The 72,089-nt window shown below is 42.3% G+C and overlaps 2 protein-coding genes across 4 annotated transcripts; one reads left to right on the top strand and one right to left on the bottom strand.

Moving 5' to 3' along the window:
- Nucleotides 1–36,584: 36,584 nt before the first annotated feature.
- Nucleotides 36,585–39,670, top strand: LOC136455959 (transcription factor MYB61-like). 2 transcript variants are annotated; one of them, XM_066455697.1, is made up of 4 exons: nt 36,585–37,952; nt 38,069–38,198; nt 38,291–38,568; nt 38,683–39,670. In XM_066455697.1, the coding sequence occupies exons 1-4, from the start codon at nt 37,820–37,822 to the stop codon at nt 39,309–39,311; spliced, it is 1,170 nt and encodes a 389-aa protein (XP_066311794.1). In that variant the 5' UTR covers nt 36,585–37,819; the 3' UTR covers nt 39,312–39,670. The 2 variants fall into 2 exon arrangements, with proteins under 2 accessions (XP_066311794.1, XP_066311793.1); XM_066455696.1 differs by having other exon boundaries at nt 36,604–37,952; nt 38,291–39,670.
- A 140-nt stretch (nt 39,671–39,810) lies between these two features.
- On the bottom strand, nt 39,811–46,447 carry LOC136455961 (uncharacterized). 2 transcript variants are annotated; one of them, XM_066455698.1, is made up of 4 exons: nt 46,308–46,447; nt 44,309–44,434; nt 41,711–41,767; nt 39,811–41,595 (listed from the first exon to the last, which is right to left on the bottom strand). In XM_066455698.1, exons 1-4 carry the CDS (start codon nt 46,326–46,328, stop codon nt 41,497–41,499), a joined length of 303 nt encoding a protein of 100 aa, XP_066311795.1. In that variant the 5' UTR covers nt 46,329–46,447; the 3' UTR covers nt 39,811–41,496. The 2 variants fall into 2 exon arrangements, 1 of the variants encoding a protein (XP_066311795.1); XR_010759297.1 differs by lacking the exon at nt 46,308–46,447 and adding an exon at nt 45,984–46,057 and having other exon boundaries at nt 39,811–41,767.
- Between the last annotated feature and the right edge of the window lie 25,642 nt (nt 46,448–72,089).

Genomic DNA, 72,089 nt, shown 5'->3' with positions numbered 1-72,089 from the left:
CATCCCTAATTTAACACTACAGTCAAATCCGTTAGCTAACGGCGTTAACTGGCTGTTAAAAAGACATTTTTGTCCCAAGGAAAAAAACGGCGAAGCAAATTTGAGAGGAAAAAAAACTACGCCCGCCTTTGATGCATGCGCCTAGCTGCAAAAAAAAGGCATAGGTTTTTTTTTCTCTCAAATTTGCTTCGCCGCTTTTTTTCTAGGGGCAAAAACATCTTTTTAATAGCCAGTTAACACCGTTAGCTAACGGATTTGACGGTAGTGTCAAATTAGGGATGAAACTTGAAGTGAGTGTCAAATAGGGAACTGAAGAAAATTTCAGGGTCAAGAAAGGAACGACTCATTTTCCCAGTGTCAAATAAGGAATTCTCTCTTGTTGATATGAGAGGGCAAAAGCAAGGCACAAAGGACAGCAAGGAGTCTTCTCTAGGGCATCTAAAGTATTATCTAACAACAAAACATTGACCCTATTGCTAATCTTGGTATCAATTACAAACACAATGTTTCTAATGTGAGGGATGATAGCAGCCCATAGAGAAAATGTAGATTCTATACACTTTGGTTTTTAGTTCATATCTCACAAACTACTACTCCATTGTGCATGAATTTTGGTAGGTGTATAGATCCAAGAGTCGTCTAACTGTTGACCAAAATTAAGCTCAAACTAACATCGTTTGACTATCCAAACAAATCATCTACCAATACTGCTTTGTTCTTGAAATTTTGGGACTGAATTGTCAAAACATCTCTCAAATTTGATGCTTTACTCAACCAATCCTCAAACCAACTTAAGACATCAAAGTACCTTAAGTGAGGAATGAGATCAAGTTTGGTGTGAATTCAACCATGTTTGAGCCACTAATCATTGGCTTAAAGATAACCGGTTTAGTACCATAAAATCTCAACAGATTTTCCGCTCTTCTTTTCCTTTGATTTACACACTGGGAAGTGTGTTTGCAATCTTTAACTCTTTTTATGATAGCGGTAGCTTTCTCACTAAGGATGGAGGCTAGGGTTTTCCTTATATGCTTCCTAGGGAACAACTTCAATCATTGATTTAGACACCAGCTCAACAATGGACAAGCATTGGACTGGTGGGCTATTTTTGCAGGGCACAATGCATACTTCATGTAGAGGGCTAGTCCTACAAGATAAGGGATAGTTGCTAACTACCCTTCTGTACTTTATCCAATAGAGTCCTGAACAAATCCTTTGATAGCACTATATACCTAATGATGCTGACCTAGACTAGGGATGTGCTTTCTCTAGCTCTTTACTTAGCTGATACAGTATCTTGCATTACCCATGTGATTGTCCAAGATGGAATTGACTTGACAACATAGGGCTTGGAGAAGAAAGTAGTACTGGCATCGCTACCTGGCTTTGCTATTTCTTTGCTTAACATTGTTCTGTGTGACATAGCCTTTAGGGCTACCAAAGAGTCATTACCTAGCTAGAGATTAACCTTCCTACTGGTAACTAATTAGTTGTCTCCAAACATTTAAAGAGCTCCAAACTTCCTTTTTTGATGGCAACAATCATAGTGGATGCACAAACAGACAGTCAATATCAATGTCAGTAGAAAAGGGTCACACCAAAGAAGGTCGGTTGATCATCTTGCATATAAAGGTCAAGACTTGGACCAAAAGGTCATAAGCAGTAGGTGACCTATTACAGGGCATAGTATCCTGGTCCATTTATCCTCCGACTGATAATTTGTCCAACTTTAGGTGTTGTATACCTTTATGATCCAACGGGGATGACATAAGTTGCTCACTAGATGACTGACGTCATTACAGGGATAGTCAAGTAGAGTCACTTATCTACCACCTCTTACAGTCTGTTAATGTTTACGTCAGTGATTTGTTCTTTAAAGGTTATCCTTTGGACAACTTCAGAAGGAAGTCCTATTGCATCTAGTTCGACATATAGATCTTCTGACACGATAAGGAAAGATAACCAAGGAAAAGCTCATGAGAAGATAACTCAACGGTGTAGTTCCATAATGGATCATGACTAGAAACCTCGATACCAGCGTGCACCCAATAGCACAACCATGTGCCGGCCAGACACAAGGAGGCCCTAGGTTCCACTACGGCACCGTTAGTCATTAACCAAGACACCATTACCGAACATACAACCTACAAGAAATCTCACATGGCACAAATTGGGTTGCATAGGAGCAAGCACTATGTGAATGAGGGATAGTAAGGAAAGGTAGTCACAAGGTTAGAAGTCAGCAAGGGGTGGTCCAAGGTAAGGACATGGCACAAGAGAAACAAACATTAGCTAAAGAAGACAACTGAGCATGAGACTCTTGCTTTATTTTCACGCACACCTTGAAAGTAAATATGGGATTTTTGGTCTTACCAAACAGCAACATGAGAGCAAGACTAATAAATATCTAGAGACTTGAAAGAGTTGGAGACAAAACAAACGAGATTCGAGGGACAGAGCCAATGCACTGACTAGGGATTCAGTTGATAAAGCAATGACATGATCTGTGAGGAAAAGGTTCCAAAGCCAGGGTAGATAGCGATTAGCATTGCACCAGATCATCTATAGGAGAAGGAGCAATGAGGTCCGACAAGGATTTTTGAGTAGGGTCTTTACACATAGGAGCAAGACAACCATGACACATGCAAGCATTCAAGGGAACTAAGCTTGGGCTTAAGGTCAAGCAAAAGCATGGATATAGGTCTTCGTAGTGCAATGTTCAAGGGCTACCAACCATGTGTATAGGCTCAGGCTCCTAAGAGAGAACTTAATTGGAGACGACAACCATGAGATTATCAAAACTTGGACGCTATTCTAGAATAGCGCTCTTCAACACTTGTATGCTTACTGAGGACAAAAGGGGTGATAGCTATAGCACTACCTAGATAACGAGCATCCACACATACATCATGGTCTTAAGCAAGCATTTCAAAACATTCAATCTAGTTAGCTTAAGCGACTATTACTAAGCGCAAAGCTCGCACATAACAAGCAGTCACCTACAGCAACACCACTACACATATCATGCAAAACATGGTGGTAAGGTACTGTTATCTTTTATTTCCTTTTTACTGAGTACGTGGATAACTCTTCAAAATAAGTTTTACTTACATTTAGCAAATTAGTTTTCGGCCATGCACAACATGACCATATGGTTACAAGTCAAGCAACAATAATGATGCATGCTCGTCCTATTTATCCTCACGAAATTGCCAACCTAAGGCGGCAATCACACTCTATGTCGGTGGCATAACACGTACTCTCTCGATATATAGCTAGTCGTCAGCTACATTCAATCAACGCATTCATGGTTAGCGTACCTGTAGAAGATTCCATTTCAGCCCAACCCCACAATTATATATGCAGAAATGAAAGTCTGGGCTCTAGGTTGCAAGCTAAATACTTCCATATATATATACCCACATATATATACTTTCGTATCAAAGCTACCCAAAAGTAAATACATCTATACATACATATAGAATATGCATATATAGTCGTACCAAAGCTAACCCACAATTAAATACTTCCGTGTATATATATGAGATATATACTTAAGTATCAAAACTACCTCTCCCCATTGACTGCACGCTCATATCTTGCAGTCATGCCACTCAACAACTTACCTAGGCATAGAGGTATATTGATCCATACATCACCATTCAAGCGAATGGCATCCATACAATAGCACGCCACATGGATGATGAAATAAAAATTACAATTAAGTAAATCCCCCATAGTTAGTATCAGTTTACTTAGCCACCGAGTAGTCCTTAATTGGGCTTAACTAGAGGTTGTCGCTAGCATAATTTTGCAAATTAGTTTTGACAAATTTTCCTATAGCTAAGGTTTTAGTCCAAATAGGCTTTCAAAATCAAAACTTTATTTTTAAAACTACGTACATGATAGTATTATGCTTAATCTTGCTCTGATGCCAGTTATGACAGAACCGCCCAATTTATACAAGATCAAGTACGGTTGTCCCCATTTAGCACATTGATGTGCACATACTTTCACTTATATAAACACGGTAGTCCATTGAGTGTCACGAAGGACCTTGGTAAATCAACATCATAACCAAGATTGCATGATTAAGCAAATACACATCACATACATAGAGTTGCAACAGAAATAATATTACAAATGGGTTCACAAATAATAGTACAAGTTTGGGTTTCAAAACTGTTTAAGAAAACAACATAGCTTTCAAATGATTACATTAATATAAGTTCCAAATACATTGCTAGCATAAGTGACCTCCTCTGATAAAAGCATATAGATGAGAAATAAATATAGAGTCACCGAGCCCACCAGCGGTTAGCCACCATCTTCAGTAGGCCGAGAACTTCACCTGCAACATGGTGGGATAAATCTTGAGTACTCGAATGTACTCAGCTAGACTTACCCATCATAAACCAAAAATAAAGTGACACCAAGGAGTATATAAGGATTTATCGGTAGAGTGAGCTTAACAAAATTTTGCATAAAAGCTACTAGTTGAGCTATATATTTTATAATTCGGTAACCAAGTTAATTATATCTATTCATCTCTAGATTAGCACCTATACTAGAGCAATCATGTGATTAAGCTAACAAGCATTAGTAACCATATCCGGTGTAACATTTCCATATTCATCATAACCATCAAATTACATCAATTAATGCTACGTTGCCGCTACTCAGTCAAGTTCTCACTATCTAGGAGAGATGATGACTTGAATCAATTCCAACCAGCTGGGGAGTTATTCCTAACACAAACCCAGACATACCTGTGCCAAGGTAGTCTTAGGACACCTTTGGTATAATTTAGGTATAGTTGCAGGTCCGATCAGTGACGCACCCTTAGGGATACTACTAGTCTACCATGAAGTTTAGGACCAACCTACCATTGGACTCATGCCATTAGCTCCCTACACATCCTTAATGCCTCTGGTGTGTGCACTTTCACTTACCGGGTCCCGGTCTGAGTTGAGCTACTCGACTTTGTGATCGGAATGACTTATCCGACCAAGTAAGTGTTAGGCATGTGTTTAACATGACATGAGGACATATAGTGAATCGGTCCTTAACCAACACAGATGGGGATAAATAGGCACCAAGACCTTCATGCCTTGTTGCTTCTCTATCACAATCCCACCTGATCTCCTTTTATTCATCAACACATGGTTATTTCCATAATAGCAAATATAGTCAATCATGCTTTGGTATCCACCTATATCTTGTAGGTGATAGGAAATCACTTGACTTCTACCAGTCTAAATATTGTTAAGCATACATTCGATTCTGGACCTACATAGGGTTCCAGGTATATTTCTAGACAATGTAGTTCTATGCATCAAGTGGTTCCAATCAACTCTTATAACCTAATGCATTAAATATAAAGGACTCAAGTGATATTTGTAAAAATATAGAAGGCTTAAAATGCTCTAGGGCTTGCCTAGGATCCAACACTAGGTTAGTGTTTGTTAGACGACACTCGCTTGGCAAGCATCTCCTATTCAGGCATGTACTCTAGGGGTCCTTCCATCTTTAGGATAGGTCCACCAACACCATCTTTTGGCTCGACTCCATCATCATGTCCTTGACGTGGTGCATCTAGCATACCTAGATGAGATGCAACAATGCAAGTGCATGAATGTGAAGAATGGCAATATGAGATACCTCACATAAAAGTATTCAAGATGAGCACAAGGTTACACCGAACATATATAAGCACTCCATGTTACTTAGTTAAACATCCCACAACCAATCATGCTAGGATAGCAAGGAAGGTAGCACTAAACATGACACAAGTTTCACAAGGTTTTAGGTATATTAACTTAACACCATCAAAGGCATGAGCCCCACTTAGCAACACACAAAGCAAAGCAAGGTGAAGCAAACAATTTTAGGTACAACACAGATTCTGAACAACAGCACCACAATCACATCTTTCAATCACATCCAGAGTTCTGCATGCAAAAAGTGTGATTCAAGACTTTATGGAAATATAATGAAATTATATAAAACTTTGTTATTAACACCAAAAGCTAATTCAACAAATAACAAGGTCAAAATACATCATGAACAGAGCTTATACAACTAAGGACACAAAACTGATATTAACTTCAGAAATACATAATTAGAGTTCTTGACATTCAGAAAACATGATTCTTAACTTTATGGAAAGCTTATTAAGTTATATATAACTTTATCATTATCATTTTAAGATGATTCTATAGCTAAAAGGGTCAAACAACACCAAGAAGGTATCTCTGTCTAGATTTGGAAAGAAATCTGTCATTCCACTTTGAACAGCTATAACTGGAGTTCTAGACCACCAAAAAGGGTGTTCTCTAACATTTTGTAAAGATTAGGAAAAGTACTAAAACTATCCTATTATCACCAATAAATGATTCCATGTTTAAATAAGCCAAACAATACAATCATTTAGATCTGTCCAGAGGACATACAAAAATTGATAGCAACATTGTAAAATCAATAACTCCTAAACCAGTAGGACTAAAATCCTAAAATTTTAGGACAAGCAAGATAAGGAAATTATATATAACTTTTGTATTCAACATATCTACAGAAAACATCATTTACATCACAAAAATATCACCACCACAAAAACTATACATGCAGCCACAACAGAAGAGATACAACTATATGCATTTATCATTTATGTTGTTAATAACTAACATTTTGTTGCTATATATGTAGCTCCATGCAACTCCTAACTATTATAAGTATTACATGGTATAAACACAAGCATCTACTAACAAACTTTCATTAGTTTTTCTATATATAAAAACCTATATATTAATTATAGGTGATATTGCAAACATATCATTTGGATCTCAAATTTTTATGTGAGATAGATGATGAAAATACATGATTACTATACAAATCTTACATACTCAGGGTTTATAATTTAATTTCTATGAACAAGACAAATCTTAATTATTAATAAACAAGTGAGAACAAGATAAATCTAAATATCACTATTTTCTATAAACATATAGCCATATTAGGGTTTCTTAGGCCACATTATCACCATGTAAGGGTAAAGGAACCACATTTCACATTTTTGCACATATAAATTATTTATAAGCCATTTAAAACCATTTATCAAGCATTAAACTAGTTAAATCAATAACTCAATCATACAACATCCAATTACCATGAACTTTTTACCACAGAACACACATAGTATTATTAGCCTACCATAAAATTTTCACAGCAATTGGACCATGACAACTTTAGATATGAGAATAACAAGCAAAATAAGCTAAAATTGCCTATTTAACAAGATCAAATCTAAACATTATAAAAAAAGTACACAACTAGCATGTTTAATATTTTTATTAGCTAGATAATGTCATCACAAGATTAACACAACTAGAATTACTAGTTTTGGACTTCTATAACTCAAGATATGCATCCGACAACTTAAAATGATTTTTAAAAGCACTTTGCAAGAATAAATAAAAAAAGCATAAACTTTCTACTAACACATCATATTATGACTCTAATACATCGATCTACTCTCAAGGATTCTAAAAACTCATTTTCTATTTTACGATTTTTCTATAATTTATTATGATTTTCCAAAGTTTCAGCCATAAAAGAAAAAATAGATTTGCACCGAAGACCCTGAACTTCCACGAAAATAGATTCCAGTGAAACAGTCCTTCTAGTCACTATTCACATGAGTCACACACTTTGCTAATAAGCCCTTGCACTTGTTTCAATTGTTGTGTGAGGTCCCTCACGCAGGTCAGAATAGAGGAGGCGGAGGAGGATCGTCGTCTAGGCGATTTTCGACCGATGAGGTCGTCGTCATCGTCGGGGAAATGGCGGGGGAGCATCAAGGGGTCCATGCACATCAATGGGATAGCTCGACTTGACCTGAGGCGGCCCTAGGTGGCGTGGCTATGGCAGCAGCGGGCCAACGGCCGGCCAGGATGGGCTAAGGGTCGGCCGGCCTTGGCCAGCTGGGGCCGACAGCGGCGGGGAGCATCAGGGTGTGCTCATGCACCTAGGGTGGGGAGCAGCCCTGCCAGAGGTGACCCAAGGCAGTCGGGCCACGTGTGCACGCGGCGCGCGGAGGCACTGCTTCGGTGGCAGCAGGTAGCAGCACTGCTAGGAAGGCAGTGCGAGGTGTAGATGGAGGATTAGTATGCTAAGTGGCTAAAGGGGGCTTCTATAGAGAAGGAGTAGTGGCTGTAGTGAGCTTGTCCTAGCCATCAATGGTGGTGGTGGCCGCGCGAGCTCAGAGCGAGGATGATGGAGAGTGAGCGAGCCAGAGAGAGCGGAGGGCGTCCGTGACCACATGGAGCATGAGGCACTCTAGTGACAGCAAGATGGGAAGGCAGGGGCGCATGGCAAGGAGGTGGGGTGCTCAGCTTGGGCATGGAGGCCACATCCCAAACACGCATCGCCCATTGGGATATTTTATCGAGCATGTGGCGGGCAGCGACGTGGGTAAGGTGGGCGTTGTTTTTGGGCCAGTTACGGGCCTATTTGGACATTAGGCCCAAAAGCAAAGTTGCATCCCACCTAATGATCTACAAAACTCACTAAGGGTGCCTAGACATTAGAGCCCTCCATTAGCGGCTACTTAAGCTCCAAGTGGACAGTGTCAACAACTTAACGAAGCTTAAGCCTTGCTCTGCTTGAGCTCAAATTACATGGTCAAAACATGGACAAATTTGATCCAACCTTTTGTATGTCCTTCTCCAAGATGTAAACTCCAACTTTTATTTTGGGATCAAGTCAAGTTGCTTAACAAAAACACGAGAACGTGACATGCCAACTATCCTTGCCACTAGTCTCAAACTTGGAATATTTTCCAGGGCTAAAAATAGCAGCTGATTCAAACTTGAGACCACTGTTTGAGCCAATTAGGAGTTGAAATAGGTCTTGGTCCAAAAATAAAGTTTGTTGTACTCCACTCAAACTTCAACTTTTATTAAAGGTCAAACTTCATATCTAGTACAAAAACCATTGCTTCATCTTGGTCAAAGCAGCACCTCGTTAAACCTTGGAATTAGGGTTTTCGACCAATTGAGGCATTTTCTTGACATTTGCTCAACACAAACCCTTCATGACTTTTGTTGTTGAGTTCAATTAGAGTCATTTGGGCAAGGTAGAAAGGTTTGGTTAACTGTCATATTCCCATTTACTTCATAAAGAAATTCAATCAAGGTTATAACTTATCATTTCATGTGACTTCCTGGCTGCAAAGTTCACGAAACTTTTCCACTGGTCAAGATGGATGCATGGTGATGTAATGTTCATGAAATAAGCATGTTTAACATTACGCATGCCTAATCTTAACCAAGGTCCCCATGTAAGTAAAGTGTATTGTCCAAGTCGAAGTTGGGGCTCATTTTCATAAGTTTGACCTCAATACCTTCATCATCACTTCAAAATTATGAACTAGAGATCAAGATCATTGCTTGACATAGTTTACTTAAGTCCAAATCCACTGCTTAACTTGTGACTAACACCCAGGGTCTTACAAGGCTTCCTTAATGAGTTTTATAGATCATCAGGTGGGCTTCAACTTTGCTTTTGGGCCCAAGGTCCAAATTGGCCCGTAGCTAGCCCAAAATCGGCTCCCACCTTGCCCCGACCATTGCTCGCCACCTATCTGAGGAAATGCTAACACGTCCTCCATGCGCCGGCCATGCCCCCACCATTGTTGTGTGTCGCTTTTGCGTGTGCCTGCCTTCTTACCGCGCCTCTACGCCCTCCAAAGTGGACACCCGAGCTTCCTTATCTCCCCCACTCGCTCTCGCCCTCCCTTGCACTCTCCCTCTGCACCGCACGTGCATGCCAGAGCATGCCCACCATGGCTGACTTTGGAGCTGAGCTCGCTACCACTACTGCGCACCGCCAGAGCCATGTCCACCACCGCCATCGCCGCTTGCTACCATGGCCAAGTAGTTGCTGGCTATAGCCGGCCAAGGCCAAGGCCAGGCATGGCCATGGCTAGCCACGGCCAAAGCCTATCCAACCCTCCTCCGGTCGCCTTCCCCACTGACGCTCGCCACTGTCGGAATCGCTACTGCTGTAGACCGTAGCCTCCATGGCCGGGATGCCATGGACCATCTGCGGCCGAGCCATGGCCACCCACTGGTGCGCACCGATCCCCTAATGCTTCTTTGCCACTCCACCACCACCAACGAGCCTCCCCAGCCAGCACCGGTGATCCTCCTCCGCCTCCTCTCTTCTAATCCGCATGAGGGACCTCGCGCATGAATTCGACGAAAGGGAAGGGCCTAACTATGAATCCTATGACTCAGATAAATTGTGCTTGGTAAGATCTGTTTGCAAAAATCTATTTAGTGGAAAGTGTAGGGTCCTCTTGGTAAATGTATTTTTCTTTTATGGCTAAAATTTTAGAAAATCATAATAAATCGTAGAAAAATCATAAAATAGCAAATGATGACTTTTTGGAATCCTTGAGAGTAGATCTATGTAGTAGAGTTATAATATGATATGTGTTTGTAGAAAGTTTCTGTTGTTTTTATTTATTCTTGTAAAGTGCTTTTAAAAATCCTTTTAAGTTGTTAGATGCATATCTTGAGTTATAGAAGTCCAAAAATGGTAGTTCCAATTGTGTTAATCTTGTGATGTCATGCTCTCGCTAATAAAAATATTAAACATGCTAGTTGTGTACTGTTTTTATAATGTTTTGATTTAATCTTGTTAAATAGGCAATTTTAGCTTGTTTTAATTGTTATTCTCATATATAAAGTTGTGGTGCTCCAATTGCTATGAATTTTTTTTGGTAGGCTACTGATGCTATATGTGTGATGTGGTAAAACTTTCATGTTCATTAGATGTAGTATGGTTGAGTTATTGATTTAACTTGATTAATGCTTCATAAATGGTTTTAAATGGTTTATAAATAATTTATATATGTAAAAATGTGAAATGTGGTTCCTTTGCCCTTGCATGGTGATAATATGGCATAAGAAATCCAAATATGGCTATATGTTTATAGAAAAAAAATTATCTTTAGATTTATCTTGTTCGAAACATGTTTATTAATAATTAAGATTTGTCTTTTTCATAGCAATTAAATTATAAAACCTGAGCATATAAGATTTGTACAAAAATCATGTTTTGTCATCATCTATCTCTCATAAAAATTTTAGATCCAAATAAGATGTTTGCAACATCAACTATAATTAATATATAGGTTTTTATATATAGAAAAGCCAATGAAAGTTTGTTAGTAGATATTTGTGTTTAAGGCATGTAATACTTGTAATAATTGGTTGATTATAGTTACAAGTTGCATGGAGCTGCATATATAGCAACAAAATATTAGTTGTTAACAACATAAATGATAAATGTATATAGTTGTATCTCTGCTATTATGGCTGCATGTATAGTTTCTGTGGTGGTGATATTTTCATGATGTAAATGATGTTTTCTGTAGATATGTTAAATATAAAAGTTGTATATAATTTCCTTATATTGCTTGTACTAAAATTTCATGATTTTAGGCCTGCTTGTTTAGGAGTTATAGATTTTACAATTTTGCTATCAATTTTTGCATGTCCTCTGGACATATCTGAATGATTGTATTCTTTGGATCATTTAAACATGGAATCATGTATTGGTGATAATAGGAGAGTTGTAGTGCTTTTCCTAAGATTTCTAAAATATCTAAGATCACTGCTTTTGGTGGTCTAGAACTCTAGTTATAGCTATTCAAAGTGGAATGGTAGATTTTTGTCCAAATCTAGATAGAGATACCTTCTTGGTATTATTTGACCTTGTTAGCTGTAGAATCATCTTAAAATGATAATTAGAAAGTTATATATAACTTAATAATCTTTCCATAATGTTAAGAATCATATTTGGTGAATGTCTAGAACTCTAGTTATGTATTTCTAAAGTTAATATCAGTTTTTTGTCCTTAGTTGTATAAGCTCTACTTCATGATGTATTTTTACCTTGTTATTTGTTAAATCAACTTTTGGTGTTAATAACAAAGTTTTAGATAATTTCATTAGATTTACAAAAAGTCTTGAATCACACTTTTTGCATGCCTAGAACACTGGGTATCATTAAAACAAGTGACTGTGGTGCTGCTATTTAGAATCTATGTTGTACCTAAATAGCCTGTTCGGTTGGCTGGTTCGTATCATTGCTGGTTCATGAAGAAGTACTACTGGCTAGTTTGTGTGAGAGAAAAATACTATTTCAACTAGAAATTTATGATCATTTATGATAAGCCACAACCAAATGAACAGGCTAAAAATTGTTTGCTTCACCTTGCTTTGCTTTGTGTGTTGCTAAGTGTGGCTCATGCCTTTGATGGTGTTAAGTTAATATACCTAAAACCTTATGAAACTTGTGTCATGCTTGGTGCTACCTTCCTTGCTATCCTAGCATGATAGGTTGTGGGATGTTTAACTAAGTAACGTGGAGTGCTTATATATGTTTGGTGTAACCTTATGCTGATCTTGAATACTTTTATGTGAGGCATCTCATATTGCCATTCTTCGCATTCTTGCACTTGCATTGTTGCATCTCATCTAGGTACGCTAGATGCACCACGTGAAGGATGTGATGATGGAGCCAAACCCGAAGATGGAGTTTGGTGAATCCATCTAGAAGACCGAAGGACTAAGCAAGTGCTAGGACTGGAGATGTCACCAAGACGGTGCGAGCTAACTGAACTGACTTGTGTCGGATCCCAGGCAACCCCCGAGCATTCTAAGCCTCCTATATTTTAACAAATATCACTTGAGTCATTTATGTATGATGCATTAGGTTATAAGAGTTGATTGGAACCACTTGATGCATAGAACTACCTTATCCAGAAATATACCTTGATCCCTATGTAGGTCCAGGATCAAATGTATGCTTAGCAATGCTTAGACCGATAGAAGTCAGGTGATTTCCTATCACATGTGAGATATAGGTGGATACCAAAGTACGGTTGGCTATTTGCTATTGTGGAAATAACCATGTGTTGATAAATAAAAGGAGATCAGGCAGGATTGTGATAAAGAAGCAACAAGGCATGGAGGTCTTAGTGCCTATTTATCCCCATCTGTGTCAATTAAGGACCAGTTTGTTGTACGTCCTCATGTCATGTTGAACGCATGTCTAGCACGTAGTTGGCCAGATAACTCGTTCCGATTGCGAAGCCGAGTAGCTCAACTCAGGCCGAGATTCGGTAAGTGAAAGTGCACACACCAGAGGCAGTAAGGATGTGTGGGGAGCTAGTGGCATGAGTCCAAGGATAGGCCTGGCCTAAACTTCCTAGTAGACTAGTAGTATCCCTAAGGGTGCGACGCTGCTCATACCTACAACTATACCTGAGTTGTAGCAAAGGTGACCTAAGACTACCTTAGCGCAGGTATGTCTGGGTTTGTGTTAGGAATAACTCCTCGGCTGGTTAGAATCGATTCGAGTCATCGTCTCTCTTGGATAGTGAGAACTTGACTGAGCAGCGGCAATGTAGCATTAATTGATGGAATTTGATAGTTATGATGAATATGGAAATGTTACACCGGATATGGTTACTAATGCTTGTTAGCTTAATCACATGATTGCTCTAGTACAGGTGCTAATCTAGAGATGAATAGCTATAATTAACTTGGTTACCGAATTATAAAATGTATAGCTCAACTAGTGGCTTTTATAAAAATTTTTGTCAAGCTAGCTCCACCTATAAAGCCTTGCATACTCTTTGGAGTCACTTTATTTCTGGTTTATGATGGGTAAGTCTAGCTGAGTATATTTGAGTACTCAGGGTTTATCCCACCATGTTGTAGGTGAAGTTCTTGGCCTGCTAAAGATGGTGGCTAACCACCGGTGGGCTCGATGACTCTATATTTATTTCTCATCTATATGCTATTATCAAAGGATGTCACTTATGCTAGCAATGTATTTGGAACTTATATTAATGTAATCATTTAGAAGCTATGTTGTTTTCCATTAACCAATTTTGAAAACTAAACTATACTATTATTTATGAACCCATTTGTAATATTATTTCCACTGCAACTCTATGTATGTGATGTGTATTTGCTTAATCATGCGATCTTGGTTGAGACGTTGATTTATCGAGGTCCTTCGTGAAAGTATGTGCGCGTCAATGTGCCAAACGGGGACAGCCATACTTGATCTTGTATAAATTGGGTGGTTCTATCACACCAACAATCCAGTTCAACATGCAAGAACAAAGCACATTGATGTCCGCCACCATTTCATAAGAGATCATCAACAAAAAGGGGACATTCCATTGAGAGTGTGGGCTCCAAAGATCAACTTGCCAACATATTCACCAAGCCATTGGACGAGAAGAGGTTTTGCAAGCTAAGGAATGAGTTGAACATATTGGATTTCTCAAATATGTGTTGATGCAACCCCACTTATGTGGCATGCGTCTCCTTTGAGCAACCAAGGTAAAAAATGATTGGCATGCATACATCCTTTGCTAAGAACTTGTTTAGTTGCATCTAGACATTCCTCATGTTTTATAGGCTCATTCATGAAAATCAAATGAATTTGTTGCTTGTATGGTACCACTATTGCTTCTATGCTTGACTTGGTCTAGTGGTAGCATATGACATGTTTGTGGGCTTGTGAACCTAGTGTTTGATCTAGAAAATGAGCTATAAGTGTTTAACTCAACATGGTACAAGATAACCCTTGAAATGAGGTGTGAAGAAGCTTGTCCTTAGATCAAACTGAGTTAAATATCTTTGTCAAGTATTCTAGATAGAACCAAATTTGGGAAAATGATCCTCACCCCATTGATTGACATTGATAATCTTAACCGATCTAAAATTGAACCTTTGTGGTCATTGAAGACAAAGGGGGAGAAGTAATGCACAAAGATAGTAAAAAGATGACAAAGGGGGAGAACTTTGACATAGGGGGAGAAATATGAAAGTAAGGAGATCAATTAAAATTTTGAGCACACAAGTAGGGGGAGTAAGCTCATAAACTTGATTGATGCATTTGAATGTGCATTTCATATGTTTGCTTGCATGGCACAAGTTTTAAGTTAAAATTCCATGCTTGTGTGGTGTATACTAGTTATAGGATTGAATGATGAAATGAAAAACTAGCATGCATAGATTGTGTAACTAGACTTGTGTTTATAGTGAAAATTAGACCCTTGCTTCTAATGTTGATCTCACCGAGTATTCTAGTTTTTTTGTATGTCTAGTTACTAATGGTGGTAAGGATGGTATATTTGTGCACTTTGATTGGTATCACGCTTCAAAGGTCCATCTCTTATACCTTAGCATCATTTGGTAGACATTACTCTCCCACAACTCAAATCCATGCATATGTGCAAGCTTTGATCCAAACTCTTAGCACATATGTAGGGGGAGCTAATGCTACCAATGGGGTTCATGAAACTTGCCCATATCCTTTAACACATGATAAATATGCTTGGGCAAGCGACATGGATTTAATTGAATCTCAATTCATATCTTTGTGAAAGGGTTGTCATCAATTACCAAAAAGGGGGAGATTGAAAGCTCTAGTTTGGTTTTGGTGAATTGGTGAAACCCTAAGTGCTAACCTAGTTTATCAAAGTGATCATAAGATAGGTAGCACTATTCCAAGTGATGGAGTAGTGGTGAAGATCATGATGATGGTGGAGAGGCCATGGTGATCAAGTGCTCAGCTTGAAAAAGAAGAAAGAGAAAAACAAAAAGCTCAAGGCAAAGGTGAAACTTGATAGGAGCCTTTTGGTTTGGTGATCGAGACACTTCGCGAGTGTGATTACATTTAGGATTGATAGCCGTACTATTAAGAGGGGTGAAACTCATATCGAAATATGGTTATCAAAGTGCCACTAGATGCTCTAACTCATTGTGTATGCATTTAGATTCTAGTGAGTGCTAACACCCTTGAAAATGTTTATGAAAATATGCTAACACGCGTGCATAAGGTGATACACTTGGTGGTTGGCACATTTGATCAAGGGGTGGCAAAGCTGCAGTTGAGAAGGCACTGTTTACAGCGACCAAAAGTTGGAACGGACGTTGGACCGGTGCGTCCGGTCAGTTGACGTGTGGTTGGGTGGTTTCGGATGGTTGACCGGACGCTGGTGCAAGGTGGTGAACGGATGCGCAGTCTCTGGGTTCGGTCAATGTTGACGTATGGTGATGTAGGGCTAGTGCATGGCTCGGGTGAATACCTAACTCTAGGCGAGTTTGGTTGGTGGAGATCGGACACGTCAGGTCATAAAAAAGGCGCTCGGGGAGCTCTTTGGAAGTGACCGGACGTCATATTTGTGGTGCGTCCAGCCAGACCTCGGAGCATCAGGTCGTTGGCTTCACTGCTTGCTCGAATGCACGATCGAACGCGATGTTGGCGCGTCAGGTTGCCACAACCGTGGGTCTAGTTGTCACTTAAGTGAGGTGCAGGCGAGACGACCGTTGAGATCAGGTGACTAAGGCTGAACGAGGGTGACACATGGCATGCATCCGTTGATCGGATGCTAGCTTGGGTGCGTCCACAGTTGCCCCAACCAGCACATCTGGTTAGCGCGCAGTCAGCTGTAGTGAGAGCCTAACGGCTCTCTTTCATGGGGGCTCCTATTTAAGCCACATGGCTGGCTCAAACTCACTCTCTTGGCCATTTGCATTGACATAGCAACCTTGTGAGCTTAGCCAAAGCCCTCCCACTCATCTCTATCATTGATTCATCATCTTTGTGAGATTGGGAGTGAATCCAAGTGCATTGTTTTAGTGATTTCATCTAGAGGTACTTGGTGTTTGTGTTTTGCTATGGGATTCGCTTGTTACTCTTGGTGGTTGCCGCCACCTAGATGGCTTGGTGCAGTGAGGATCGTTGAGCTGAGGAAGGTGCTTGTCTTTGGCTCCGATCGTGGTGATTGTCAGGGGTTCTTGACCTTTCCCTAGCAGAGAGCCAAAAGGTACTCTAGTGGATTACTCGTGGCTTGTGTGATCATCATCTTGTGTTGGTTGTGCGGCACCAGGTTGTAGGTTTGGCGTGTGAAGCCAATTAGCGCATGAACCTCCAAGTGAGTGAATCGCCACAACGAGGACTAGCTTGCCGGCAAGCAAGTGAACCTCGGTAAAAAAATCATGTGTCATCATCGTCCAAGGATTTCTTGGTAATCATTGTGATTGATTGTGATCATCTTGTGATTTGCTCAATCCCTCAACACGGCAGTATAATCATCACCATCCTCACTTGTGCATTTACATTTCTAGTGTTGCTTCGCTCTTTAGTGTAATTAGTTTTGAGAGCAAGCTTGTGTCGGGTCTAGTGGTTAGTGAGGCTCTTTAGTTAGCCTTTGAGAGCTCACTAACTTAGTGTAGTGACATAGCCATTTGTGTGCTTAGAAATCATAGTCACTAGAATTGTGGTAGTTGGCTTGCATTTTTAGTAGGCTAGCGCAACACTCGCTTCACCGTTTAATTGTCTAACATCTTTGCTAAGTGTTGTTGTAGAAATTTTTAATAGGCTATTCACCCCCCTCTAGCCATTAGGACCTTTCAACTAGGCCTAAATGCAATGTATGAAGTCCAACGCCTAGTGGCACTAGATGACCGAATTGTCTAGTTGAGAACCCCTCTTGATAGTATGGCCATCTATCCTAAATATGATCGCACTCTATAGTATCTTAATTACCAAAACAAAATCCCTATTTATACCTTTGCCTTGATCTCCATAGGGTTTTGTTTTTCTCTTTCTTCTTTTCCAAGTTGAGCACTTGATCATCATCACATGTGGCCATCTCATCATTTCATGTGATCAACACCATCACTTGAGTGCCACCATGCTCCATACTTGTATGTACCAACCTAGCTCATGATCACACTAGATAACATAGGTTAGTACTTAGGTTTCATCAATTATCCAAAACCAAACTAGGGCTTTCAATCTCCCCCTTTTTGTAATTGATGACAATCTTTTCACAAAGATATTCAATTAAATTTTCTTGGATTCATGTTGCTTGCCCAAGCATTTTACCATGTGTAAAGGATATGGACAAGACTCATAAACCCAATTTGGTAGCATTAGCTCCCCCTACATATGTGTTAAGAGTTTGGATTTGAAAGCTTGCACATATGCATGGAGTAGGAAATGTGGGAGAGTAATGTCTACCAAATGATGCTAAGATGTAAAGAATGGACCTTTGAAGTGTGATACCAATCGGAGTTGCCATTTGAACACCATCCTTAGCACCATGATTAGTTAGATAGTGTTTGCAAAACACAAACACTAGATACCTCATGAGATCAACATTATAAGCAAGGCTCTAGTATCACTTGTAAAATATGCAAGGCACATCTAACTATCATCCTATTCATGCTAGTTTTCCATTTCATCATTCATTTTCTATAATCTAGCATACACCACACAAGCATGGATGTGGAATTTAAAAACTTGTGCCATGCAAGCAAACATATGCAATGCACATACAAATGCAACATACAAGTCTATGAGCTTGCTCTCCCTACTTATGTGCTTCAAATTTTAATTGATCTCCTTCTTTATCTCCTATATTACTATCTTTGTTTCTCTCCCCTATCTTTGTGAATTACTTCTCCCCCTTTGTCATCGATGATCACAAAAGGTGAGCTTAAGTTTTAGATAGGGTTTGTGTGAAACCATATTAAGTGAGGATCATTTTCCCAAAGTTGGTTCAATCTAGATTACTTGGAAAAGATATTTAACTCAGTTTGATCCAAGGACAAGCTTCTTCACACCCCCAAAAAAAGAGGGTTATCTTGTACCATGTTAAGTTAAATACTTATAGCTCATTTTCTAGATCAAACACTAGGTTCACAAGCTCACAAACATGTCATATGCTACCACTAGATCATATCAAGCATAGAAGCGATAGTGGTATCATACAAGCATCAAATTCTTTTGATTTTCATGAATGAGCCTAAAACATGATAGGAATGACTAGATGCACTAAACAAGTCCTTAGCAAAGTATGAATGACATGTCAATCAATTTTACCTTGCTTTGCTCGAAGGAGAGACATGTCATTTAATGGGGGGTGCATCAACACATATTTGAGAATTCAAGTATGTTCAATTCATTCCATACCTTGCAAAACCTCTTCTCATCAAGTGGCTTGGTGAATATATCGGTAAGTTGATCTTTGGTGCCCACACTCTCAATACAAATGTCCCCTTTTTGTTGATGATCTCTTATGAAATAATGGTGGATATCTATGTGCTTCATTCTTACATGTTGAACCAGATTGTTGGTGAGCTTCACGACACTCTCATTGTCATGTAGCAATGGCACTTGTTTGAACTTGATTCCAAAATCATTCAAAGTAGCTTCATCCAAAGTAATTAAGCACAATAACTACCGGCCAAAATGTACTCCACTTTGGCGGTTGAAAGTGCTACACTATTTTGCATCTTTGATGACCAAGACACAAGTGACCTTCCTAATAGTTGACATATGCCCGATGTGCTCTCTCTCAACTTTGCATCCCGCATAATCGAAGTCCAAATATCCAATCAACTCAAATCTTGATCCTTTGGGATACCACAATCCAACATTTTGTGTATGCTTCAAGTACCTTAAAATTCTCTTTGTTGCCTTCAAATGACTTTCTCTTGGTGAGGCTTGAAATCTAGCACACATGCATACACTAAACATCACATCCGGTCTTGATGCGGTCACATAGACTAGGCTTCCAATCATAGACCGATACAACTTTTGATCCACCATGATGCCACTAGCATCAGTATCTAAGTTTCCATTTGTCCCCATTGGGGTACTAATTGCCTTTGCATCCTCCATGCCAAACTTCTTGAGCATGTCTTTGATGTACTTGCATTGACTTACAAATGTATCATTCTTCATTTGCTTGATTTGAAGACCAAGGAAGTAATTCAACTCTCTAATCATGGACATCTCAAACTCACTTGCCATCATCTTTCTAAACTCCTCACAAAAATCTTGATTGGTTGATCCAAATATGATATCATCCACTTATATTTGCAACACAAACAAGTCATTGCCTATCTTCTTGGTGAAGAGAGTGGTGTCAACCTTGCCCATAATGAATCCCTTAGAGAGTAGGAAATCCCTCAATCTCTCATATCATGCTCTAGGTGCTTGCTTCAATCTATACAAAGCCTTCCTCAACTTGTAGACATAGTTGGGTTTCTTTTAATTTTCAAAACCGGAAGGTTGCTCAACATACACAAGCTTGTTGACGTACCCATTGAGAAATGCACTCTTCACATCCATTTGGTATAACTTGATATTGTGGGCACAAGCATCGGCTAACAAGATCCTAATTGCTTCCAATCTTACAACTGGGGCATATGTTTCTGCAAAGTCAAGATCTTCAACTTATGTGTAACCTTAAGCCACTAATCTTGCTTTGTTTCTTACTACTATCCCATCTTGATCTTGCTTATTCTAAAAGACCCATTTGGTTCCAATCACATTATGATCCTTAGGCCTCTCAACTAACTCCCATACCTGATTTCTTGTGAAGTTGTTTAGCTCTTCATGCATAGCATTCACCCAATCAACATCTAACAAAGCTTCATCTATTTTCTTAGGTTCAATGGATGACATAAATGAGAAGTGTTCACAAAATGATGTCAATCTTGATCTTGTTTGTACACCTCTAGAGATATCACCAATTATAGAGTCCAAAGGATGACCTCTTTCAACATTGGTCGGTTGGAGCACTTGAATTTGATTCCTTTCATTTGATTGATCATTTGGTTGAGATGGTGAACTAGCCACTTGTTGTAGATCTTGCACTTTGTCATCACTTGCACTTGCTTGATCTTGATCATGAGAACCATTAGCTTGCACATTTGAGTTAGAGAGCACTTGATCTTTGTCATCTTCAACTTCAATCACTTCTCGACATCTTATGTCACCAACATCCATCTTCTTCATTGCATTGGCCAATTGAGTGCCTCTCACATCATCTAGATTCTCATCTTTCTCTTTGAAACCATTGGTTTCATCAAATTCCACATCATAAACCTTTTTAAGAGTACAACTAGCCAAATTCCAAACTCTATAAGCTTTGCTAGTAGTGGAGTAACCAAGCAAGAAACCTTCATCACATTTCTTCTCAAACTTGCTCAGTCTAGTACCTTTCTTCAATATGTAGCATTTGCAATAAAAAATCTGAAAGTATGCAATATTGGGCTTTCTTCCATTCAAGATCTCATATGAGGTCTTCTCCAATGATTGATGGCAATAGAGGCGATTGCTATAGTAGCAAGCCGTGTTGATTGCTTTGGCCTAAAATGAATGACTAACATGTATTCACTCAACATTGATCTTGACATGTCAATCAAAGCTCAATTCTTCCTCTCAACAAGATCATTTGATTGTGGAGTGTACTTGGCCGACAATTGATGCCTCACTCCAAACTCATCACATAGCTCATCAATTCTTGTATTCTTCAATTCACTACCATTATCACTTCTCACTTTCTTGATTATGGTTTCAAACTCATTGTGAATTCTCTTGATGAATATCTTGAATACAGTAAACACATCACTCTTATCAACAAGAAAGACTACCCAAGTATATCTTGTAAAGTCATCCACAATCACAAACCATATTTGTTGCCACCAATGCTAGTATATGTTGTTGGTCCAAACAAATCCATATGCAACAACTCACATGCCTTATATGTGCCCATGATGCTCTTCTTAGGATGAGTGTTACCAACTTGCTTTCCACCTTGACATGCACTACATAGCTATCCTTCTCAAATGTGACATCTTTCAAGCCTCTAACTAGATCATGCTTAACCAATTTGTTCAATTGTTTCATTTCAACATGACCAAGCCTTCTATGCCATAACCAACCCATGCTAGATTTAGTGAACAAACATGTTAACAATTGAGCTTCACTAGCATTGAAATCAACCAAGTATAGATTCTCATATCTAAATCCTTTGAATATCAAGTTAGAGCCATCTACATTTATAATCTCTACATCATCCACACCAAATATGCACTTGAAACCAAGATCACACAATTGAGCTACCAACAAAAGGTTGAAGTTCAAGCTCTCTACTAGTAGCATATTCGAAATGCTCAAGTCATTGGATATTGCAATCTTACCAAGACCTTTGACCTTGCCTTTGCCATTATCACCAAATGTGATGCTATCAACCCCATTGCTCTCATTTGTGTTGATTGAATTGAACATTCTTGAATCACTGGTCATGTGTTTTGTGCACCCACTATCAAGCACCCAATGCCTTCCTCTAGCTTTATAATTGACCTATAAAAGAAGATCAATTCTTTTTAGGTACCCAAACTTGTTTGGGTCCTTGAAGGTTAGTCACGAAGATCTTTGGTACCCAAATAGCTTATTCTTTGAGCCTACAATTAGTGCACCAATGAACTTAGCCTTCACACCATTGGCACCCTTAACAAGCATGTAACAAGAATCAAATCTAATTAAGGATACATTAGGTTGCTTGTTCTTGTTAGTCTTGCAATATTGCTCTATATACCTAACTTGCTTGTATCTATTGCAAAACCGACCATTGCCCTTCATAAAGCTAGCTTTGGGAGTGACAATGGTTGCCTTGCCTTTCTTGGGGGTATAACCTAATCCCTCTTTGTTGAGAGAAAACCTTTGGCTACCCAAGCACTTTAGCAAGTGAGCATCTCCAACATAGGCATTGCCTAAGGCATGATTGAACTCATTCATCTCCTTCTTAAGGGTCTCATTTTCCACCATTAGTGAGACATCACAAGTGAAATTGTCACTCAAAGGTGAAGTATAAGTGATAGTGCTACAAGAAGGGTTATTAGGAGCAATAATAATGGGCTTATAAAAAGATTCATCAAGAATATCACATGTTAGTCTCACATCACATGACACAATCACTTGCTCCTTCTTGGCTTCCTCTTTCTTGACTTGCTCGAGAAGAGAGGAGTAAGCTTTTTCAAGCTTGTAGTGAGCCTTGCCAAGCTCCTCATGGTCTTCCCTTAGACTCTCATGAGAAGCATTGAGCTCATCAAAGGATTGCTCAAGAGATTTGTCCTTGCGCAATTCTTTGCATAATTTCTCTTCATCTCAAAGCAAGTGTGGACTTGCTCCAACATGTCCATGAGCTCCTCCCTAGTGTACTCCTCATCATCATCATCACTCCTACAATCATCACATTCACAAGCATCATTATCACCCACATCATATTTTACCTTGATAGGCTTTGCCATAAGGCATGTTGAAGGAGTGCCGAAGAGAGAAGGCTTGTTGTTGATGGTGATGCTTGCTAGTGCCTTCTTGATGGATTTCTTATCATCATCACTAGAGCCATCATCATCATCGAAGGTGCCATCACTATCCCAAGTGACTACATAGCCACTTCCCTTCTTCTTCTCTATGAAAGTCATTTTCTTCTCCTTCTTCTCCTTCTTCTCTTTCTTCTCCTTCTTATGCTTCTTCTTCTCATCCTCATCATTGTCACTATTGTAGGGACAATTCTCCACAATGTGATCTAGGCTCTTGCACTTGTAGCATCTTCTCACATACTCCTTGTTGTGATCTCTTCTCTTTCTTGCACCATAGCCCTTCTTCTTCATGAATTTACCCATCTTGCGCACAAGGAGAGCCATAGCTTCATCATCAATGTCACTAGCATTTTCATCATCACTTGATTCTTTCTTGGACTTGCCCTTGCTCTTGGATGATGAGCTAGCCTTGAATGCCACACTCTTCTTCTTCTCATCCTTGTCAACCCCCTCCCTTTCCATATGGTATGTCTCTTGTGTCATGACATCATCTAGTACTTGGTTAGGAGTAAGCTCATTCAATCCTCCTCTTATGATGAGCATTCTCAACATCTCAAATCTCAGAGGTAAGCACATCAAGAACTAATGAGAGACATCATCATCATTATCTTCTCTCCCAATGCCTTCAAGTCATTCACAATCACTTGAAGTCTATAGAACATCTTCGGAATGCTCTCATCATTCTTCATCTTAAAGATTGTCAACTTGTCCTTGAGGATGTATAGCTTGGCACTTTTCACCACCGGTGTGCCCTCATATATTTCTTCCAATCTCTTCCACACCTCACTAGGTCTCTCACAATCCTTGATTTGCTCAAACACCTTGGAATCGATGGCATTGTAGATGGTGTTAAGAGCCATTATATTGCATTGCTTGTTGGCCTTGTCATTGTTGGTGAGATTGTCCGGATCAAGAATCACAAAATCATTCTCGGTCACATCCCACACTTAGTGTCGATAGAATATCATCGACAGTCCTCCGAGGGGTATCCCACGAAGATAGATTGATCAGCAGAGATACGTGTAATCGAGAACAAGAAGGCAACAGAGACATACGAGTTAGACAGGTTCAGGGCATTAATATGATGTAATACCCTACTCCTATGGTATGTTGGATTGTATTGGCTATCGTATGATATTGCGTGAGTTTGGAGGAGGTCCCTGTCCGCCTTATATAGTCTAGGAGGCAGGATTACAAGTCGGTTAGATCTAGGAGATAACCGGAAAGTAATAATAGATTACAGGAATCATGGGATCATATGTATCCTAACAGATCTCATAGTATCTTCAAGATATCTTTCCGGTGTCTTTTGGGAGGTGCCGAGCAGTGTCGTGCCCCACAAGGCTTCATCTTGTGGGCTGGGCCACCCCTAGGAGCACAGCCCACGTGGTCTGCTGTGGGTATTCGATGTTGTACCCCCCCCCCCCCACATCTAGTCCCTAAGTGCCTTGTACCCGTTGTGCAACGCCATCTTGAACTTGTCTGAGCAGGTGTGAATAAAGCCAAGCAGTCAAACTCATGGTCCGACCATTGTGATGAGTTGCCGAGCAATTGTAAGTAGTCGCCGAGCAGCGTGAACCATCACCGAGCTGTATAACCGAAGTACGGCTTGCCATAAGGGTGTAAGGAGCTCAAGTTCAAAATCAAAAATTTCTTCACAGCGGACCAAGTGTGCCCACTTAGAGTCCAACCATGAGAAAGGGATATTGTCGTCTTCAGCTTCAAGAGCCATGGAGTCTTCCCGATTAAAGCAAACACACTCACCATGAGGTGAAGTGTGCCCACTTAGTCCCTAAGCCTGACAGTAGGTGATGTAGTGACATGGTGCTAGGGTCCAAAGTAGAAGAAAAGTAGAAGACTAGCCGAGCAGGCAGCCAGTCCTCGAGCGTAGCCCCGAAATGAGAAAAAACACATTCACCGCAAGGTAAAGTGTGCCCACTTAGTCCTCGATCCTAACAGTAGGTGGTGTAGTCATGTGGTGTCAGGGTCAGAAACAGCAGTCATCAGAAGAAAATCCCTAGCGTGGTGAGGATCCAAGTCATATTACTGACGTAGTCCCCGAGCCACAAGTGGAAATTTTGGAGAAAATAAATCACGGAGAAAATACTAGAGTAATGGTTGTATAGTAGTATTACTGAGCCATAACGGATTGTGGAGAAGTCAGCGAATATTCAGTGAGCAGTAACAAATTACAGCGAGAAATGAGCGATACGGGCTATATTTGTGCGAAGGCCCAGGTAACGGCCCACCACGCAGTTGCGGAGAATTTAGAGAGGCGCAAATCATGGAGGGGTTTCCCAAAAACCCTCAAATGCAAAGAGGTGGGGGAGTGCTTTATAACTGCTCCACCATACCCCTCACTCCCACCTTTGCCACTTCGTCTTCCTCCTCAGCTGTCACACTTCTAGATTCATACGCGCTTCCACCGCCAATCCTGAATCAGATCTAAGAAATGGCGTCAAAAAGGGAGCTATGAAACTAAAGAAGGCGACCGCCATAGCCAGTCGTGACGAGGAATGGGTGCCATCAAGGATGGGGGAGGCGGAGATCAATAGGATGGTGGAGGTAGGTGTTCTTTCTGACCGAGTCACCACCGGATGGTGGCCAGCCAGCGGTGAGCCCTTCCCCATGCCTCATACTGATGAAGTAGTGGTGTTTGAGGATTATTTTTGGTGCGGGTTGGGATTTCCTATTCATCCTTTCCTGAGGGATCTGCTGGAGTTCTGGGTAATTAGTCTGTGCAATCTCCACCCAAACACCATCTTGCACATCTCAATCTTTATCCACTTCTACAAAGCATATCTGGGGGTTCTTTCACACTTCAACCTCTTTAGACACCTGTTCTGGTTGAAGAAGAAGGGCAGTGGCGGTTCCAAGGTGGTCGACGATGTATATCTGCAACTCTGGGATGGAATGGTGAGCGAGTACATCATTGTACCGCTGAATACTTCTCTAAAGGGGTGGAATGCTAGGTGGTTCTACATGAAGCAGGGCCATCCTACAATCTGCTGTGACGTCGACCACATCTCAGAGGGCCAAAAGAGCTGGTCGAAGAAGCCAAGCAGTGCCAACATGGAGCAGGTGAGGGAACTCCTAGGCTTTGACTTCAAGGGCGACGACGACGGCACCCGGGAGAGAATGGGGAGGTTGACGAGGGATGATATGCTAGAGCGGGCTACAAAGCTATTTGCTCCAAATACCTCGTTCAGCGTGTCAAGGCCGACGAGGGCCTTCAACTATACAAATCCACCTCCTAAGGTAACCATCCCAATTGTTTTGTTTGTGATGCTTTTTATCCATGATTGTTGCTGAGCAGTGAACTGATTCACTTATGCAAAGATCCATTCGTAGGAATAAGCGGTGTACTTCTCGGGCATGCCAAGGGGTGATTGGCCACAGGCAGTAGATGCTCAGCCACCAAGTCAACCTAAGGAAGATGTGGCCAGTGCCTCGTCAGAGTCCAAAGGCATAGACGCTGGTCAGGCAGAGAGTACCCCCTAGTGTCGGAGAAAGTCTAGGGGAAGAGGGCAGCGACAGATGAGCTGGCCTAGAAGAAAAGGAAAACAGCGGGCGTTGTTCCCCACAAACTGGGCGGCATTTCGCTTGGTGGTGACCAGACCACTCGGACACGAAGTGCAGCGATGTCTGAGTGGTTGAATGATGACAGGGCTCTAGTAGCTCCTCTTCCGAGCAATAAAGCGCCCCCGCGCAGCTCGTGCGTGGAAGAACAACCAAAGGGAGGGAAGGGAGTCCCCGAGCAGCAGGCGATGGGAGTCCCTGAGCAGCAGGCAATGGGAGTCCTGGAGCAATAGGAGGCGAGGTCGACAATAGAGGCCGTGAGACCTCCACCATAGGGTGTGGGAGTCGACCCTAGGCCCACGCCTAGGGGCTCTAGAAGGCAATGCCAGTTCAAAAAAGTATACTGGCAAGCCGACACATAAGTATCCTTGCCTTAGAGTTATTTTATTGTCGTATCCTTATCTCTTTTGGTGACTGACAAGCTGATTTGATGCAGTGTGAGGTGTATGGAGGATCTGACCCCACCCATCCAGACTGACGAACAGCTAAGGGCTAGTCCTAGGGCAGAGGCAATGCCGGCAGACCCCATCTCGGAGTCCCCGGGTGCTCAACGGCCTATGGAGAAGTTGGCCACCGCTGCTGATGTACTTGGCAGCGGTGAACGGTTGGCTATGGTGGTGGACAGATCGGTGGTGATGCCCGCGGCAATGGCAGAAGCCGTCGAGTCATTGAAGGCGGCAGCTAGAGTTGCGGACGCCATGCTGGAGTCTATGGCGGATAAGCCGGTGGTGCCCGAGGAGCAAACGGTGCTGCTTGAGGCATCACAGGGCATGGCCGGACACACTATCCGGCCACCAAGCCCCCTGGTGGTGCCTCCTGCTGCGGAGGAGGAGGACGAGGTGGAAGAGATCAAGTGTGAGGAATCACGACCTCAAGCTGTCCAAATCCTCCACAAGTGGGGCGATGAGGTGGTGGTCATTGAGGAGGAGGACACCACCAGGGAGCTTAGGATACTAGAATCCACCCTGTCAACAGCGGTGAAGCAGATCAAGGTCAGTATTGCATTGGCGATGGCTATCTATGTTGTCGGAGACGGGAGTTCTTCATATTCTTGTTGCTTTTGCAGGGCATAGCTCGGACTACCGAACAATGGTGCCAACTAATCAAGAGGATGGAGCCCCTTGCCGAGGAGAATGAAAAGCTGAAGGAGGCATTGAAAATTATGGAGAAAAACATCTAGAGGGCCCAGCGCAAGCATGATCTTGCCAAATCCAATGCACGGGACCTAGAGTGCCAAAAGGGTGTCCTATCCGAGCAGCTAGCGACTATGTTAGAGCAGTTGCAGGGCAGATCTGAGTAGCTAGCCACCGTCTCTGAGCAGCTGACGGGTGCTTCCGAGTAGCTAAAGACCAAGTCTGAACAACTGCGGAAAGTCTCCAAGCAGAAGAAAGGTATGGCGGATCGGTGATTTTCCTTTGCATTGTTGAATAGTTATATTGTTGCTAACAACCATTGTGCTTATAAAGCAAGATGCAGAGCTTGGCCAGCTGTGCCAAACCATCGAGCAACTTCGAGAGGAGAAGGCGAAGGAATCAGGACGAGCGTATAAGCAAGCCAAGGAGCTGAAAGGTGGGTACTTTGTGGTTGGAGTTACTGTTGGAGAAATTTCTTTTGCTTGATGGACCCTTGTAATGCCTGGAGGTGGATCCCTAGCCCGATGGCAGACCGTCGCGTTCAGACACCATCATCGAAAGGTGCAAGGCGGCGTGGGAGAACTTCAAGAGCTTCAACCGTAACGCCATCATCACCGCCGTTACACACGCCCTGGCGATGGTCCGGTCCCATTACCCTACCATTGACCTTCAAGCAATAGGGGCTGGATTTGCCAGAGGAATGGGCACGATGGAGCACCAATAGCTGGAAGATGAGGTGGAAGACGCGGCGAAGAAGCTGGCCGGCGACATCGACCTGTTCAGCGAGATGGATGGCGATGGAGAAGCCCGATGATCTGCTCAAAGGAAAGTCTGTAATAAGTGGAGAGAGTAGTTAAAATGTGCAAGGGCGTAGACAGACATTTGTATGTAGAAATGCTATAAAGAGGCATGTGCATGTCTATGCAATTTGTCAGTTTCTGTGGAAGAATCATTGTAGTGTTAACCCTAACGCAATTATACGTAATATAAGTAGTATCCGAGTAGTTAGTTCGTTACTGCACTCTTTGGCCTTAGCTAGCCCATAGTCCATAACGCCGAGCGCGGAGCCCATGCACGTGTAGGAGGAATAGGCATGACCAAAGAACCATAGCCGACCACTCATAACACAGAGCGCAGAGCCCATAGCATGTGTAGGGAGAGATCGGAGACTAGTCTTCTCCATAGAGAACAGAGCGAAACATGTGCTGCTTGGCGGTTGGCGAATTAACTTGGAGATATACGTAGTATAAGTGGTGTCTGGGCAGTTAGTTCCTTACTGTGCTCTTGGCCTTGGCTAGCCCATAGTCCATAACATCAAGCACAAAGTCCATGCACATGTAGGAGGAATAGGCATGACTAAGGAACCGCAGCTGACCACTCATAACACAGAGCGTGGAGCCCGTAGCACGTGTAGAGAGAGATAAGAGACTGGGTCTTTTCCATAGAGCATAAAACAAAATGTGCGCTGCTCGATGATTGGCGAAACATTTTGGAGATGTGGAGAAACGTGGCGGAGTGTTTATAGCGATCACATGTTGGAGATATGGAGAAACATGGTGGAGCATTTATGGCGATCTCATATTGGAGTTTGTTAAGGAGTAGCTTAGAGCTCGGCGACCGTAAGTGGAGATTAAATCGTAATGGAGAAATAATGGAGACAAATTATGGCAACCAAAACTTTATTCATCATGGAGTTGAGAATACATATCTAGAGCATTTCAAGGATAGAAACATATAAGGTGCTTGATGTGCCATGAATTGGGGATATTGATTCCATCCAAGTCACATAGTCGATAAGACCCTGGTCGGGTAACCTCTTTGACGACGTAGGGCCCTTCCCAGGGGAGGAGAGCTTGTGCATCCCTTCGGTTTTTTGCTTTTTATGGAGAACGAGGTCACCAATAGTAAATGAATGACCTTTGATGTTGCGGTTGTAGTATCTCTGCAAGCCTTCTAGGTATTTGACTATGCGGACATAGGTGATCAGACATTCTTTCTTGGCCCTGTTGATGTCCTCTGTTCAAACAACTGTGGCTTGCTCTTCATCATAATGTTCCACCCTAGGTGCTCAGAAGGCAATGTCTGCTGGTAGTATGGCTTCTGAGCCATAGACCAAGAAATATGGAGATACACCGGTGCTGCAACTAGCTTGAGTACGCAGTCCCCAGACCACAGCTGGTAGCTCTTTGAGCCATCTGCCCGGATGCTTTTCTTCTTTCTGATATAGCCTCTTTTTGAGGGCATCAAGGATCATGCTGTTTGCCCGTTCGACCTGGCCATTGGCTCTAGGATGGCCAACGGAGACGTATTTGACGAAGATGCATCAGCCTTCACCAAAGTCTCAAAAATGATGACCAGTAAATATAGTTCCAAGGTCGGTGATAATGTTGTTCGAGAGACTGAATCTGTGGATGATATCTTCGAAGAGCTCGACTGCTTTCTTTGTAGTAGCTGAAACAAGCGGTTTGTATTCGATCCACTTGGAGAACTTGTCAATGGCAATGTATACGTACCGTAAACCACCTAGCACTGGCTTGAAGGGCTCGATCATATCTAATCCCCAGCATGTGAAGGGCTAGGAAGCTAGAATGGTCTGCAGTTCTTGTGCCGGTACGTGTATTTGCTTAGCGAAAAATTGGCAGCCTTCACAACATCAGACGAGGTCTTCTACATCGGAGATAGTCATGGGCTAGTAAAAACCAGCTCAAAAAGCTTTGTCGACCAGGTTTCTCGAAGCCGCGTGGTTGCCGTAGGAACCAGAGTGAATTTCGAGAAGTAATTTCACTCCCTCTTCTTAGGTGATGCATTTCTACAGCATCCCTTCCTTGACACTTTTTCTCATCAAGTTGCCATCCACCAGCATGTAATGCTTGCTTGAACAGATTAGGTGTTCGGTTTTAGTCTTGTCGGTGGGTACTTTGGCGCTGGTGAGGTACTTGACGAACTATTCCCTCCAATCGGCGACCGGCGAGGGTATTGTAAGTACCAGCTGCTTGACGGGGGGAATTTTTTGAACTTCCTTCTCTTCCTTGATAGATGACGTAAAGAGGTCTTGAACAAAGACCCCTGGTGGAATCGTGGCGTGAGAGGAGCCTATTTTGGATAGGTGGTCGGCGAGCTGATTTTGGTCTCATACCACGTGGTGGTACTCGATACCATAGAATTTTCCTTCAAGCTTCCTAATTTCAACGCAATATGCATCCATCTTTTCACTGGAGTAGGACCAATCTTTGTTGAGCTGGTTGATGACTAGCGCGGAGTCCCCGTATACCATGAGACGTTTGACGCTGAGCTCAACGGCTATATGAAGTCCGTGGAGACATGCTTCGTATTCGGCGACGTTGTTGGAGGTCGGAAAATGTATTCAGAGAACATATCAGCTTATCCTTGGTCGGCGTAATGAACAGAATGCCCGCACCAGCACCGTTGATGTTGAGGGCGTCATCGAAGTACATCACCCAGTGCTCGGGGCGAGTAGCGGCGATGGGCTCTTGGATCTTGGTCCGCTCAGCGATGAAATCAGCGAGCGTATGTGACTTGATGGTAGGCCTGCTTCTGAATTCGATGGAGTAAGTGTCGATCTTGATAGCCCACTTGATGATGCGGCCGTTGGCCTCTTTGTTGCGGAGAATGTCCCCTAGAGGGAACTCAGTGACCACGGCAATCTTATAATACTCAAAGTAATGGCGAAGCTTGCGTGACGTGATCAGAATAGCATATAGCAGTTTCTGAACTTCAGGATAACGAGTTTTGGGCTCATTAAGGACCTCGATGATGAAGTAGACCAGACGTTGCACCTTATAGGTGTGCCCGGCCTCCTCGCGTTCGACGACGATAGCTGTGCTAACGATGCGAGAAGTGGCGGCAATGTAGATTAGTAGAGTTTCGTCTGGTCGAGGCGCCATCATGATCGAAGGCTTTGTTAAAAATAACTTGAGCTGCTTGAAAGCTGTATTTGCCTCCTTTGACCAGGAAAAGCGATCGGAGGCCTTGAGGAGTTTGAAGAACGGTAGTCCCTTTTCGCCGAGGCGCGATATGAAGCGGCTTAGAGTAGCCATGCTAACTCTCTGAGTTGCAAACTTTTTCGCATTATGATCCATATCAACTCGAGCTACTCCACGCAAGCAATGCTAACTCTCAAAGTGTTTTCTCAAAAAATGTTAGAGCCAAGTTAGCATTTCTCAAAACAATTTCGATAAATATTTTCGCTTGCTCTCCGAAGTGCACTAGACCTAAATGCAATACATGAAGTCCAACACCTAGTGGCACTAGATGACCAAATTGTCTAGTTGAGAACCCCTCTCGATAGTACGGCCATCTATCCTAAATGTAACCGCACTCTCTATAGTGTCTTGATCACCGAAATAAAATCCCTATTTGTACCTTTGCCTTGATCTCCATAGGATTTTGTTTTTCTCTTTCTTCTTTTCCAAGTTGAGCACTTGATCATCATCACATGTGGCCATCTCATCATTTCATGTGATCAACACCATCACTTGAGTGCCACCATGCTCCATACTTGGATGTACCAACCTAGTGCATGATCACACTAGATGACATAGGTAGTACTTAGGTTTCATCAATTATCCAAAACCAAACTAGGGCTTTTAATCTCCATACTGCCTTAGAGTAGCCCTTCACTACTGGTTCAACCACCTTATCACTGCTGGAAACAGAGAACTAGTAGAAGGAAAGTGACAGTGACGTGGCTTTCCTATCACTACCGGTTCATATCCTCAACCTGCAGTGATATCCTCATGATCACTGCCGGTTTGGGACTGCATCCGATAGTATTGCTCTCAATACTTAAGCCGATAGTGATGATATACCTATGATCACTGTCGGTTTGGGACTGCAACCGGCAGTATTGATTTGAGCAACATTGTCGACTCAGTACTTAAGCTGACATTGATATACCTATGATCACTGTTGGCTTGTTAATTGACCCGACCGTGATATAATTTTTTTCATATTATTACTTATTAATTTATTTTATTATTTTTTGTGTGATACTTCTTATTTTCTATGGTTATTAGACTCACCTACATCACAAATCCATCGAGACTTTCGAAGAAAACAACCGTCGCGCACATGCAACTTACAATGATAGATTAGAACTTAGGCTGTGTTTAGTTTGCGAATTTTGAGAATTTGGCTACTGTAGCACTTTTGTTTTTATTCGGCAATTAGTGTTCAATCATGGACTAATTAGGCTCAAAACGTTCGTCTCGCAATTTCCAACTAAACTGTGCAATTAGTTTTTTTCGTCTACATTTAATGCTCCATACACATATCGTAAGATTCGATGTGATGGCTACTGTAGCATTTTTTGGGAAACTTTTTGTAAACAAGCACTTATATTATCACTTGTATTGACCATTTCCGGGCTAGCTAGGCCAAAAGTACAAAGCGCTGGAAGTGACAAGACATGATTGTTTATCAAATAACCATGACCAAAAAAAAAGAGGTTCCAAGCTGGAGACAAGTGTATCCGACACTACGGGATACAGTTGCTTTGCTAAGTGCCGGGCGTACTAGGCAAGGCCTCAAAAACACTAGGCAATTGTCGAGTGTTATACTCGGCAAACGACACTCGGTAAATTTCTTAACGGCAAACAGTCTTTGCCGAGTGTTTTTTATCGGACACTCGACAGAGACTTTGCTGAATACCCAAAAAACACTCGGCAAATATTTTTTTCCAAAAAAAATAAAAAAAAACAGCACCACCAAGCTAGCCCCTCCACCAACAGCGCTGCCGCCATCGCCGGCGAGCTCAACACCTCCTCGTGCTCGACTGGCTCGCGCAGCTCTTGCGCCTGCCACCACGCCCGCCGCCGACACGCCAGCCACCGCCACACTCGCCGCCAACATGCCCGCCGCCAACACGCCACCACCACCACCACGCATCCTGCAGACGCCACGCCACCACCACCACGCCGCCTCCCGTCGACGCCACGCCACCACCAGCACCACGACGCCACCGGGAGAGAGAGGGGGAGCAGCGGTGGCCGGATCCGGGGAGGAGGAGGGGAGGGGCGGCGCCCAGATTCGGAGAGGGAGGAGAGGGCGGGAAACATAAAAGCATTCGACAAACTTAAGGATTACGGTAGTGCCAGCCAAAACTAGCTCATCACTCTCGCTCGCACGCTCATTGAAAACGCGCCTTTTAGTGCGTATATAGATACGTACATGTGGGCAACTGGCCATGCATGCATAAGTACAAGGCACAGACAGCTAGCACCACTCAAGCAACCAAAACGGTGCTGACGGCGACCCTTGGCGACTTTATGCACCAAAAGTGACGCGCGCCTAGGCGCCTAGCTTGCCCCTCACACATCGTCATCTTCCTTCCTCCGTTCACCTTCACCTTCACCTCCGGCGATCATTACATTCATAACCATGCATGTCGGACCACGTAAACAAATTTATTTATATGTATATACTCGTTTATTAGGCGAGGATTATTAATAGCGGGATGGAGAGGCGTCGTCGAGTGCGCGGCCGGGTTGGGCTATTAGTTGTCACGCACACGCCCAGCGGCGCCGTGGTCCCTCCGGACCCTTCCTTTTCTAATTCTTTCCGGCGGTCCGGCCGGCCGTCGGCTACGTACGATCGAGCGCATACGATACGAGCTAGGTGGAGGTGGGGCAGGACGACGTACGGGTGGATTGGATATCTCCGGCGTGCCCGTGCCCTGCCGACGGCGTCGCCGCTGCCGATAGGCCGAGGCGGGGCGGGCGACCCGTGCCGTGCGGTGCGGCGGTCTATTGTAGTTGTAGTGTTGTGTGTGCGTGAGGACGTTCGTGTACGTACTGTTGCTGTCGGTCCGTGCGTGCTCCTCTGCTCCCACACTTTTCAGTACTGTATGTATGTACGTGGGTTGGGTGGACCATATCTCCGTCTAATCGCACTGACTTTTCGAGTAGGAGTTACATGGTGGATCGGTTGATTCAGCGGTAATGGTTACCTGCTATGCTGAATTGCTGTAAAAAAAAACTTGCACTCTCTGTGTCACCAAAATTTTTGTGCTAGTCAAACATAGTTATGTTAAAACTCTCTATTAAGGTTTTATTCATTCAATAAGGTTGAGACTCGAACATGGTCGACTCAATTTGATGAAAGATTAGGTTGAAGCGGCTCATAATTAATGAGCTGCTCATGTTGGGTTAGTTACTTCCTCTGTTTTAGAATAAAACTAACTTGTTTGTTATAAAAAAAAGTTATATATCTTACAACTGAGGTGAGATTTGAAAAAACTAAAGCTGCTTCAAAGTTGAACAAGCAAAGAAAAGTCCACCCTTCTATATAGGATTAATTGCTAATTAATTAAAACGCTCAGTTTCTGACGTTTCAAAAAGTTGAAAGGAGCTGGAAAATAATTGCATTTCCCCTCAGACGGTAGACACCAAGTGCTGCCTGACCACAGTAACCACTGGCCTAATCATTGATGAAGGTACTGCATTAGCCATTAGGGAGCTAGGGATGGACCCCAGGAGCAGGACCCAACAAAGATGCCCCTATTGTCAAACCAGCTTTTCCCGTGACCACACCCCAGTACCCCACCGCTCCCAATGGGCGGCCTGCAGATGGCCTCGTTCTTTTTCTCACCGGGTCTATTTTGTCTAAGCACGCCTTTAATAATTGCCATCCTCCTCTAAATAAATGGGATCCGAGACGCAAATGATGAATAAAACAAATGAGAAAAAACATGAAATAATGTACGTCCTTTCCGTCTAGATATTCCGTCGCTGATTCAATCGTACTCCCTATACATGCATCTGTAGCGAGAGGAAAGGGCGGTGCTCTTAGAAAATCGCGACAGTGAGTGATGGGCAAATTCATGAATGACCAAACACCTCACACTTCAAGGAATACATACATTGTCAGAATTATGACAAATCTTAGCCTGTTTGGGAGGCCGTAAACGATCGTGGATTATTTACTGCTGGCTGGTTTGGTATAAGAGAAAAGCACTGTTCCCGGCTGAAAATTTACGATCGTTTAAGAGCAAGCGAACAGGCTTATGCAGACCAGTTTTTTTTTCTTAATTGTGTGGAGTAGCGGTGATCCTGACAACACTGCAAAATCTCAGGTAACGAACAAGCGTCACATTTCTATTTGTTCGCTCGGGCAAAACTCAGAAGGCTATGAAAATGAAATGAAACCCCAGAAAATCTTCACAAGAGAACAAAGGAAGCTTCTGAGCATCAAGGGAAAAGCAGGGTTGTACAGATCACCATTTGATTATAAAACGTTCAATCAACGATATATAATCGATTCCGCTTGTTTAATCAGAACAGTATCCACAGGCACATGGGCACTATGAGGATGCCATTGCATCTTCCAATCATCGTGTCATGCATCAAGACACTTCTTTTAGCAGACAGCAGGCAGGGGAGGATAACAAATAGGCCCATCCGCTTCACTGAAAAAAAAAGACACTGTTTCGGCTGATTTGTTATGAGAGAAAAACGCTGTTCCGGCTGAAAAAAAACGCTGAAAAGTATGGATCATAAGACAAACGAATAGGACCATAAAATGCTAGGGTTAGCCACCTCATTGAGACTATTATACCCCTAGTGTTCTGTCTCCGAACCATGAGATATTGATAGTATGGAAGTTTTCGCACCAGAACCATAAAAATGTCCAACAACCAACATATCTCTGTACTCTCCAGACCAAGGTTTACTGAACATGTGCATTTTGCGGTTGCGGTTGCGGTTGCGGTTGCACGTCAGCGAATGAAGAAAGCATACCACAGCCGATGCAATCATCTGTACAGGTCTGATTCTCTCAGCTGATTGCGAACATCTTCGGAGGCGCCAGCATGCTTTTTCTTTGGATTGGAGCCTGGAGGTTCTAAAGAAAATTTGCTTCGCTGGCTGGTGGAGACAAAGAAAAGGAAGATGCTCTCTGTCCTGGATTGCAAATATTTGATCCGGCCTCCCAATTATTGCTCCAGGTAAGAAGTGATCCAGAGTTTTCTCTGCGAAAACAAAAGATGATACTTGGGTCTCGTTCAACGTAGCATATAAGAGGAAGTACGCAGACATATATGCTAGAAATCCTAGTATAGATGTTTTGATGAGAGTGAAAGTTTCCCAGTTGCCTAATTTCCCTGCATGGAATACATCTGATGCAGCGGTTGCGGGGGGGGAAGGTTCATAGCAGCAGTGACAGACTAGCTGCTCCAGGTCACATTCATTCACTACAAGAAAAAGAACATCAATCCTTTTCCGAATCATGTAACTTTGACAAACCTCTTTCACTTAACTGACTTGAGTACAAAGTAACAACTTCTTGATATAGGAAGGACGAACCATCGGGCGTTCTTTATAATAGTTTATGGTAATGACTTCGCAGTAATAGCATATCAGGGACAAGTAGAGGTACAGGTGTTGAAGCCCACCGACGGTTCAAGGGACATAGATTCTAGGGGCTGATAAGACATAAGGACACACGCTTACAGACAAGCAAGGGGAAGGCTAAGAGCCTAAGGCTCCCACAACCACCAGCTTTAAAAGATGGGGTGCAATTGAAGAGGGAGGTCTGCAAAGAAAAGAGGAGTGCCCTTAAGCCTACCGGTGCCTTCTCCAAATCCTGATATCAGTAGCCACTAGTTGCTGCCGTTCTCCCACAAGCTCCACTCTATCACACGCCACTGTAGGAGCCCATATAGCTCCTCCACAATCATCCCACCCTAGAGCCATAAATCGTTGAGAGGGGTTCTTAGAACCAGAGGATTACCTGTGAAGAATTCCGTGCTGCTCCTCAAGCTGTGGGCTGTGCAGATTGCAGAGCTCAGCTTCAGTTTCAGCATTGCTTTCAATGGGGAGGCACTCCTGCTGTTACAAGCAGAAGCTGAGGAAGGGGCTCTGGTCTCCTGAGGAAGATGAGAAGCTCATGAACCACATAACCAAGCACGGGCATGGCTGCTGGAGCACTGTCCCGAAGCTTGCAGGTACAATCAAATCCTGCACACTTTATTCTATCTTCTCAATTATCCATTTCCACTGTTTCCTGTTCCTCTCCAAGACCATCCCATTCTTCTCATACCTGCTCAATTAATGATGGCAGGGCTTCAGAGGTGTGGCAAGAGCTGCAGGCTGAGGTGGATAAATTACCTGAGGCCTGACCTGAAAAGAGGTGCATTCTCTCAGGAGGAGGAAGACCTTATCATTGAACTTCATGCTGTACTGGGAAACAGGTAAAGTTAAGCCCAAATCACAGACAGAATTTTGCACCAATTGCTTTCAAGCAAGCTTAATTTAACTATGCCTTTTTCATATCAATGAACAGATGGTCTCAGATTGCAACAAGGCTGCCCGGAAGAACTGATAACGAGATTAAGAATCTCTGGAACTCAAGCATCAAAAAGAAGCTCCGGCAGAAAGGCATCGACCCCAACACCCACAAGCCCCTTGCCGAAGTTGAACACAGCAAAGCAGCTCCAACAATCAGTACTGAGAGAACCTCTGAGTCCAGTGATGTTGACCCTTCAAGTGGTGGTGCACTTGGCAACTTGAGCCATCTTCTCAGCGAGACAGCACAATCACCAGAGCTGCTGCCAGTGCTCGGTAAGCATCGCAAAGAAACTACTAGCTTGGCACATCTAAGGGTGCCGCCGAAGGAGTTATTCCTTGACCAGCTTGTTTCTGGTCATGAAAACCTCACTAGCTGCCGCTCAACAGGCCCAATTCCAAATTTCCCTTTCCAGCAGCTGATGTGCTACAACAATGAATTTGGCAACAAGAATGGTGGTAGTAACAATTCATTCTGGTTTAACCAGAATGAGTCAAGTTGCAGCACCATTTCCACTGTGATGCCACCAGTTTCACCATCAACTCTCTCAACATCAACAGGGCTCAATAGGTCACCAGACAATCCACACTCGGGAGGCACTGGCATTCAGAATACCCAATTCTACTGGGAAACTGCTAATCCTAGCAGCAGCAGCAGTAGAGGAAGCAGCGGAAGCAACGGCTTGGGATTTGAGCTGCAAAGCACAAGTTCACTTCTGGAAAGTAGTGTTTTCCCATGGACAGATTTAACACCAGATAAAAATAGCCAAGTTCACCTTGAGGAAGAACTCAAGTGGCCTGACTTGCTCCATGGAACATTCACGGACACACCTGCAACCATGCAGAATCTTAGCCAGTCACTGTACGAAGATGTTATCAAAGCCGAGAGCCAATTCAACATAGATGGCCTCTGTGCAACCTGGTCTCAAAATCTGCAGCCACAGCAACATCTGCAGGTAGTATCAGATTTGTATGACAAGGATTTGCAGAGAATGTCCTTGTCTTTTGAAAATATCTAGGCAACATGTTTCAGCATGCAGGGAACAGAGAAATAGCAGAAAGCTGAGTTAATGAAGCCTAGAAAACACAATTATTTCTTCACAGATTTATTTGAAGGCTATGTGGAGGTGTTTTCCATAGGTACATTCTTATGATGAAACAGAGATCAATACTGATAACTGTTCATCAGTAAAAGATACTGCAGTACATGAAAAAGAAAAAAATGAATTTATATTACCAAATAATGTATAGACTAGAGAAAGTACATCCTAGGAGTTTACCTCCTTTCATTTAAAAGTTGCTGTCTTTATCTGTACATGCATGTAGCTCGACTTTTTTGTATATGTGAGTCATGGTTGATTTTTTTCTACAAAATAAATGAGGCAAAAATGTGGAATACTCTGTCGGTAGCTCTTGGGAACCATACAAGAAATTTCAGATTTTATAGTAACGTGAAGAGAGGCAGAGGAAGACCGAAGTTGACTTGGGTAGAGGCAATAAAAGGAGACTTGAAAGGATGGAATATACACAAAGACTTAGCCTTAGATAGGAGTGCTTGGAAGATAGCTATTCACGTGCCTGAACCTTGATTGCTTCTAATGGGTTTCAACTCTAGCCTACCCCAACTTGTTTGGGACTTAAAGGCTTTGTTGTTGTTGTTGTTGTTGTTGTGGTACATGCATGAGATGCAAATTAATTGTTGACGATGCACTTTTATTCTTTCAATTTTTTTCTTTCCAGAAATTCTTGGATGAATCGTTTGCATATTCATGGGCAAGGCTAAAGTTATATTGACCTTAGTGCTACTTTTCATTCGCCTTTTTCCTTTCTTTGTCCACCTTTTGCTAAAGAGAATCTCAAGCTAGCTGATCACTTTCCGCTTGAAAATACATAGTGGAAAAGGACTGCTTGGTTTCACTCCAAAGAGTTAAAATCCTCAAGCATGGTACACATACCGATTAAAGAAAATGAGGAATTTCCATACATGTGCTTCCCAACAAAGTAGAGTAGATAAAGGGAATAGGATAAACATTACTCATACAGGGGTGTCTTCTTAAACTAGAAGGTATGGAGGGAGCAGAATCAGCTAGGTTTAGAGTATAACTATGCGACAATTTCCATAGTGTTTCAACAACTTATGAAGAGAAGCTAGCAGGTACTCGTTAACAAAGAAAAGATGAACAGAATCAGCTAGTCAGGATTTTAATTTGCACTTTTTGCATAAAACAACGTGGTTTTCAGGTCACTTGCTTTCTTTTCCCAGCCTTATGTAAGGTGCTGTACATTCATCTATCACTAACACAAAATTGCAGCTCTCCTACCTGTTTAGAGGATTTGTAGGCCATTTGCTGAATCGATTATTTAATGCCCAAGAGGGCTAGGTGTTTAGCGTATCTTATATAATCTATACTTAGTCATATAAAATGCAAGCCTTTACACTAGGTACTAGTTAAATAATGCAACTGTGGTGAGAATACCTGGTTAAGAAACAAAAAAGGCATATTAAAGCCCACTCAAGTTAGAAAGTGATGGGTAATGATGATGCTTTGACCAGCGCTGGCAAAGATCATTCTATAATCTGGTTTAGGCCCTCTCTGGAATGCAGGATTTTATCCTGTTTCCTGTGTTTTTCCTGTGAGAATGAACTTTCCTGTGAAAGTTCTGTGTTCCAAAGAGGCCTTACTAGGTTTAACTTGATTGTATATATCTAGACCAAGGCAAGAGAATATCAATGATGGTTTATTTTCATCATATTTTAACTGTTGTTAGCAGCTTTCTATCCTCAGCTTCCCACAAACTAGCTTCGATGTTAGAGGATTCTTTCACATGCCACAAACGAATAGGGTTTTGTTCTCTCGAAATAACATAAAGCAACGTAGCATCACATAGTTGACGAATGCAATGGAACCAGTAATACTAACTAATTTCTGTATACAAAAATTATGTTAAACAAATAAGGACAACAACAACAACAACAACAACAAAGCCTTTAAGTCCCAAACAAGTTGGGGTAGGCATTCATAAACAAATAAGGACAGTGGCCCTAAAAACTAATTAAACCCAATGATTCCAAAATGCATTCATAAGCTTGTTCAAAAAAAAATGCAGCACTCAAAATCCTACAGATCTCCTCACAAAAATAAAAATAAAAAAACAAGATGGCTATACCAAAGTCACTATGTTCATCTTTTTTTCTAGACCAACCTAGAAGGAACTAGTTGGCTTCATATCACAAAGAAAACAGGCACCCAAATTCACCTCACGAGAACTTGAACCTAAGTGGTCTGGACATACATCAACACCCTAAAAAATCATTATGTTCTGGTAAGGAGTTTGTGTAGTGCGGAATTTTGATAATCAAAGATGAACATCTAGTCACATGGGAATGTATACTTAAATTTCTGTTTTTTTTATGTACCTCCATAATGTGATGGTAAAGGTGAGGGTGCGTCTGATATTGTCTCTTTGCATGCATCTGCATGTTTAGAAAAAAGATTATCAGTGCAAGAGGAAAAAATTAATGAAAGAAAATTGTGGAAATGGGAGAAAGTCAGGAAACCATAACAATGGAAACATTATGTAATGGGAAGTGCTGCACTCAACATCACAGGTTACACATTATATAACATTTACATAGCAAATATTTGACTTCAAATGGAGAACAAAGTTTATGTGCTATCAGGTGGTGCAAATCCAGTGGGTAGACAGTTTCTAAATATAGTCTTGATCCAATAACAAAAAATAAATCCATGTAATTCAAAAGAAATATAGCTTCTTAAATTTGAAAATCATCCAATGCTTGCGTGAGAGAGTAACTTGGCTCACAGACATTTCTGATTTTCGTGACAAGACAGTCAACTAAGCCTATTGACACAGCACTGTGGCAAGACTACAGAGTTAGACAGGATTAGCAAGAAATGACAAAGCATAAATTGAAATGGTTGTCTTCTACCTTCATGCTCAGTTGTGTCTAAGAATTTATTCAGTCTTTTCTTTTTTACATGAGCTGAGCATGAGAATGGAATCATGGGAGCATGAGACAACGTAATCATTCCTTGTATATCAGAATTAGTGTCAGAGCCCGGCAGGGAGGGGGCCCTGGGTGGCGGCGGCTAGGGTTTGGGGGGCTAGAGGCGTCGGCACAGGGGAGAGAGAGAGAGGCGCAGGGGAAGAGGACCGAGGCTTAGAAGGGAGAGGAGGGGATAGAAGGCCCTTGGCCTATTCTACTCTTGCTTAAGAAAGGTTACATCGCCCCTGTATTTATAGTCCCGGGAGACTTAGCCCCTAAGCAATCTAATCTTGTCCTCCAAGCAAGCAGATCCTATCCTCCCGGATCTGGATGTTAGCGGCGCGGCGGGAGGCCGTTCCTCCGCTGGTCGCGCCCCCCTCCTGGTGGCACGGTCAGCCTAGACCTAGCCGGCCTGGGCCCCCTCCTAGGCCCTCCATTAGACGTATGGCATCTCTTCCCCCTTCTCCTGGCAGCGCGTCCTCGCACTGTGGCTTTGCATGATCGTTGATAGGGCTTGAGGAAGACGGCTGCTCCAACTCCTTTGTATGTGATCTCCGGAGTGGGGATCTCTGGCTAAGGTGGATCTGCTATTGGTGGAGAATTGTTGGGGCGAGCGAAGAACTCGTCAAACATCGTCTTCCAACGATTGGTCATGTTGCGGATGTCGATGTCCTCCTTGGAACGTTCACGCTCGCTGTTGCTCAGGCGAGCGTCATTGTCCATCAGCTTGGTGGCGAGGCCGCTGCAGGGAAGGCTAGCGGCGACGCTGCTTGTTGCATGGTCGCTGCGGGGTACAGCGAGCAACAAGGGTGCGGCGGCGGCGGGCAGCAACAGGCTGCTGCTGGTGTTGACGGCGAAGAACTTGTCGCCCAGTTTTGCCAATTGATCGATGATGTTGTGCGCGTTGTTGCAGACTTTCTCTATGTCGATGATCTTGGTGGTGGTGGCCATCGGATCGATCTGGTCTCCGGATACCAGTGTCAGAGCCCGGCAGGGAGGGGGCCCTGGATGGCGGCGGCTAGGGTTTGGTGGGCTAGAGGCGTCGGCACAGGGGAGAGAGAGAGAGGCGTAGGGGAAGAGGACCGAGGCTTAGAAGGGAGAGGAGGGGATAGAAGGCCCTTGGCCTATTCTATTCTTGTTTAAGATTGAAAGGTTACATCGCCCCTGGGAGACTTAGCCCCTAAGCAATCTAATCTTGTCCTCCAAGCAAGCAGATCCTATCCTCCCGGATATGGATATTGGCGGCGCGGCGGGAGGCCGTTCCTCCGCTGGTAGCGCCCCCCTCCTGGTGGCGCGGTCAACCCAGACCTAGCCGGCCTAGGCCCCCTCCTGGGCCCTCCATTAGACGTATGACAATTAGAAAGTTATCATTGCCCAGAACAGAACGGCAACACACTAGAGGATTCAGTTTAACACTGTACAACAACTGTTGTTTTGACTCTGACAGTGAGAACTAGCTACAAATAATCGCATGTACTGATAGTGTTCAGATATTGCTTAATGCAAGTATCAGTAGGCTCATTAACACATGGAAATATATTAAGAAAGTGAAGAAAAAACTAAAGTTTTGTTTCTAGCGATCTTTTTGTAACTTTAAATAGTAGTAGCATTCAGATGCCAGCGTGAAGTCAGGAATAAGGATCAATCTCTCTATACATGCCAATTGGAGCAATGGGAGTTAATCATTGATCATAGTTCAGTAAACAACATTGGTGATCAGGTACATAGAGAAGAAAATCTAAGCCAAACAACAGCGTTGACACTCTCCAGTAAATTTGTCATGAGTAGAATCATATGAAGAGAAAAAATAAAAAGAGCTAAAAGCAAGCTCATGTCAGGAACAGTAGCAATTGTTTGTTGGCAGTGTAACAGTCTGCTTATGAAAAGAGATATAGCTGAACAGGTACGAACAACCAATGAAAACAAGTGACAGCTAACACATGGCACCCATTATGGCCTTCAATAGAACAGGAGTAACAAGTAATAAAAAAATGCTGATAATATCACCTCACGACAAATGATGCTTTTGTAATTGGGCTTGAACTCGCCCAAAATGGCTCCACCACCTTTGTGCTCTGCATGTCGGCGGTCAGCCTTTTCGCAATGGAATGGTTCAAGTGGGTACCATGCCCCCTGTATTTCATTGGGAAAAAAAGGATGTGAATGATATAACAAAGGAAATTATAGCAAGAAATATTGGGAGACAAAACAAATCTCCAGCAAATCATTACTTCAAACTTCAAGTTTCATAATACTACAGGAACCTGACTTCATCTATATAAATTTTACAATTTCTGTTCTGCAAGGTTTTAATTCTAAATTTGTATGTAATATGATGATTCTAAAGTCTCTGTATTTTGACTTGCTCTGTATAAGTCCAATGTTTACATTTGTGTCAGAACACAACAGCACAGCTAAAAAGCAATTTGTTAGTCATCTTCAAACTTTCAAGAGTTTGCCATAAGAGATTCTGTACAATTAGGGATTCCATGTTTAATGTCAAGCAATTATGAATCTGAAAATGTGCAACCCTTGTACATGCAAATTTCAGCTGGATAGAATGTTTCGATGTCTCTATTTTTTCCCATTTGAGCAAGGGATTGATCCCTGTTTGGTCGCGTAAATTCCCATTCACATTCAGCTATATCTATATATAGAAACGAACTCTTCAACTTAATTCAGTATGAATTAATATACAACCCAAATTTTTTAAAGAAATTTTGACATAAGACACATCAATGTGATCAAAATCAGCATTGAAAAAAAATTCAGGAACCAATGTAATGACTTTTTTTGAGGTGGTCTCAGCAGCCTGTTAACCAAAACTCTGAATACAAAAGTCAGGGCTTGTTTGGTAGAGCTCCACTCCCTGATTCTTAGCTCTAGCTCCTTGATTCTCTGGTGGAGTGATTCTAGTTGATTATGATGGAGGAGCAGGTGGGGAGAGATTCTGGAATGATTTTGGTGGAGATCGAATAGGGGAGGGGAGGGAACTTGGCTTTATTAATCTTGGTAAACCTAGAACAGTGGCAGCAGTAGAGCCTGACCGCCCTCCCTAGGAGACTCTGGTCATGAAAACTCTACTTCTGCTTACCCCTGATGTGTTGGCCGGCCCTTAGCTATGTAGCCTAATGGCCAGAAGCAACACTAACAAACTCACTAACTAATCTCCTATTCTTACTCTTCGGATCCTATCTTTAAGCAAAGGCCCCCAAAACAGATAACTATGACCCATGTTTAGCCACTAGCAGCTGCTGGCGCCTTCTTCTTCTTCTTCCTGATGTAGCTCCCAGTGTAAATGGAGAAGTGGTTCTTGTCTGCTCCCCATTGATGGCCAAAGCGAAGAAAGGCCCATGAAGCTTGGGCAAATATTTGCCATGGTCGGAGTAGATCCACACTGATGACTGATCTCGTTCTTTTCATCGAAATGTGGTTTCAGCAGGTTGTCAACCAAACATCTTCTGAATACAAAAGTCGTGAATACCAATATTTGCTGGAATGCTGAGAAAAGAAAACATTGGCTCCATAAGAAAATGTGTGTTGAAAAGCGATTGAAGTCCGACTGTTTGAGAACTGAAAGACGAGAACACAGACTCGAAAGCCAAACCGAGGTGTACAAAAGCAGCAAATCATATAGTATAGTATATGCTTTAGTTTTTTGTGATGAATTCGACCCAGCTACCTTAATTCATTTGTGGCCGATGCACAGTCATTTGGTGCGTGAGCATTGCCGGAAAAGTGAACACCGAACTACCGAAGGGGTAAAATCTTCTGATACCCAAACTTGAGGCTACTGTTCCCCAAGTGATTAGCTCAAAAGGTAAAGTTGGTACGCACTAAGCAGCGGCGGGCGATTCGAATGGCACCGGAGGTGGGGTGATTCTGGACAAGTCACTAGAACGGATCAATCTCCTATCTCCATTACAGTTGCATCATGGGTTCAGGGTTTTGGTGTGAGGGTGCCATGCGGAATGCGGTGAGCGGGGAAAAGGGAGAGAGCGCTCACCTCGAGCGAACCATCCCCCATTGGCCGGCGCTGGCAGGTCGGAGCCGAAGCCAAACTGGCGGGGACCGCCGAGAAGAAGAAGGAAGAAGGGGCCGTGGTTGAGGAAGGGGGGCGGGGACACGGTGGGTTGGCACCTTGTGTTCGTCGCGGCGCTGCCGGCGCTGGTGGAGCCGAGCGGATCCTAGCACTCTATAACAAAGCCCACGCCACGGTTTCTTTTTCGATCCGTGTTGGCCCCAATTCCACTTCCGCGGTCTGCCTGTTGGCTCCTGAACAGGCCGGGCCGGGCCGGGCCGGGCCGCACCGAACCGACCAAAAGTTTGGGCTGATTTCCGTTTCTCGACGTGTTTCATGTCGCTTCGTTTTGATTTGGACCGTTCAACGATTTGCTCGGTGCGCGCGGTTGCTTTAGGCGCCGTTCGGTTACGCGGTTCCTGGCTATTCCTGGCCAGGATTGGTTCCGGTGCTATTTAAACTATTGAAGAAATCATAGCTTAGAAATGATTCTGGTTAAGAACTGTGGCAACCGAACGAGGCCTTAGTGGTTTGGCGGCCCCGCTTTTGGGTCCCCACGCCGGCCAGCATACCTCTTGATTTTTTTTCTTTTTTTCTTTTTTTTTAGTGACTTGCATACCTCTTGTGAGATCTGAATGAAGAAAGAGCAGCAGCCAGCAGCTTGCGCCTTGCGGTGGAGGTTGCCAAAATGTGCACGGCAACTGGGACAGGAAACATGGAAGCCAATAAGGGTAGGTTGTCGGGGATTGTGACAGAACTGTCTAATTTATACAAGATTAAGTACGGCTGTCCTCGCTAATACGTTGACACGCGCATATTTTTATTTATATAAACCCAGTAGTCCGCCGAGTGTCCCAAAAGACCTCGATAAATCAACATCACAACCAAGATCGCGTGATTAAGCAAATACACATCATATACGCAGAGTTGCAGCGAAAATAATATTATAAATGGGTTCATAAATAATAGTAAAAAGTTTGGGTTTCAAAACCGATTATTGAAAACAACATAGCTTTCAAATGATTACATTAATATAAGTTCCAAATACATTGCTAGCATAAGTGACATTCTCAGACAAAAGCATATAGATGAGAAGTAAATATAGAATCACCGAGCCCACCGGTGGTTAGCCACCATTTTCAATAGGCCGAGAACTTTACCTGCAACATGGTGGGATAAACCCTGAGTACTCGAATTTACTCAGCTAGACTTACCCGTCATAAATCAGAAATAAAGTGACACTAAGGATTATGCAAGGTTTTATCAGTGGATCTTGTTGGACAACCTCTTTGCATAAAAGCTTGAGTAATCATTAGCATTATTAACTTGTACTAGCAGTGACTTTTAGCCATTTTCTACCATCTATATTAGCACCTATACTAATAAATCACTTGATTAAGTTGCAAACAATAATAACCATATCAGGTATTTCATGGCTCATTATCATTATCATTATCATCATCATCATCATCATCATTTAACCATATCTTTAAATTTAGTGAATCTACGTTGCCGCTGCCCAATCAAGTTCTCACTATCCGGGAGAGATGGCGGTTCGAATCGATTCCTATCCAGCTGGAGGGGTATTCCTAACACAAACCCTGCTTCCCCAATCAGGGTCACAAACAAGTAACCTTTGGTACAATTCAGGAGTCATGGGTCCGATCAGTACCGCAAAATCAGAGAACCACTCTGCCATGAGTGCTCGGTGACCTAACCCGCCCTTGGACTTACGTCAATGGCTCTCCGCACATCCTTACTGCCATCCAGATTGCGACCAACTGCTCGCGCTCCTAGCCTAAATCGAGCTACTAGGCTTCGCGGTCGGAACGAGTTATCCGGCCAGCTAAATGTTAGGCTGCGTTCAACATGACATGAGGACGTACAGCGTATCGGTCCTTAAACGACACAGACGGGGATAGATTCACACCCAAGACCTCCATGCCTTGTTGCTACACTACCATCATCCTGTCTGGTCTCCATTCATTATTAACACATGGTTCTTTTCCCACGATAGCAAATATAGCCAACCGTGACTAGAGCTCATCCTGCATCTCGCAGGTGACAGAAAATCACCCGACTTCTACCAGTCTATGCATAGCTAAGCATCATTCGATCCTACACTTAATTAGGATTCATACGATTTTATCTGGACAAGGTAAGGATATAATGTAATAATTGGTTCCAACCAATTTCTATACTTAATGCATCATCAATAATAAAAGATACTTAAGATATTTGTAAAAACATGGGAGGCTTAGAATGCTCTGAGCTTGCCTATGATCCAATACTAGGTCAGTGTTTGTTAGATGACACTCGTTAAGTCCTTTCATCTTCGGGATAGGTCCACCATACACCGTCTTCGGGTTCGGCTCCAACATCACGTCCTTCACATGGTTCATCTAGCGTACCTAGATGAGATGCAAGTGCATGAATGAAAGGACGGCAATATGAGATGCATCACATAATCTATTATAGAAAGATAGTGGGCATATTAGGCATAGCACACAAGTGAACTTAAGTTCAGACATTGCACACATGTAGTAATCAAGAACTAACCAACATGTTTAGTCAAAACAAGAGCAAGCTAAGGCAATCACCTAGCACATGTATAGAAATCTAGACAGCAGCACAATAGTCACTTGTTTTATCCATAACTGGAGATATAAGCATCCAACAAGGGTGACCCTAGACTTTCTAGAAAGCTAATGAAATTGCCTACAACATTGTTACTATCACCACAAGGCGATTCTACCATTAACAAGGTCAATCAAGCACAATTGAGCACCTCTCTCCAGACTTGGACAGATTCAGCCATGCAACTTCACAAGCTTATAACTGGAGTTGTACTAATCCAAAAGACATGCAACAAGACAATATGGAAAGACTATGAAATTTTCTACAATTTATATTTAAGCATCCTAGCATGATTCCCAAGTTAAAAGGGTCAAATAGTCACATTTATCAAATCTGGTCTAGAAATTCCAAAGAACTATAATTTCTGAAGACCACCTTAGAACAGTCATAACTCACAAAATATTTGGCCAAATGCCATGAAAATTTAACACAAGATGTTTAAGTGATTTATCTACAACTTTCTTATTATCATCTTAAGATGATTCTATAGATAACAAGGTTAATTCATCCAATAATTGCATCTCTGTCTAAAACATGGACAGAAACTAACATGCCACTTTAAACAGCTATAAATAGAGTTATACATGTCCAATAAATGTGGTTCTAGACTTTTTAAAAAGCTTAGCAAATTCTAAACAACTTTTTTGTAAACACCTAAAACTAATTCTACTATTAAGAAGGCCCCACAATAAGAACAAGGAAACTCTCTCTGGGTTTGGGCAGAAACGGACACAGAGATTTAAGCAAGTATAACTCAAGATCTACTTAACCAAAAATCATGATATTTAGCTTTTTGAAAAGCTTAATAAAAATACTACAACTCATGTATTATCATAAAGTCATGATTCATAACTAAGCCAATTAATTCAAATATACAGGACTATTTAGAATAGGAGCAAAACAACATAGGGTATTTGTTATTTTTATAACTCTTAAACCATCAAACCTAAACTCCTAAAATTTTTACCAGACATCAACCATAACCTTAGTAGCACTCCACAAAAATTTCACAATTATTTGAGCACAACAACTGCAGTTATAAAAAAACAAGACACAACTAGTATTAAGAATCTAACTGCATAAATCTCTTTTTATAGCAAAAGATTTAAACTAAAATATGCCATATTATAGATCTACTGCATAGATAATTTCACAAAGATTCCAAAAAGTCCTTATTTACTATTTTATGATTTTTCTACTAATTACTATGAGTTTTCAAAGTTAATCATTCAAATCTGTAAAACCTAGAGAAAATGGTGTAGATCTTGCATCGGGGACCCTATACTTCTTACTAATACAGATCCTAGCAAACCAGTCCTTATGTGTACTATTCACATGAGTCTATGGTTCATAGTTAGACCCTTCCCTTATGTCAAATTGTTGCGCGCGGTCCTTGACGTGATTCCAACAGGGAAGGTCATCGGGACCGACCGGTTCAGGCAGCCAGGGTGGCCAGCAATCGCGAAGGAAGGGCGCCAGGGCATGCTGCACCCACGGCTGACACTATCTCAGCCCAAGCTGGCCACCGGTGGCATGGCCACGAATCTCCCACGGGCGGCCATGGCTGCAGGACAGCACGTGCAACAGTGCATGGCGAGGGGCAGCGGCGCAGGACAAGGGAGGAGGCGACGACGGAGCCAGCAGTAGCCTTATCTGGACGACTGTGAGAGAGTGGGCGGCGATGATGGAGCTCAAGCAGCAGTGGTGTTCGTGGCAGCGGTAGCGGCATGGTGCCTGCTTGGAGAGAGTAGGAGAGGGAAGGGGAAATGAGATACAGAGAGTGGAGAGGAGTGTGCCGGTCCTTTACTAGAGCAGGCAACGAGGCGAGCTAGCGGCCATGCAAGCAGTGAGGGCGCCACGCGACCTACAACGCCTCTGCACGGTGTTGGCCACATAAATCCAATTCAAAAGCATGAAGGAGCTGCAATACTACCAAAAACATACCACTGAAACCCAATCTTCGGCTCCCTCAAACTCTTAAACCAACACGAATTAGCGAGATATCCATTAATAAGGGTGGTAGAGCTACATGAGTACACCAATATTGCTTATATGAAGTTGAGCTGGTTAGGCCTGGTTTGGGAGATACAAGGTTTCAAAGTGGGGTACACGAAAACTCAAATCACGAATTCAATCATCTAGACTTAGCCAAATTTCGAGCTCCCCAAAACAGCCATGGATTCCAACTTGAGGGCTCGTTTTGACATGCTTACAAGCTGATCTAGCTCTTGGTCAAAAATAAAGTTTGTTGTACATAACATGGACTTCAACTTTTATTTAGGGTGCAACTCCATGCAAGCACCGTAAGCAATTGATCAATACCGGTCAAAATAGCATCATGGTAAAGCTTAAATTACCCTTTTTGATCTATTGGAGCATTTTATGGCCACTTGCTCAACATGAACCCTACATGACTTTTGTTCATGAGTGTAAATAGAGTTGTTTGAGCTAGGTTGTCAGGCTTGGCTGATGAACTATAATTCTATTCACTTAATAAACACTAGTAGAAAAACAGGCTGTACTTCCAGTTCTCAACCCCCTTCAGTCCCAGTTTTGGAACCGGGAGCACGAATCTGGGACTAAAGGGCCCCTCCTTTAGTCCTAATTTCGCGCTTGGGACTAAAGGTCCACCTTTAGTCCCAGTTGGTAATACCAACCGGGACTAAAGAGGCCTCCCGGCCTGGCCACGTGGGCCGACCCTTTAGTCCTGGTTGGTATTACCAATCGGGACTAAAGGTTTTCTTTTTTTTTATTTTTTTGTTTCTATTTTCAATTGATGATTCATTTTGGTTTTTGAATACGCATTCTACGCTGCTAATAATATACGTATTCTACACGTTTATAATGTTCGAACATTTTGTACAAACTAAAGTATGAAACTAACATATATATATATATATTGTACGTTATTTTATGTACATATAACATGTATATATATATTACAAATAAAGCTTGCATTGTATATTCTATCATATTCTTGGCATAACAAATTCACTCCATCTGGTTTGGCTTCCATGTTTCGTTCACGTCATTGTAGAACTCGCCGGCGGGGTTTAGGACCTAGTCATTAAGAAATCCTGCTATGGTCTCTTGAATTGCTTTCAGTTGGTCACGTCGTATGACTTTTTTCTTCAACCATAGAGTCTTCAATAAAATTAAAGGAAAAGTATTAATATATATATATATGTGTGTTGGTCATGTGATTACTTATATATATGAGCAATAAAAGAAATTGTGAATATATGAATATATTTATATAACGTACTTTGAGGTTCTCTTCAGGAGTTCTTTTTGAGCACGCCATGATGAACTCATAAACATAGTATCCGCAGTAGTTGTTCCCCTGTTCTTGCCTCAGAACCCACTTTTACGAGAAAAAAGATCTGGTGAATTGAAAGCATGCATGGTGTTAATTGAATTATATATATATATATATATATATATATATATATATATATATATATATATATATATATATGTAGCTAGTACTTACTTTGTGTGCGATTACATCCAGTGATGCTTTACAATATTTCATGTGGTGTTCCTCAATGAAACTTTTCCAAACACTACGCCCGATAAAATAAAATTTTAATTTAGCCTTTAATAATTATTGCAGTTAAGAGATAGGGGTATATATAGTTGCTAGAGAGACCAAATTACCCTTGGATAATATCTATCATGTCTTGGTACTCTGTTTGCTCTTTTCTTAATGAGTCTAAGATGCTCAACCGACTATTGGCCATATCGATGACCATCAATATCCAGTGATTGCTGTATATATTTTTATACACAAATATGATCGATATTAACTAGAGTCAACATATATATATGGGAGATAGCTTAGCTAGTAAGCAAATAACTGAACAAATGTCCATATGATCGACATTAATTATTTAACACTCACTTGAAGTTGTAGGGGAAGAGTATGTCCTTGTTTTGTTGGTTCACTAAGAACCTCATGAGATTTTTCTCGAGTTCAGCTTTCCATTGAGGCGGGGGATTAGGGTATTTGAATACGACATTTGGATCAACGAAACCAACATCATTATCCTTTCTCTTTCTGAGTTATGTCATCTCATATCTGCATATATAAAAATATAGTGCGAGGATATATAATTTATATATATACATGTAGCTTTATATATATACACTTTAATAGTAGAAAATAATCACACTTACATACAATAGCAGCTAATGAGACTTTTGTCGAGAGAGTCCAAGTGGCATAGTTGGTGTAATTCTGAAAACTCGACATATATAACGTCATTGCCATGGAAGTAATGTTGGTTTCTAACTCTGACAGAAACAAAGGTCTCTCCCCGTTCACACGCCGTCATGTACCACTTGTTTAGCAGGTACATTTGCATACCCAGTTCACCTAAGGCCTCAGGGTTGTATAGACTCTTTCTATATTTAAATTTCTTCCAAAGATCTACTTTCGGAGCAGATGGTCCTTCAGTGAGCACTTGGGCAAGGTCCAAACTGGTATCCTCGTAAAACCGAACTAGGTCCTTAAAATCGACGTCCAGTACATCTAAGTTTGAACCATATTCATTATGAATGACAAGAGGGGGGACTGATTGTTGCGATTGTTGTTCGAGTTGTGCAACACCTTTCCCTGCTCTAGTCTTTTTCTGCTTCGCCTCAAATGACTTGGTGAGAGAGCGGTCGTAGTCCAATTTTGGCAGGGTCTTTTAAGATTCTCGCTTTTTTTGGTCCACCTTCTTTCTTAGAAGATCTAGAGGTAGGTAGAAGTACGGTTGTTCTCTGGGTTCTCCCTCGCTTCTCGTTGCTTTCTTACTTTTTCAAAGAAATTGCTCACATCTTTTTGTATTGTAGCATTTAATTCCTTTTTACTTTTCTCATAAGCCAGTTTTTGGGGAATAACTAGATTAGGGGAGGCTTTCTTCTTTGCTGGCTGGTGGGCCAACGGCTTCATTTGTAGGGTGTACCTCTTAGGAGCTGGCTACTTCTTGGTCATGAAGGGAGGCGGGGCAGCCGTTGGAGACCTCCTTGGAGGCGTTGGAGACCTCCTTGGAGGTGGCAGCGGTGGCGGCGTTGCATAATCATTGCCCAGAGCACTCTGATGATCTGGAGATTGAATAATTGGATTTAGATTGGCAGAGGCCCTGCTGTGTGAGTACAAAAAAGAATAATTAGGTATAAGAAATTTTTATTATTAATCATGCATATCAATAGAAAATTAGTGAAAATTTTGTTTTGTTCACTTTTATCCGCACCTATTGTCTGGCACTTGAGGAAGTAGCGGTGGACTAGAGACCCCAGGAATAATGATGTAGCGCTTGCGCCATAGTATGAATGTCTTCTCTGCTTCTCCTTGAGTCTTCTCCCCATCATCTCCTAGAATGTCAAGAGTCAAATCACTAAAACCTTTGTTAACTCTATCCACTGAGACGTTAACATATCCAGGTGGTATTATTACCCCATGGATTCTTAGTGTCTTGGTAGGATCTGGAGGAGAAAAAACACTGAGAGCCACCATGATTATGGCATTCCCTTTTGGAATATGTAGCTCACATGATGTAAACGGTGCAGTGATGTCATCCACGAGAAAACGTAGCATTGCGTCATCTTGATTTGGCAACTCCGTGGAAGCGCAGCTACTTTTCAACTGATCAGGGGGGGCTAATATTAATGTCGATTCCTGGATCTGATGCCTGCCTTTGGGCACTCATTGCTATTTATACTTGCTTTATGATTTCGTCCTACATTCTAGCTTGCATGTCTTTTTCGCGCTCCTGTGCTTGAAGCAACGTCTCCCATGACTCACGAACATATTCCTCCAACCTGCTGATCCACGTTGCTTCCTCATCCTTCCTTCTCTACCGGCTTCTATAGGTATCTCTATCATTAGAGAAACCATGCTCCCAAGAAATGTTCCGTCCTAAACCTCTCGTTTGGACACTGTGTTCAGCAGTCCCAATGGCATACGTCAGTTCATCCTTCTCTCTATTGGGCCTGAACGCACCAATAGCTTTAGCTTATAGAGCATAAGAAAATCTTTGTGTTGCTCTTTTGAGTTTTGGGCCATGAACTAGCTTCCTGGTCTCTAGGTCTAGTCTTTCCCCATGAACGAAAAATCAATTCTTCACGCGTTTGGGTCAATTGAGTGATTCTGGTGTGATACTCTTGGCAAGAATGTCCGCTTCTATTTTTTTCCACTTGGGAATGGCAGTCGCGTAGCCACCTGATCCCTTGCCATGGTGGTATACCTTCTGTTGGGCATTCTCTTGGTTCCTTCTCACCTGTTCCTCACCCTCTTTCGATGTCTTGTACTGTACAAAATCATTCCAGTAGGGCCTCAACTTCGCAAGCGGGCCACTAGTATTGAAACTAGGTGTTGGGTTCTTCTTGATGTATTTCGTGTATAGGGATTTCTTTCAAGTCTAAAATTGTGTGGCCATCTTCTTCATAGCCCACTTTCGAACTACTTCTTTCAATTCATCATTGTTGATAGCATCATAATCATCCGCTTGCAACATGAAATGTTGAAGGATATCATCCCAAATTAAATTCTTATCAAGATCAAAGACAAAACTAACATAAGGCTCGTTGATCTTTTGCTTCCATTCACGGGCACTGATCGGAAGTTTGTCCCTTACAAGGCACTCACAGTGTTGCATGAATTTCCTTGCATGTGGACCAAGTGGTTCGCCTGTCTCGATATTGAATTCCGATATTATGTAGCGCCCCTCCAATGGCTTTTTCGGGCCTCGAATATTTTTGCTTTTCGCCGTTGTGGTCGTTGATCCAGAGGGCTACGTATAAAAAAGAATAAATAAATATCATGTGTACACATAATAGATTATAGATATTCAAATATATATATATATAATATTCAAATATATATACCTCGCCAGTGTTTTCTTGCACAATATTTTCTTGGTTATCTTCAAGAGTCAGGTATTGACTCTCGTCATCTACATCCTATTGGTCACCATCGGCCAATTGAGTGTCGGTGTTGATAATATCCATCATTTCTTCATCAATGTTGTCTCTTAGGGGTAGCCATCTAGCTTTTACACCACTAGATGTATCTATAAAAAATAAAAACTATATCTATCAAATATCCATCAAATTCTAGCTCAAAAACATGTTTAAATAAATAACCATCCATACTAGTTGACCTTGCTTACGTGATCATCTCGACGAGCATTTCTCTACCGGACGGCACCGTACTTGGCCACGGAAGAGCTCTGATTCTACGAGGAAAGGAACACGGTCTTCCATGACCGTTGCTGCTCTCCCTCGTAGAATCAAAGCTCCTCCTTGATGTCCATTACTGCTCGGCAGAGAACATGCTAGCTGAGATGAACACGGTCCACCTACATGATCAACTAGTATGGATTTTCTATAATTTTCTAACTATTTTCTAAGTTTTTCATTTCATAGAAAAATTAATTCTAAAAAATAAAAGGCATGATTTCTAAGTATTTCATTTCATGGAAAAATTAATTCTAAGTGACCTGTTCGACATCGGCGAGCTCACGGGCGTTTCATGGAAAAATTAATTCTAAGTGACCTGCTCGACAAAATTAAGAAAAACACACGCTCTCATGACCTCACACATCTTCTAAGATCACGTAAGCTTCCGTACTAGTTGACCTTGCTTACATGATCATCTCGGCAGGCATTTCTCCACCGGACGACACCGTACTTGGCCACGAAAGCGCTCTGATTCTATGAAGAAGGGAACATAGTCTTCCACGACCGTTGCCGCTCTCCCTCATAGAATCAAAGCTCCTCCTTGACGTCCGTTACCGCTCGGTAGAGAACATGCTAGCCGAGATGAACATAGTCCACAAGTTCAACTAGTATGGATTTTTTATAATTTTCTAACTAGTCCGTGCCAAGGAGGCTGAGGTATGCCCACCCGAGTACCAGAACTACGTGCCCTGCAACTACAACATCACGGACGCCGTCGAACGTCTCGGATCTAGGGGTCGGCATCGTTATAAGCTACCATGCAAAAAGGAGAAATGACAAGACACCGGGCCATGCCCGTGCTCCACTGAGCTCGATGGCTCAGCGCAAAATCGCATTACAAGATTGCCAGCACGAGGGCTCGACACACGCATCCATCTGATTAAAAAAGGTTGGAGCAATTAATCCATCATAAACGAATTATATATGGTGGCGGTAGTGGCTCACATCCAAGGTGTCAAACACGAGGTCCAGCTCCTGTAGCCAAAAAACATGTTAGAGACTTAGACTTTACTAAAAAACAATAATAATCTGTTTCATTACAGGACGATGGTAAATATGGCTGCAGGAAAGCCCATCCATTCGAGCTTTGCCTCTTAAGAGCAATAAGTATGGTTAGGTGAAATCAAATATCGCCATGCAAAAGTAGCAGACTAGCTAAATTGTTACCCTCAACCTCAAGTGGCATGGGTGATTGACCGGTAATAACAGTGGTACACATCTTTGCCATTTAATTTGATCATCGACACGCACATGCAAATACATATTACATAGGGACAGACACAAGCATAAATATCAGTATGATTCATGGCCTTAGTCGCCCACATTCTAGCACCAAGGAGCCTAACATATAAGCAGAAGTATTCACCAATTGCAAAGGCTACTAGCTAGCACCAAATAGAAGCGATACATTCATTGAGCAACGGCACTGATCAACGAGTTGGCCATTCATTGAGCAATGGCACTGATACATTCATTGAGTAGCAAGAGAGTGTAGAGGAAGAGGGAGACCAGGCCAAACCTAGAGAAGACGTGCCGTAATACAGATGTTGTGGCCTGTTGTGGATCTTGGAGAAGACTACGTCTCGCGGATCTAACACAAGAACGAGGGCTTCAAAGTTCAAATATAGCACGAAGAGGAGGATGAAGAAGGGGATGAATTGGAGGAGATAGACACCTCGAAGAACCTTGAACCACTTGGGGGCGAGGTGGGCCGGGGACGAGGATGATGCGAGGCGTGCACTGGCCGGCCGGAGAAGAAGCGCGCGTGCGCGTGGGGCCAGTGGGGGTGGCGGCGCTGCTGGATCCGGCTGGAGAAGATGAGGCGACAGAGAAGAAGGCTTGGTGGCTACTAGATCCAGTTGGAGAAGAAGGCGACGGAGACAGAGAGGAAGAGAACTAAGGGAGAAGGGTGTGGTTTATAAAGGGGGACCTGTAGTCCCGGGTGATTGTTAGAACCAGGACTAAAGGTCTAACCTTTAGTCCTGGGTGTAGCCACGGTCCGAGAGTAAAGGGGATTTTGGTGGCCCGCGAAAACGCAGCCCATCTTTAGTAGTCCTGGGTGATGGTTAGAACCAGGACTAAAGGTTCTTTAGTCCCGGAGTGATGGTTAGAACCGAGACTAAAGGTCTGACCTTTAGTCCCAGGGTGGTTGGTCCACCCAGGAGTAAAGGTGGGCTGCAGTTTGGCTTCTCGCCAGTTTGTAGAAGTTTTTCCTTTTTTATATATTTCTTTTATATAAATATGCAAGAGTTGTTAATTGCCTAGTAAATAAAATATTAGCAAAAAAATACAAAAAGAATTTCGGGACCTAGTTTTGCATTATTGTACATAAGAAAAATCTATAACATAAACTCTTTTGTTTTACCGTATAAATATTTAACATAGTGTAAATAATAATCATAATTTTCACCTATGCAAAAATGTACTACTTAATTAAAATCATTAAAACTATTGCTTTTCGATAGGAAATTAGTTTTCACATCTTATTGACGTTGATCATTTGTTTTTTCATCACACATTCTCCATAGGAAATCCACCTGTCAAGCAGAAAATTCATTTAAATGGTAGAAAATATGAATACACTATATATATCAAGTGGGCACAGTAGTGAACTTCTTCTTAACGTATATCCCTTGGTTATGATCGCGCCGTAACCATAGAGTGTCCTTATCATTTAACTGGATGCTTGGGTCTTTGTTCACTATGAAGGGTGGAATTCGGTCATCCTTTTCATAATCTTCTGATATGTCTAACTTGTCTTTAATTCCGACGATGTTTCTTTTCCCTGAAAGAACTATGTGGCGCTTTGGCTCATTGATTGGGTCGTTGTTGTTTTTCCCTCTCTTCGGTTTTGTAGACATGTCCTTGATATAGAACACCTGATTCACATCCTTGGCAAGGACGAACGGTTCATCTTTGTATCCAATATTGTTGAGATCCACGGTTGTCATTCCATACTAGTTGTCGACTTCTACCCCACCTCTAGTCGCCTTTACCCATTGGCACTTGAACAAAGGTACCTTAAAAGTAGGTGCATAGTTTAGTTCCCATATCTCCTCTATGCGGCCATAATATGTTTGCTTATTTCCATTAGGGTCGGTGGCATCTATGCGGACACCACTATTTTGGTTGGTGCTCCTTTTATCTTGGGCTACTATGTAAATTGTATTCCTATTTATCTCATACCCTTTGTATGTGAGGATATGCCACGATGGCTACCTAGCCAACAAATACAGTTGTTCATCAATACTCTCATCACCCTAACATTCTTTTCACAACCAATCATTGAAAGTTTCCATGTGCTGACACGTAATCCAAGCTTTAGACTTCCTTAGAAACTCAGATTGGAGCAACTCTTTATGTGTAGAGATATACGGATCCACCAAGGAGTTTTGCAAAACTGTGTAGTGTGCTTTATTAAAATAATTGTCCTACATACCAATATATGTTTTCTTCCCTAGTGTCCCCTTTTCACTTAGTCTCCCCTCGTGTCGTGATTTAGGAACACCAATCGGGTCAAGGTCGGGAATAAAGTCAACACAAAACTCAATGACCTCCTCTGTTCCATAGCCCTTGGCGATGCTTCCTTCTGGCCGAGCATGGTTGTGAACATATTTCTTTAGGACTCCCATGAACCTCTCAAAGGGGAACATGTTATGCAGGAACACAGGACCGAGAATGCTAATCTCCTTGACTAGGTGAACTAGGAGGTGTGCCATGATATTAAAGAAGGAAGGAGGGAACACCAACTCAAAGCTGACAAGACATTGAACCACATCATTCTGTAGTTTAGCTAGATCCATTGGATCGATTGCCTTCTGAGAAATTATATTGAGGAATGCACATAGCTTCACGGTGGCTAGACATACATTTGGAGGTAGAATTCCTCTTAATACAACTAGAAGCAATTGCGTCATGAGCACGTGGCAGTCATGGGACTTTAAGTTTAGGAATTTCTTCTCTAGCACATTTATTATACCCTTTATATTTGAGGAGAATCCAGATGGTACCTTGATGCTTGCTAGGCATTCAAACATGCTTTCCTTCTCTTCTTTGCTAAGAGTGTAGCTGATAGGACTTAAGTAATGGCGTCCATCATCTGTCTTCTCTAGATGTAGGCTGTCTCATTCTTTCAAACATCGTAGGTCCTGTCGTGTTTCAAGTGTGTCCTTAGGCTTCCCATACACACCCATGAAGCCTAGCAGGTTCACACAAAGATTCTTCATCAGGTGCATCATGTCGATCACGCTACGGACCTCTAGGACTTGCCAATAGGGTAGCTCCCAAAATATGGACTTCTTCTTCCACATGGGTGTGTGACCGTCGGTGTTGTTCGGAATAGGTTCGCTGCCATGTGCCTTTCTAAATACTATTTTCACATTCTTGACCATATTGAGTACATCATCACCTAGTTCGGTTGCCCGGCTTGGTCTGGTGGTCTGCCTTACCTTTAAAATGCTTGCCTTTCTTTCTTAGGGGGTGATTCACAGGAAGAAATCGACGATGGCCAAGGTACATGACCTTTCGACATTTTTTCAAGAATATACCTTTAATGTCATCGAAACAATGCATGCATGCATTATATCCCTTGTTTGATTGTCCTAAAAGATTACTTAGAGCAGGTCAATCATTGATTGTTATGAACAATAATGCTCACAGGTCAAAGTGCTCCTGTTTCTGCTCATCCCACACACGTACACCTAGTCTAGTTCCACAAAAGTAGAAGTTCTTCAACTAGTGGCCTCAGGTATACATCGATGTCGTTGCCAGGTTGCCTTGGGCCTTAGATGAGCACTAGCATCATAATAAACTTACGCTTCAAGCATAACCAGGGAGGAAAGGTTGTAGATACATAGAGTAACAGGCCAAGTGCTATGACTACTGCTCTGCTCCCCAAAAGGATTCATACCATCCGTACTTAAAGCAAACCTTAAGTTTCTTGTGTCATTTGCAAACTCTGAGAATTCTCTATCGATTGCTCTCCACTAGGGACCCATCAGCAGGGTGTCTCAACATATTGTCTACCTTATGGTCTTCTTTGTGCCATCAGCGATAACTTTGCATGGTCTTTGTTTCTGAATAGACATTTTAAGCATGGTATTATAGGAGCATACCACATAATCTTAGCATGGATTTTCTTCATGGGACGTTTGCCCTCAACATCACCAGGGTCATCTCGCCTGATCTTATACCGCGATGCATGACATACCTGGGCATGCATCTAACTTCTCGTACTCCTCACCACGGTAGAGGATGTAGTCATTAGGACATGCATGTATCTTCTAGATTTCTAATCCCAAAGGGACAGACTACCTATTTTGCTTCGTACGTAGTGATGGGCAATTCATTATCCTTCGAAAGCATCTTCTTTTGGATTTTTAGTAACTCCCCAAATCCCTTGTCAGATACATCATTCTTTGCCTTCCATTGCAGCAATTCCAGTGTGGTACCCAACTTTTTCTATCCTGCATCACAAGTTAGGGTATAGCAATTTCTTGTGATCCTCTAGCATACGCTCGAACTTGATCTTCTCCTTTTCACTTTTGCATTCTCTTTGTGCGTCACGAATGGCCTGACCAAGATCATCAAGTGGGCTCATCTTCTGCCACTACCTCTTCTTCAGCTTCCCCCATTGCAGTCTCATTGAAGGCACCATATTCAGCAATAATGTCATCATCGTCCGATTGTTCTTCTTCACCTTCTTCTATTACAACCCTGGTTTCTCCATGCTTCATCCAACAAATATAGTTTGGCATGAAACCTGACTTCAACAAGTGTGAATGAAGACTCCTTGAGCTACTATATTCCTTCAAATTCTTACATATGGCACATGAGCAGCACATGAAACCATCGTGTTTGTTTGCCTCGGCCACACATAAGAAAGAATGCACGCCCTTAATGAACTCTTGGGAGCGGCTATCAGCATTGTACATCCAATGCCGGCTCATCTGCATTACATGACATACATACCATATTAAAACCTAGAACATAATTAGTTAATTATACGGCATGCATGCCACCTACACAAGGTATTAATTTATGAAAGTCCTCGCTACAATGTAGACAACCCCAACAACCACTAAAAACTAAAGCTAAAATGCACTTCAGTAGCATAAGGATTTCGCGACCAATCCCAACTAAAACAGACAATCATGTGTTTGTTCAACATCTATGGGCTTCTTCCATAGGATCACTGCCTCATCAGCCACCAGTAGCCGCCTGTGCAAGAGAGTTTTGCACGTGTTCAACATACTCTTCCTCCCTAGTACTAGCCTAAACATCTAGTGCCATCCCACTGAAATTAAAACAAAAAATTAGAACTTTAATCACAATCATCATGAAAATAAGTATAAATTAACCATAATCATCAAATGCAACAAAATAACTCACATTACGATCCGGACACTTGTAGAAGATATGGCCCTTGTTGGGACACTCCTTCCTCACCCGGTACTCCATCACAATCTTTTCCTCACACTTGCCGCATGCAATGAGAGGGAGGTTCGGCCTCAGTTGCTTTGGAACCTGATGAGAGGCCAAGGACCCAGAAGCAGTTGACATCTACTCTCTATACTCATTTTTAATATAATATAAATTTCTCATTTTATAAACAAATATAATTAAAAAAACTCTAAAATTCTCTATATCTCTAAACCATGAAGTGTGCTATGCATGCTAGAAATGAAAGCTGAATACTAGTTTTGAATAACTACTTTAACCTTCCTTCATCCAAATATGCAAACTTTAAAGTGATTTTGAGCTTAAATGGCTTACAAATAAAAAAATCCACCATAAAAAACCACATATATCTAGTCCACAAAACGAGATATGCTACTGATGAAACATGAGAGTATAAAGTTGGTAACCTTTAGAACCGAAGAATCGATGGAGGAATTGAAGAAATCTTGTGATTACCGGCGATGAGGAAGAAGAGAGGCCGATGATGAAGCAAGAACACTGAGCTCGAAGTGGCTCGGGCTTAGGGAGGAAGAAGGGCTATATAGGAGGTGACCTTTAGTCCTGGTTGGAGACAGAAAACTAGGGACTAAAGGTCCCTTTCTAGTCCCAGATAGAGCCTCTAGCCGGGAGGAGACTTTTACTCCCGGTTGGAGGTATCAACCGGGAGTAAAAGTTAACCTTTAGTCCCGGTTGGTAGCTCTAATAGGGACTAAAGGTCCCCTGCCGCAAAAGCCTACTGCAGTAGCCGTTGGGCAGGGACCTTTAGTCCTAGTTGGAGCTACAAAGTCAGGGACTAAAGGTCTCTATAGTCTCGGATGTGAAAAATACTAGGACTAAAGCCAAATTTCGAGTTGGATCAAAGGTCGTTTCTCTACTAGTGAAAGCAATCCCAACAAAGATGTAACTTATCATTTCATGTGATTTCTTGATTTCCAAACTTCATGAAACTTTTTCATCGATCAATATAGATGGATATTGATGTGAGACACATGAAACAAGTACATCTAGCATTACTTTTTAGAAAGGGCAGCATGTAAGCAATGGTGTATGGTCCAAGTTTAAATGGTGGTTCATTTTCATATGTTTGACCTAACATCTCCATCACCACTTAACATGCCATGGTTGAGTTTAAACCCATTGCTTAACTAGTGACAAACACCTGGGGTGTTACAGCCCTCGCCCCTTAAAGGAATCAGCGTCTTAAGATTTAGGACGAAAGACTTTTAAGGAAGAGAGACATGTTACTAGTTTCCAATATCAGCGATAGCTTTAGGCTACATAGCATTCTAGCATTAGAGGGACCAGATTGGTTGAGATAACTTTCTATACTTATTCTTTGTAGTAAATTTTTATCAAAAGGATTTCGTTCATTGGCTTCCATAAAGCATTGTTACATTGGGAGGAATCCAAGATAGCACTATCCTATGTACTTCAGTCCTCGATGTACGAAGAGTGATTCAAGCATAGACTAACTACTTGTAACATCTACTTCCCTAGTGGATATAGCACAGACCTTATTGACTTTGCACTAGACCACAGTCTATTGACTGAATATTCCTTGCAACGGTGCTATATTTGTTCCCAAGGTTTGAAAAGCAGTTCTCTACAAAAGTGGCTTGAGCACAACTTTTCATAAAGGATGTGATCATAGATAGGGTAAACATCCTTTGAGGGTATGAGAAGCTAGTTAACCAATATCCAAACTGGTTGTAGCGGTGCAATCACTCAGATGTCAACTGGTGGAAAGCTACATAATGTTCTATGTGTGTAGTGCTCTTTGTCTGATAATAACACTGTATTATCTGAGTCTGTTGAGTGAAGATGAATGTGATAACTAACTCTAACTACCTAGCAATTTTGATGCTCATTAGCTAAGGGAACCTTATAATCTAAGTGGCCATAGGAATCTAGGTTAAATTTGATGCAACTCTTGGATAAAATACATGGAAGGCACCAAATGACATGGCAGCATTGAAAAACATTGCCAAGGATGATGGATAGCGAGGCCTAGAGTACAATAAAAGTTGCAAGTATTTCCTCAAACTAGGGAAATAGTTCACTACCATGTATTTTGAGTATGATTCTCCTTCATGGTGCAGTTGCTCAGTACTGTTGAGTTGACTTGCACTATATCAAAACTATCTTTGTGGAACTACTTTTGACATTGGGGCTTCATTTCTAATGTCAGTCAATATCTCCAAATCACAATTTGAAATCTGTTGTTTGACACCTTTCAAATTGCTTCTGATTTACAAGGGTACAAATTGACTCATAGAATACCTCGATTGCTCGAACATTGGTGATAGAAGAGGCCAAGAACAAGGTACAAAGGGGTCCAAGGAGTCTTCTTTAGGGCATCTAAAGGATTATCTAGCAACAATTATTGACCATGTTACATACCTTGGCATCAATTGCAACACACAACTTTCGAATGCGAAGGATGATCGCAGTCACAAAGGAATTACAGATTCTGTACTCTTTGGTTTTCTGTTCATATTTCACAAACTAGTGCTCCATTGTGCATGAATTTTGGTAGAATATAGATCCATGAGTCCCCTAATTGTTCACCAAAATCTAGCTCAAACAGACACTGTTTGAGTATCCAAACAATGCAGCTACCAAAACTGCTCTATTCTGTAATTATAGCGTACCATATTGACAAAACATCTCTTAAATCCGATGTTTCACTCAACCAATCCTCAAACAAACTTAAGGCATCGGTGTGTCCTAAGTGAGGAATGAGATCACCAAAGTTTGAGGTCATTCCAACCATGTTTGAGTCACTAATCGTTGGCTTGAAGATGTTCGGTTTTGTACTCTAAAATCTAGACAGATTTCTCAGTTCTTCTCTTTCTTTGCTTCACACGTTGTGGTGTGTGTTCTATACTCTCGATCTCTTTGTATAGCAGTAGCAGTAGCTCTTTTCTCTAAGGATATAGACTAAGGTTTTTCCATATGTGGTTCTCAGGAAACAACTTAAATCATTTGATTTAGACACCAACTTGACTGATGCACAAGCATTGGACTTATGGCTATGTTTTCGGAACACAAAGCATACTCTACATGGAGGGACTATCCTATAGAGATAAGGAACCATTCCTATATATCCTTCAGCACTTCGTCCACTAGAGTCTAGGACACATGTGTTAGTAGGCACCTAAGGGCACAAAGATGCTGACTAAAACTAGGGACGTGCTTTCGCTAGCTCCTTACGTAGCCGATACAATGTCTTGTACTATCTATGTGATTTTCTAAGATAGAATTGACTTGATAGCACAGGTTTTGGAAAACAAAGCAGTAGTTGCATTGCTAAATGGCTTGCTGTTTCATTGCTTAACATTTCTCTGCGAGACATAGCCTTCCTAATTAGCAAAAAGTTGTGATTGACGCATAACTAGATGGTCGCCATCGAAGTTAGCAGACAAGGGGTCACACAAGAGATGGTTGATCTTGACTGTGTGATCAGCATGCACATAATGATCAAGACTTGGATAGCCTAGGTCATAATCATAATGTGACGTTCACTTCTTATTCCGACTAACAACTTGTCCAACATTAAGTGTTGTGTGCCTTTCTGATCCAATGAGAATAACATAAGTTTTTCACCTAGATGACCGATGTCATTATAGGGACTAGTCAAGTAGAGTCACTCACCTACCATCTCTTGTAGTATGTTTATGTTCATGTCAGTGACCTATTCTTCAAAGGTTATCCTCTAGACGACTTCAGAAGGAAGCTCTACTATTTTTGGTCTAATATAAGGATATTCCGATTAGATATGGAGAGATAACCAAGGAAGAGCTCATGTGAAAATAACATATCGGTGCAGTTTGATAATAGATCATGACTAGAAACCTCGATACCTGGTGCACACCCAGCAGCACAACCATGTGCCGACCGGCCACAAGGAGGCCCTAGGTTCCGTCGTGGCTTCAGTAGTTGCTACTCATAACACCATTACCGATCACACACCCAAAGTGAATTTTCAAGTTGCACAGATTAGGTTATAAGAACAAGCACTATGCAAAGGAGGGATAGAAAACAAAGGTAGTCACAAGGTTAGGACTCAACAAGGAGGCGATCAGAAGATCAAAACATAGCACAAAAGAACATAGCCTAATTGCCTGAAGGCAACTAAGCAGGAGACTCTTGCTTAATTCCCATAAACGCATTGTGTCCACCATGGTGATTACCAGGTAAAGATTAACTATGAGATTTGGTCTTACCGAGCAGCAACATGAGATCAAGACTGATAAACATCCAGAGACTTAAAAGGGTTGGAGGCAAAATAAATGAGATTTGAGGGCCAGAGCCAATGCATTGACTAGGGATTGAGTTGATAAAGCAGTGGCATGATCTATGAGGGAAAGGTTCCAAAGCCAGGATAGATAGCGATTAGCGTTGCACCAGATCATCTATAGAAGAAGGAGCAATGAGATCTAATAAGGATTTTTGAGTAGGGTCCTCCCACACAGGAGCGGGACAACCACGAAACATATAAGCATTCAAGGGAACTAAGCTTGGGCCTAAGGTCAAGCAAAGGCATGGATAAAGGTCTTCATAGCGCAACGTTCAAGGCTAGCAACCACATGTACAGGCTTAGGTTCCTAAGAGAACTTAATTGGAGACGACAACCATGAGATTATCAAAACTAGGATGTTGTTCCAGGATAGCACTCTTCAACACTTGTATGCTTACCGAGGACAAAAGGGTGAAAACTACGGCACTACCTAGATAACGAGCATCCACACATATATCTTGTTCTTAAGCGAGCATTTTGAAACACTCAATCCAATTAGCTTAAGCGACTATTACTAAGCATAAAGCTCACACATAACAGACAGTCACCTATAGCAACACCACTACACATAAACTTGGTAGTAAGGTTGTGGGGGTATGGGCCCCCGGTATCCTCAAGACAAGACATGGGCCGCACCATCAAAGGTGGCCCGACCCACAAGATCAAGGCATGCACGACGCTGTTCGGCGTGCACCGCAAGACATTGTATAGTACCAAATAGGCTACTTTACTTGTAACCATGTCTTTCCAGACTATATAAGGAGAGGCAGGGGTCCCCTAGCGGACAAGATCCAACATGATCCATCTAGATCCATACATCTCACATTCAATACAATACACAAAAGACACAGGACGTAGGGTATTACGTCGATCAGACGGCCCGAACCTGTCTAAATCGCTGTCTCTGCGCCTTATGTCACCATCCGGTTCCTGATCACGCGCACCCCCACCGACAAATCTACCATCGTGGGATACCCCTCGGTGGACTGCCGAGCATATTCTATCGATAGTTGGCGCGCCAGGTAGCGGTGTGCGCTTGATCCATGGTGAGCCAGATCGACCTCAAATCAACAGCACGATCTCATCATCAATCTCGTGGAGATCCATGCTGGTCCACGACCACAATTCATCACTAGCTACGCTAGCCCCCACGACAGCAGATCTGATCTTGGAACCACCTTTGAGGTCGTCTTCACTGACAACTCACCTCCCGCTAGGTGCTCACCATCAACGCCAACCAGATAACACCATACGTCGCCAACCAGATGCTCCGTCTAAAGCTAAGTCACGCTTTAATATTCTTCTAAATATTCTCCAATCTTCATATATCACCATGATGTTTCTCCGAACTATTTTCTCCATATTTACTCTCCAAATGATTTTCCGAACCCCCGAACAGTCCTATTGATTCTTGGACACCTCCAGAGATAGCCCTGTCTCTGTCTCCTCCCTACACATGCACGAGCGTCTGCCCTCTACGTTATGGGTGGTCAGTAGTGGCTTCTTAGTCACACCTATTCCTCCTACACATGCACGAGCTCCGCGCTCCGCGTTATGGTTAACGGGCTAGCTAGGGCTGGAGACTCAGCTACACACTAACAGTTCAGGCAGTTTATATTAAATATAAATACATCTTCACTCCAACTAATCGCCAAGCTACATACGCTATTTTTTTCTCTAGAGTTCATATATTTTTACATCATGTACTACCTGTTCTACATGTTTGTATTGCAAGATCGTCGTCCAGGTGATTAGATCACCTGGTGCTCGGGCTTCTCTACCGATCAACTGGTCAGACCACTTGGTTCATGGACTCCGTCGCTGACCAGTTGACCGGACTGTTCGTCAGATTGTTTGTTGCTTGTGCTTCATCGCCAGCTATGTCGGTTACTCCTCAGCGCTCGGTTTCTTCATGCTCGAGGAGTAAGTGGGCACACTTCACCACATGGACGTCGCTAGCTATGCTACGGACTCCTCGGTGCTCGGACCTCACCCGCTTTGCCTGGGACTCCTCAATGCTCGAACATCGCCGCCTACACCGGGGACTCCTTATTGCTCGGTCATCACCAGCGACGCTGGGGACTCCTCGCTCCTCGGTGCTCGGTCATCGCCAGTAATGTCGAGGACTCCTCGGTGCTCGGTCATCGCCAAAGACTCCTCGGTGCTCGGTCATCACCGGCGATGCCGAGGACTCCTCGCTCCTCGGTGCTTGGTCATCGCCAGCGACGCCGGGGACTCCTTGCTCCTCGGTGCTCAGACATCACCAGCGACGCTGGGGACTCCTCGGTGCTTGGACATCGCCGCCTACGTCGGGGACTCCTCGGTGCTCGGTCATCGTCGGCGATGCCGGGAACTCCTCGTTCCTTGGTGCTCGGACATCGCCAGCAACGCCGGGGACTCCTCAGTGCTCGGTCATCGCCAGCTCCACCAGGGACTCCTCGGTGCTCGAACATCGCTGCCTACGCCGGGGACTCCTCGGTGCTCGATCATCGCTGGGGACTCCTCGCTCCTTGGTGCTCGGACATCACCAGCGACGCCGAGGACTCCTCGCTCCTTGGTCATCACCAGTGACGCTGGGGACTCCCTTGCTGCTCGGATCTTGCTACGTCTCGTCGGTGTGATATCAAGTTGCTCTATGCTATTCGGATCAGGGTGCTGATCTTGTGCAGCACGTCTAGGGTCTTGATACGCGCATGTCAGATGACGTCGGTAAGCTTTTAGACTTCTTTTTCTTTGACCCTACTACAAGATTCATTCTTCATCTTCTAGCAGGCTCGGGGACTAAGTGGGCACACTTCACCTTGTGGTGAATGTGCTTATTCTCATCTGGAGGCTACGCTCGAGGACTGGTTGCCTCCTCGGCTAGTTTTCTACTTTATGACCCTAGCACCACGTGACTACGTCACCTACTGTCAGGCTCGGGGACTAGCTGTGGAGGTATGGCCCCTAGTATCCTCAAGACAAGACATGGGCCGCACCATCAGAGGTGGCCCGGCCCACAAGATTAAGGCGTGCATGGCGCTGCTCGACGTGCACCGCAAGACATTGTATAGTACCAAATAGGCTACTTTATTTGTAACCCTGTCCTTCTAGACTATATAAGGAGAGGCAGGGGTCCCCTAGCGGACAAGATCCAACATGATCCATCTAGATCCATACATCTCATATTCAATACAATATACCAAAGACACAGGACGTAGGGTATTACGTCGATCAGATGACCCAAACTTGTCTAAATCACTGTCTCTATGCCTTGTGTCACGATTTGGTTCCTGATTACGCGCACCCCCACCGACAAATCTACCTTCATGGGATACCCCTCGGAGGACTGCCGATGATATTCTATCAACAAAGGTGCTATTATCTTTTTATTTCCTTTTTACTGAGTAGGTGGATATCTCTACAAAACAAGTTTTACTTACATTTAGCAATTTAGTTTTTGAAGGGGTGAAGTTTTTGCTAATTAATAACTTGTCATCTATTTCCTTTGGAAGCAAACATACAAGACAAAACTAATCACACACTACCTTCAAGCATAGCGATTCAAGCAGCATGGGACAAGGCATTTTGTCTAGCTTCACACAGGGAAGATAGTAACATCACATTGATCATAAGTTACTTAATATTAGAACAAAGTGAGGGAAGCATATTTATGCACAAGCACAATCATGATGCATGCTCGTCCTATTCGTCCTCGCAAAATTGCCAGCCTAAGGTGGCAATCATGTTCTATGTCGGTGGCATAACACGTACTCTCTCGATATATAGCTAGTCATCAGCTACATTCAATCTACGTATTCGTGGTTAGCGTACCTGCAGGCAAACTCATTGTAGTCTATCCCCATAAGAGATAAATAAGCACACAATGAAAGCAGTAACTAAGATACTCTCCATATATACATCCCTAGATGTATATACTTTGGTATCCATAGCTACCCAGTAGATATACCCACAATTAAGTACCTTCATATATACATATGTGTAACATGTAAATATTCCAGTAACCACAGCTAACTCTCCCCTAGACCGATAGTTGGACGGTCATGCTCTCATAACTCACACTTATTTGGGCATAGAGGCAATTGATCCATACATTACCATTCAAGCGAATGACATCCATACAATAGCATGCCGTATGGATGACGAAAGTAAAAACCCCCATGTTACTACTTAGATAGCCACCTAATAGTCCTTAACTAGGCATAAAGGAGGATGTCGCTAGCATAGTTTTGCAAATTAATTTTTTGACAAATTTGTCTATAGCTAAAGTTTTATTTAAAATAGGCTTTTTAAAACCAAAACTTTATTTTTAAAATGACGTACATGACAGTATTATGCTTAAATCTGCTCTGATACCAGCTGTGACAGAACCGCCCAATTTATATAAGATTAAGTACGGCTGTCCCCGCTAACACGTTGATACGCGCATACTTTCACTTATATAAACCTGATAGTCCGCCGAGTGTCCCAAAAGACCTCGGTAAATCAACATCACAACAAAGATCGTGTGATTAAGCAAATACACATCACATACGCTGAGTTGTAGCGAAAATAATATTACAAATGGGTTCACAAATAATAGTAAAAGTTTGGGTTTCAAAACCGATTATTAAAAACAACATAGCTTTCAAATGATTACATTAATATATGTTCTAAATATATTGCTAGCATAAGTGACATCCTCAAATAAAAGCATATAGATGAGAAGTAAATATAGAATCACTGAGCCCACCAGCGGTTAGCCACCATCTTCAACAGGCCGAGAACTTCACCTGCAACATGGTGGGATAAACCCTGAGTACTCGAATATACTCAGCTAGACTTACCCGTTATAAACCATAAATAAAGTGACACTAAGGATTATGCAAGGCTTTATCAGTGGATCTTGTTGGACAACCTCTGTGCATAAAAGCTTGAGTAATCATTAGCATTATTAACCTGTACTAGCAGTGACTTTTAGCCATTTCCTACCATCTATATTAGCACATGTACTAATAAATACTTGGTTAAGTTGCAAACAATAATAACCATATCAGGTATTTCATGGCTCATTATCATTATCATCATCATCATCATATATCATTTAACCATATCTTTAAATTTAGTGAATCTATGTTGCCGCTGCTCAGTCAAGTTCTTACTAT

The sequence above is a fragment of the Miscanthus floridulus genome, chromosome 6 (assembly GCF_019320115.1).
Source record: "Miscanthus floridulus cultivar M001 chromosome 6, ASM1932011v1, whole genome shotgun sequence".
Classification (NCBI taxonomy): Eukaryota; Viridiplantae; Streptophyta; class Magnoliopsida; order Poales; family Poaceae; genus Miscanthus; species Miscanthus floridulus.
This window is presented reverse-complemented; position numbering and strand designations above follow the sequence as displayed.

What these genes read in the sequence shown, in the direction of transcription:
- LOC136455961 (XM_066455698.1), bottom strand. Translation starts at nt 46,328, where the DNA reads ATGGGGGATGGTTCGCTCGAG. An exon ending in AAAGCATCATTTGTCGTGAG is followed by an intron (nt 41,768 to 44,308) that starts GTGATATTATCA and finishes CTAAACATGCAG; the next exon opens with ATGCATGCAAAGAGACAATA. An exon ending in TTTACCATCACATTATGGAG is followed by an intron (nt 41,596 to 41,710) that starts GTACATAAAAAA and finishes ATGATTTTTTAG; the next exon opens with GGTGTTGATGTATGTCCAGA.
- LOC136455959 (XM_066455696.1), top strand. Translation starts at nt 37,820, where the DNA reads ATGGGGAGGCACTCCTGCTGTTACAAGCAGAAGCTGAGGAAGGGGCTC. An exon ending in CACTGTCCCGAAGCTTGCAG is followed by an intron (nt 37,953 to 38,068) that starts GTACAATCAAAT and finishes TAATGATGGCAG; the next exon opens with GGCTTCAGAGGTGTGGCAAG. An exon ending in CATGCTGTACTGGGAAACAG is followed by an intron (nt 38,199 to 38,290) that starts GTAAAGTTAAGC and finishes ATCAATGAACAG; the next exon opens with ATGGTCTCAGATTGCAACAA.